This window comes from Pogonomyrmex barbatus, unplaced genomic scaffold, assembly GCF_055798465.1.
Source record: "Pogonomyrmex barbatus isolate J1 unplaced genomic scaffold, ASM5579846v1 scaffold10, whole genome shotgun sequence".
NCBI lineage: Eukaryota > Metazoa > Arthropoda > Insecta > Hymenoptera > Formicidae > Pogonomyrmex > Pogonomyrmex barbatus.
In genome coordinates, this window is record NW_028297099.1 from 1,235,108 (window position 1) to 1,298,722 (window position 63,615).

The 63,615-nt window shown below is 34.6% G+C and overlaps 4 protein-coding genes and 1 long non-coding RNA gene across 12 annotated transcripts; 2 read left to right on the plus strand and 3 right to left on the minus strand.

Moving 5' to 3' along the window:
• Positions 1-6,615: 6,615 nt before the first annotated feature.
• cad (homeotic protein caudal) lies at positions 6,616-20,310 on the minus strand. The gene is made up of 4 exons (XM_089070304.1): positions 18,087-20,310; positions 16,354-16,431; positions 9,301-9,446; positions 6,616-9,196 (listed from the first exon to the last, which is right to left on the minus strand). The coding sequence occupies exons 1-4, from the start codon at positions 19,453-19,455 to the stop codon at positions 8,795-8,797; spliced, it is 1,995 nt and encodes a 664-aa protein (XP_088926430.1). The 5' UTR covers positions 19,456-20,310; the 3' UTR covers positions 6,616-8,794.
• An 8,349-nt stretch (positions 20,311-28,659) lies between these two features.
• On the minus strand, positions 28,660-43,457 carry Pi3K68D (phosphatidylinositol-4-phosphate 3-kinase catalytic subunit Pi3K68D). Of its 7 annotated transcripts, XM_089085472.1 has the most exons (27): positions 42,054-42,485; positions 41,675-41,916; positions 41,300-41,509; positions 41,117-41,187; positions 40,950-41,056; positions 40,765-40,809; positions 40,226-40,475; positions 38,374-38,594; positions 38,195-38,300; positions 37,958-38,119; positions 37,656-37,885; positions 37,478-37,577; positions 36,967-37,386; positions 36,682-36,883; positions 36,438-36,611; positions 36,065-36,325; positions 35,798-35,986; positions 35,482-35,713; positions 35,111-35,257; positions 34,794-35,042; positions 34,286-34,722; positions 33,999-34,155; positions 32,908-33,143; positions 32,548-32,748; positions 30,348-30,544; positions 29,883-30,133; positions 28,660-29,707 (listed from the first exon to the last, which is right to left on the minus strand). In XM_089085472.1, exons 2-27 carry the CDS (start codon positions 41,914-41,916, stop codon positions 29,534-29,536), a joined length of 5,271 nt encoding a protein of 1,756 aa, XP_088941598.1. In that variant the 5' UTR covers positions 42,054-42,485; the 3' UTR covers positions 28,660-29,533. The 7 variants fall into 7 exon arrangements, with proteins under 7 accessions (XP_088941598.1, XP_011630889.2, XP_088941599.1 ...); XM_011632587.3 differs by lacking the exon at positions 42,054-42,485 and adding an exon at positions 42,500-43,457 and having other exon boundaries at positions 40,950-41,187; XM_089085473.1 differs by lacking the exon at positions 40,765-40,809.
• Positions 30,544-31,448, plus strand: LOC105422980 (uncharacterized). Of its 2 annotated transcripts, none has more exons than XR_016141441.1 (3): positions 30,544-30,983; positions 31,072-31,193; positions 31,364-31,448. It is a non-coding gene; the product is annotated as an uncharacterized LOC105422980 (long non-coding RNA). The 2 variants fall into 2 exon arrangements; XR_016141440.1 differs by having other exon boundaries at positions 31,072-31,228; positions 31,364-31,447.
• A 307-nt stretch (positions 43,458-43,764) lies between the features above and the next one.
• LOC105422982 (putative cytochrome P450 6a13) lies at positions 43,765-48,504 on the minus strand. The gene is made up of 5 exons (XM_011632593.2): positions 46,708-48,504; positions 46,005-46,581; positions 45,698-45,919; positions 45,234-45,485; positions 43,765-44,287 (listed from the first exon to the last, which is right to left on the minus strand). Exons 1-5 carry the CDS (start codon positions 47,056-47,058, stop codon positions 44,121-44,123), a joined length of 1,569 nt encoding a protein of 522 aa, XP_011630895.2. The 5' UTR covers positions 47,059-48,504; the 3' UTR covers positions 43,765-44,120.
• A 3,971-nt stretch (positions 48,505-52,475) lies between these two features.
• LOC105422983 (uncharacterized) lies at positions 52,476-60,403 on the plus strand. The gene is made up of 13 exons (XM_011632594.3): positions 52,476-54,094; positions 54,471-54,662; positions 55,014-55,249; positions 55,530-55,741; positions 55,813-55,889; positions 56,004-56,200; positions 56,287-56,447; positions 56,542-56,710; positions 56,768-56,961; positions 57,041-57,170; positions 57,230-57,419; positions 57,497-57,639; positions 57,935-60,403. The coding sequence occupies exons 1-13, from the start codon at positions 52,744-52,746 to the stop codon at positions 59,945-59,947; spliced, it is 5,265 nt and encodes a 1,754-aa protein (XP_011630896.2). The 5' UTR covers positions 52,476-52,743; the 3' UTR covers positions 59,948-60,403.
• Positions 60,404-63,615: the final 3,212 nt, after the last annotated feature.

The following is a 63,615-nucleotide window of genomic DNA, read 5'->3' on the forward strand; positions in this document are numbered from 1 at the left end:
AAATATCTATAAAAATAAAAGAATCAGAATTTATATGCATATATTTATGTTAAAATGCACAGCGTTTAAAATATAAATAGAATACTATCTTCAAATCTGGCGAGAATTATAAATTGTCTGAAGTGGACTTGATATTTTTTTTTAAGATAGGACAATTCTACTTATGCAAATTACAAGAAAAACCACTTTTTTCTTAATTATTTTTATAAAAAGGTACAAAATATTTAAACCAATCAATTTATATATCATCATTTTTACTACAATTTCTATTAAAAAAAATAAATAACTTTTTTAATGCATGCTATGTGACTGACTAATTCGTTTTATCAAAATTTTTGCATTTTGATATTCTACATTTTTAATTTAATATTTTAACTTAACATTTTGAGACGGATATATTTTGAATACTCCGATAGATACTTAATACTTATCGGAATTTGTTTTTCAAACAAAATTTTATTGTATTCTATCTATGCTTGATTCGCATAATTAAATTACTTGCCTCAATAACTGAACGACGGTTTTACTTGACAACTGTTAAATGTAAGTATAAAAAAGCATTATTACAATGAGATTTTCAAATGGAAAATTGTTGAGATATATCTTGTATTTATAAAATAAAGAATAAATCCATGTTAACATGTAATTTTTCTAAATAACATATATAAAACATATTTCCCTTAGTTTTTTTAATATTCTTATACAAGCAATTTTTATTTTAGTTTCGCGAGCAATTGAGACATATCTTAGATGATGTTTGTTCTTGTCTGTATTTAATTATTCTATTATTCTAAGAAACATGAGGCGGAAGACATGAGGCGATTATAAATAACCTCTAGGTATTATTGTCTTGCATTTATCGCATATGTATTCAATCATTTTAAACTTTCATTATAATGTACATCTTTGTAATAAGGTGGAGGACCCGAAAGAATAGAAATGATTTAACGATGCAAATAATATATTCCTGAATCATCAACTGACCGATAATACAAAATGTGTCTTCTAAATTGATAAAGATTATCGCAGAAATATAAACTGTTCCGTATAAAACATCCTTCCATCTCACATATTGATAATTTAGTACAAATATAATTTTAGTAACAATAATTTAATTTGTCAAAAATATAATATAATTGTTAATTGCTAATTAAAAAAATTTATACGTTACGAGACTTTGAGATTTCGAAATGCGAAAATCAAAAGTCATGTTTTTGAGCTATAATTTGCAGAGACTAATACGGCTATGCGTCAAAAATAATTTACCAGCAGATTTGAGAAGATGTGGCTATGTAGTTTACATTCACTTCTTCAGTTGGCGGTAGCGTACAGAAGAAGAGATTTAATGATCTTATGATTCGACACGCGGCAATTTTCTAACTTTTCTCATTTCTTTTATAAATTATTTAAATCGTTAATATCAGGCTATAATATTTCAGAATATTATTAAACATAATTTATTCAAATAAAATATATTTCATCAGTTATAATATTATTTTATATGATTATAAATAATAATAATAATAATGGATTGTTTAAATAGTATTATCATTTAAGTTGCTTCGCGTGAGTTGCTATTTTATTTATTTAATTATAATACATTTATATGAATCTGTGCTGAATCTTTGCTATCAGAATTGACCATCAGAATATATTTAACAATTCTGTTTTCTTTCTACCATAATACAGATCATAATACAGATCCATATTCGATTTATATTATGTATATAGTATATAAGTGTATTGTAAAATTTTTAAAAATGTAATCTAAAATTCTATGAAATGTATGAAATAGAATTTAAGAGCAAAAAGAAAATTAAATATTAATTATCGATAAGCGAGATGAAGAAATTGATTTGCATGTGCAGGAAACACGCGGACAGCTGGAAGGCATCAAATTTTTTGGGATTCTCGCGGGGAAGAATCAGAAGATACCTGGTCCACCCCACGTTCAGTAAGGATGCGCAAAAGGATTCCGAAGTACGTACATAGGGCGAACGTTTTATTACAGTTTTCATCCGCAGATTAGCCCCTTTGGAACCATCGATACTCGAGAATCGAGATTCCGGCAGTTTATAACCCTCATAAAATCTATTTGGTGTTTCCGACATGGGCCGACTGGACTCAGGCAAGAATCGAACAAAAAGATGCCTTTACGTTGGCGAGGAATTTCCAAGTATACACGATACGTAAAGGCTATGTTACGTGTCTCCGGGTCTCCAATTACGCGCAGGTTGCCGACCGGGCGTCCTTCCCTTTCAGGATCTAATCCTTGACGATTCCAAAGGATGACGCCGAGAGAAGCACACCCGTCCAATCGACAGTATACCATCATAGTTTTTTCTTTCCGTTATCTTTAACACGTTTTAAGCGTTCCGCGAATATCACGACGATTCTGACGATCCTTTTGTAGTCTCCTTGCATTGTGGAAAATATGGCGGGAATCTATTTCTATACCTCTTCTTGATGTGGCACAATGGTAGATGCCCCACGAATGGAAGACTTACGGATATTAGTTTATTTACAAATTTAACAATTTTAACTCGGAGATCTATAATGATTATTTGAAATTTTACACACTTTTACAATATACACAATTTTACATTTTAGGATACATGCAAACATGCACGTTTTAGAATCTGCAATGTACAATGAATTTCCTGTACATTCTTCATTGAAATAAATAACTTCATTAAACGTCACATTAACATCTACATTGACATAATGAATAAAGAAACACTTCGAGCAGAATTTATATTCACTTTTGTTTATTATATCGCGGTTTTAGAATGAGCAGTAAGCGGCCTTTGTCGGCATGAGTGTCGCTGAATAAATTTAATCCGAATATCTTTCTGATTGTATCTAATATTTGCCGTCTTCGATATGCCGCGTGCAATACATAAAACAGACATCAAATTGACATTAATATTTAGAATTTACTATTAGAGAAAAATCAATAAATCAAAATTATATTTTCCAAGTTAAAAATCTAAAGATTACAAAATTTTGTTAAATATGATGTCACGCTAAAATTCTTTATGCGTTCGGAATATCCGTTTCTGTCTAGACGAGTGAATAAATATTAATCGATGACTCAATTTATTACGTCTGTTTTGACGAAAAATTCGAACTTCGAAGTAAATAATATTAAAAACACGACGATGCAACCAAGCTTTGATACGTCTTCTTTTATGCCGCGGTGGCATTCCTTTGCATTCCTCTTCTGTTAAAACGATGATACACATCGTTGATGATGAAGTTCTGTATCGAACCCTCGTATAATCAACACTAGGTGTAATTGGAGCATAGATACATGTATGCACAGCATGTCCATTAATCCTCCGCAGTGCTCATTTCTCATTCCGTCGGGCGCAATCGTCAGATTCATCCGAGACCTTGCATTGTGTTCTGTGTTTGTTAACGAAATTATTCTGGCGCACATAGAGCAAAATCGTTTTGCAAAATGATATATTGCAAATATTTATTTCTTAAATTTTTATTTATATTTTATTATTTATTTCAATATTTTTTTATATTTCAGAAATATATATATTTGAAATATGATCTTTTCAACATTTTGTTCTTATTTTTCTCAATGCTGTACAAAACCAGTTCATAGATTCAATATCATTTAAAAAGCCACACGCTTATATAAAATTTAATTTGATCTTATCTTACAGCAAATTTGTCTTCTGATTCTGAAAGGAACATTTGAACATTTGAAGTAGATTTTTATACGTTATGCTTAAATAATCATGCACTGAACTACCCCCCCGTTTTTTTCGTTCTTTATTTATGCGACTTTCATCACTGTTCATGACAAATGCGAAACGATCATGATTGCGAATAACCATTAGACGATTTGCGTTTACCGTTAAGCTTGAGAGGCATCTCGTCGTCGGGAAGAAATCATCGACTCGAATTGTGTGTCGCATAAACCGTACAAAGTTCTCGATTCACCGCGACAGACCAGCTCGATTGCGTTGAAATGCTGGGGGTTTGGTTTTAGGGAGGGGGAGGGAGGAGGGGGGGGGGTAAGAGGGGGACAGGATGGACTGGGGTCGGACATCGATCTGGTAGTTAACTTCACTGCCCCCGCGGGACTCGTTGCCACCTTCGTCTACGCTCGCGGTATGCGTGGATGGGGTACGATTCGGGGACGGGGTGATAATTCGCGTGTTCGCATAAAGCGCATTACGCGTTTTTACGTTTCTGTTTACGCGAGATCTAACGAGAGTCGTTCGTGCCACGACACGACGGCGGCGGCGGACAGCTCCATCCAGCAAAGCGACAAGCAATTGCCAAGGGGACACAATCCGCTTCGCACCTCGTGATTCCTAAATCGGGATTAGACTGGCAGTGTGAATTGGATTGACCAACTTCGGTCGCATCCTTTCACAATATGGGGGAAAAAAAAAACGATCAACAAAATACTTTTACCATTTTGCTCCATGTCAATTATGTTATTATTATTATTGAAATAATAAATTTAATGCATGCGTTGATTATTGCGTTATTTTTATGGAAACATATTTCTTTATATTAAAAAAAAAAAAAAAAAAAAGAAAAGAGAGTTTTTACGAAAAATGCTTAAAGAAATATTTATTAATCCTTCCCAAATGGATAATTTTTACCAGCTGTAAAAATTAAAAAAAATTAATTTTTAATAATATGAATGAATATTATAAAATTAAAATTGTTTTTTTATAAAATTAATATTTAAAAAGAAAAATGCATTTCGTAATCGCCGCCCAATTAACGATCATTATGACGATTAAGAGATGCATTACAGAACGAATCATAATCTTCGTAACATTTGTAAAAGATGCGCGGATTACGAAAGTTCACATCATAAAATTGTTAGAATCAATCCGCAAGAAATTATTCAAGGATATCTACAGCGCACATATCACGCTTTTAGCAAATACATCTGAAAAAGTTTAGAAAATTATTCAATGCGCTATTTTTTTGCTCTAGATTGTAATATCTGAATCTGTAATTTATTCGCCTGCGAAGTGATCATATTCGAACATATCAAATGTATGAAGCTATCTCTATGATAATCAGTCGTTTCGAATCGCGATCGATCGCTTTAGTCTTTGATTATTCTATAAATCTTCTACAGTAGTCACTTCCGAACTAAATTAGCGGTATTAAGAAATGAGAAATAAACGAGACTCTCCAATTCGAATGATTTTAAGAGATATGGGATAGATATTCCAGATTATATCAAGTTGAAAAATCTGGCAACGTATTATTTAAAACTAGAATTTATACAATCAAGAGCAAATGTTTCAGAGAATTTTCGCGATGTTTTCTTCAGCTTCTTTCTATGTAGCGTTTCCATTTCGAACATTTAAAGATCAATATCAAACAATCAATGTAATATCGACCGTGAAGCAATAAATACGTATCATTTGAACACATTCTCGTATTCTTCTTTCTTTTCTCTTAGCTGTCTTCGCAGCTGATCGTGGAAGAATTTCTCGCCTTCTGTCCTTGCTCTCGGTATAATCCATTAAATTAATTTAATAAGACGCAGGGAGATTTTTCAATCGCGGAACAAAGCGAAGGCAAGCGCGATTCGTGTCATATTCCAGTTTCGAAGCCCCAGTTTTCCCCTCGCCCACTCGCACGTTTCCGAGATATTTCCGCGACTTTCAGCGTACGCGATTTATATTCCGCATGCGGATTTGCGTCGCAGACTCGGATGAGCGATAATGTGCATCGAGATGCGTATGCTAATCGTCTCGTACAAATGCAACCATCAAAATCCTTGAGAGACGCTAATCGGTTATCGTCGAATGTCGCGTCGTCTCGGCCTTCGTCCACGTCATAGTTTACGGACGAGATATTTCCTTATTTACACATAAATATTAAACAAGTTTCGAGAATCGGGAATATGGACGAAAAGAATTGTTGGAAACAAATATTAGTGGGTGCTAATGATATTGGGAATAACGGCCAGCATTCCTGCGTCCGCCATGATGATTACGTTTGAACTATATTTTGAATTTTTCCATGAAACAATTTCGGTGATTTTGAGTCATCACGCATGTGTGTATGAATATGAAAAAAAAAAAAAAAAAAAAAAAAGAAAGGATCAGATCAACGTCTATCGCGCTTTGTGTCACTCGGGTAAGAGCGTATGATTGGTGATTGTTAGGAACAACGACGACGATTAAATGGTGAGTCAATTTTTTTCTTTATTATGAAGCAATTTTTTTACTGTATAAAATGGCGTATATTTATATGTATGTGGTTCAGCCCAGAAGTAGATGATGTGTATAGAATTTATCGAAAATTGATATCTCGGAAAATTGAAAATTAGATAATTTTATCGATATACCTGGCTGTCTGAACTTATTATTACAATACGTGTCATTGTTACAGAGAATATTCAGCAGAGACAAGCCACATTCTCATAAATTTTATTTTAACAATATTATTTTATATTACCAAATTGATTAAAAATTTTGGATATTTTTGTCTATAAAGGAAAACACTGTTATAACAGTATTGTAAAACATGTTATTATAAAAAGATTGGAGAATTTTTGGATGGCAGCAATAAAAAAACGTTTTTTATAGATATGAAAGATTATAATGGATGGAATTTATTTTTAACTATATATTTAATTATCGGCCGTTATATCGAAGATTTAAATACATCGGTATTTCTTTCATGTTATAAAACAATATAACAGTATTAGTTGCTAATTTTACAATAAAGACAGTATCGAAGTAATTTTGTTGTGTAAATCTTCACTATAAGAAATATACAAAGAATGTAGGGAAAATATAGATTTCGCGGACATTATCGTAATATTCAAGCAATATTCGCTTTATTGTTAACAAACATAACACTATTATATCATGCTATTATACGAAGGTATCTAATTAAAACTGATTATTCTTATATCGACATTATCTAGTACTTGATCTATATTAAGGCACATATCTTTTTTCTAATTTCATTTAGTTAAATATATTTAAATATTTATATTTACAATATTAGTATATTTACAAGAGTAATACAAATTTTACTTTATTCACGAGTACGCCTAAAATCGTGGCAACCCGATCATCACGCGCAAGCAGTATTAATGACTATTATTTTTTTCCGCATTTGTAAACATTATAATTAAAATTGAATACTTATTTATAAATTTTTAGACGATTAAGTGTAGGTACTCAAGACAATAAATTGCATGCGATTGCAATAGATCGACATAATATTTGCCGGTCTCTGAAGAAAAGATTAAACTAAACAAAATAAAATTAAAGAAAAAAAAAAACTAAAAAAAGGCACGCGTCGTGAAAATATATAACACTTGTGCTTTTAAACACGCGGGATAATGTCGATACAGAAAAATTAACAATCAATCACAACAAATAGGAGAAAGAGCAATTTGTGTGATGTCATGCGAAATTTTTATTTACAATTTCCACTTTTTAGGTGCACATTTCGTTGCATCTATGTATGTAATGCATAATACCTTGCATTTTACATTTATCGCACCATAAATTACATTGACTAGTGATGTACGAACGATATCCAAAATTTTCGAGTATCCAACGTTCGACTTTAACTTTTTTGATCAAATTGATCCAAATGCAATTAACTCTTCAGTTGTGAATTTTTCATTTCTATTATTTATATGAAGTATAAATAATAATTATTTGATAATTATTGATACAAGAAAATCGCAAAATGAAGGATTTTCCAGTATAACTCATTCTACCTGCATACAAACGATGTTTCACAATCATTATTAAACATCTTATATATATGTATAATAATATATATTTCATATATATTTTTATATATATAAAATAACGTGCGTGTAATTCTAATAAGAATTAAAACGGTAAAAGCAAGTAAAATTTACGACTGCATTTGATGCAGTTAATTTACAATGTTATCTTTGCGATTGATATGAGGATGATAAATTCGTGCAACATCATGATGTGTTTTTCTCTGTATAGTAAAAAATCTTTATTTGCGTTTGTATTCAAAGAATTACTACGTTTGTTTGAATAACTCGATTATTTTCGGATATCATCATCCCTGTCTTAAAGCTAACGTGAGACTATGCACATAATTCTCGATCCGCGTATACAGTCAGATCTCCCTATTATCAGGAAAGTCAAACTGTTTATTTTTAACTCGTTAAAACTATTTTTAATTTCCCTCAATCCCCCCTAATATCCAGGTACAGCGAAACACGATTATATAATAGGCTGCATGAATATCTAAATTTGCAATACACTTTTAGGTTTTGTATTCGAAAGCGCCATATGTATGGAGGTATCCATGCAGTCTATACATTCGACATTCACTTCCGGCTTAGCCTTTGGCGGAATTAACGGTGCCGAGCGTAGAACGTAAAATATCGAAGCACGACCGTCATATTAACGGGGATCGCCGTGGACGTGAAGCCGATGAAAATGAGATCAAAATGTCTTCCACGATTTGTAATCCACGAACGATCCGTTTATTCAACGGTCGTTTATCACAGGCCGTTGTGTATATCATGTGCGAGCTACGTTTAATTACCTTACGTATTTTATAATTATCTTACGCGGCGTTCGTTCGCGCGTCCGTTCGTTCGCGAATTCTTTGTACGTTGTGTCTCGAAGCGACAGATGGTGAAACATCTCGCTAGTCCGCTTCCACCCCCTACCTCCTTCCCCCGCCCCCCCCTATCTATCCGTCATCCTACCTCGTGAGCGACGAGCCGGCGTTTCGAACCCGGCTTTCGGGTAGTCCAGATCCTCGGCACGCGGATCCTTCACATCGGATTGGAATGACCCGGATATTGCATAGGCAGGGTCGTGGGCAGCGACGCGGGCTGCGATGTAGGTTGCGACGCGGGCATAGACGTAGGGAGAGTCGTCGGCAACGTAGGCAGAGACGTCGATGTAGGCAGCGACGACGACGTCGACGGTGCCGGGAGAGGTGCGGAGGAGGTGTTCTCGTTGGTCTGCATCAGACCGCCCAGCATCCCACCCATCTCCGCTCCGGCGGAGGCATAGCCCATCATTCCTCCAGCCACCGCCTCCACCGTGGAACCAGCCGCCGCGGCCGCCACCGCGGCCTCTTGCGCTCGCATCTGCCGCTCTCTTATTTGCTCCTGCTGCTTTTTCATCAGCTTTCGCTCCTTCGCCCGTCGATTTTGAAACCAGATCTTTATCTGCAGAGAGAGAGAGAGAGAGAGACGACGATCATCCCTTTGGCGATCATCTCGACGGTGGTACGATTTGAGAATTTTCAATGAAATAAACAGACGTGACTTACTTGACGTTCCGTGAGACCAAGCTGAGCAGCCAGATCTGCTTTACGTTTGATCGTGGTATAGTGATTCATATGAAATTCTTTTTCCAATTCTAGTCTTTGATAGTCCGTATAGACCACTCGGTATTTGTCTTTTGTGCGAGTCTTTCCTGAAAAAAGAGACAGATAACGGTCGGGGTTATTACGTGGTTAATATCTATCGTACTAATTCTCTTGTCAATAGTACGTTAAAGAGATAACGTTTCAACAAGCCGCGTGGCAACATTAAGAAAGTAAAGGACGTAATATTGTAATTCATGTCGGAATAATGAATATGAAATAACACATAGATATACCATGTTCAACATAATAGATTAAAACAGAGAAAAATTTAATAAAAATAGTTTTCTAGGTTTTTATCAAAAATATTCTATAGTAAATTTAGATTTAAGATTCTATCTAAATATGTATTAAAATATTCTATTATTAATATTCTATTAATTAGAAAAGTAACATATATATTTTATTTATTTTCTTCCTTTATGACCGATTATCTTAGACGATGATTATTGAGATATAAAAATAAAATAATCCAACATTAATCGAAAAAAATATGTCATTAATATTGCACACATTATCTTACGTGACTTTGATCGCATCTCAAAATTAATTTTAATTTAAAATATTATAAATTTAATTAAACATCAATAGCCATACATATTAAGAACATCACCAGCTTGCGATAATAATCATATTTTAAGTATATAAAATATATTTAAAAAAAAAAGTATAATTATTCATTTCTAAGGCGAATAAAAAAAATTTATATTTTATAATTATAATATTGTAAATGATAAAAGATAACACACACACACACACACACACACACACACACACACACACACACACACACACACACATCATGCACACGCACAAAATCGAAGTAGCTTGCAGCAATGAGAGATGCATCTATGATTTGCAATGAATAACGCGAAGCGCGATTTATTTCTTGTGAGAGAAAACACGACATGCCACGAAGCGGCAAAAAGAAGAAGAGGTTGGCAATCGCACGGTGTGAATGCGTTTCTTACGACGTGGCGGTCTTGGCGGTAACACGCGCACAAAATACAGAATGGAGAGAGAGGAATGGGAAACAAGGACGTGAGTGTGTGTGTGTGTGTGTGTGTGTGGGAAACGGCGAGAGATGGCTCGAGAGAGGGACACGATTAGATAAGACTCCGCCGGCGAGATCAAAGGCGTGCACATTAATCCACCTCTCCTCGATAAGGAAACTCCGAGGCCTTCGTGGTGTTACGAATAAGAAAGCGACCTTAAGACGAAACCACACGACGAGTTACGGGTTCGGGTTATGGTTAACTGTTGAAAACCAACCAATCATACGAAAGCATTTCGCCGACCAGGTTGCGAGTTATAATTTTGCTATAAATCTAATTTTCACCTTTGCAATTACAATCGTATTCGATAGAATTGCAAAAATGGATCATATGTAAATTATTTATGTATTTTTTGAGCTGATATTTGCTTTTGATCTCTAATTAACATATTCAGTATCTACGCACCAACAGATAGATCAATTTCAAACTACGACGATGACAATACCTTTCTCTTTTCATTTCGTGAAATTGAAGAGAATACTTCAACGAGCAATAATAATAATGAATAATAATATTAATAAATACTCTTGTGATTTTATTTGGGAGAACATATAAAAATATTAAAAAATGTTTAATTAAAGCTTTCTTAACTTCAACGATCGTGAAATTAAATCTTAATATCAAGAAAAGAAAAAATCAAGAAAAAAATCTTTAATTTTATAAAGAAAGATTTTAATTAACTTCTTCTGTACGTAATTAATTTTTGACGAAAATTCTTACGGAAATTCGATGTTATGTAAACATTGAGGATTTGGAGTATTAGACGATACGCGTTGACATTTGAGCAATATACGTGTTATACTCATGCGGTCGCGTTGGTTTAAAATCCGTGTAATCTGTTCAAATAACAAAGCAATATATTACGGACTGTCTGGTTTTGAGTTTTCATCTACTCATTCTCAGATTGAGAAAGATTGTTATCACGGGCATTTTCAGCTCTTTATATCTATAATAATACTTGAATCACATCTTTGCAACAGACCCTAGATGTGGAAGATGTATTGTATAATAAATCTACATGTCCGCTATCTCGATTTTCGATCAGCTGATTTTCGTTTTTCATTTTGACACAAGTTACAAAGTTTAACAACAAAATTATAAGTCAGTTTTCCTACAGATTAAAAAGAAAATATATTCCGTATTGTGTAAAACAAAATACATTGTATCTAATTTAAAGATATTAGTCAAATATATCCAAAGTTGAAAGAATAATAATTGTGAAGAAATAAAGATAACGATAAATAGCTATGTATAATAATTTTCTATTTTTTCTAAAAAAAAAAAAAAAAAACATTTCTTTAGAACGGATGTTTGTAAATATAATGAATTATCCCATACTATATGCGTAATTTGAATACTTTGTTATATCAATAAAGTGTTACACAAGATAAACGAGAAATAAATATTAGACACTCTTCGTCATAGTTTTTGTCAATATGATATCACGTAATATAATTTGAATTTTTCCCTTTCTCTCTGTTTTTTATTTCTATTACGCTGAGCACATTGTTAAACGTGCAAATATTTAATGCGTTAAGAGTAAATGTCGCGTAGCCTGATGCAGGTAAACAAACATATGAAACATCCTTAAACCTTATCAAAAGGCAGACTTTTTATCTTTGAAGATCGTAATCGAATAAAAAAAAAAAAATTCCAAACTGTATGCGGTACTGGTCTTAATTGCGATAGATTTCTCGTGCGTGTGCGACAGGAACTCACCGCGCCACACTCGTAAAGATAATTTTGCGATTCCGAATCAATTTTTATCGAAGCGAAAGAGTCGTACTCTTCACCTATTATACAATGAGAATTCAACTGAACAAATCAGCTGTTTATTTAAAGATAAATATAATATCACATTGTTTCGAGAAATGATAAATTAAATTTCGTCATTATGCAATTACTGTAGCGGCAATATAAATAATTAACTATATTAAGTAATTTTACGATCAAAATTGTATAAATATAATGTATGTGACATTGGTTGTGACAATAAAAAGATAATAGAATAAAAATAATTAAGGTTAAATATAAAAATAAATTAGAATTGTTTTAATATATCAAAGATGAATAGTCGATTCTTTTGCTACGAACATCCGACACAAAGGAGAAACTTAGAAAATCGATGTTTCTAGTTTGTGGAACTTTTTCATGGTTAACGGAGCAACTTTGTGCGACTTCAAGTTGAACTTTTTACATTCGAACGAGTCCGTCGGCAAATCTCGGATAGTTTGTACGGCGTATAGGCTGTTGTTCGAGAGGGCGAGTCGTCGGTTTTTTTCACGCATGCGAGCTCACGTAAGCGTATGAGTCAGGAAAGGTTACTGTCGGCGTTTTTTTTCATCTCGATATCGGAGAACCTACTATTATCCCTGGTGACGCGCCAACTACATCACGATGCTACATCGAGTGCTCTCAATAGCTCTCAATTGTATTATCTTAAATTCTGACATTTTAATCGAATTCATACTTTAAAATGAATAATTATAATGTCGGGAGCATTTCTAGTCACGATCTAGGCTAATGCGAAACCACCGATTACTGCGCGTAAAGTTTCACCATCGCGAACAGAACGTCGGGGACGATTTCCTAAAGCGTATCTAGCTCATACCGACATTGGCCCCGTCATTGTCTATATTTTCGAACGAACGGAATTTCCACCGGAGATATTTCTCTCGAGTATCCGTGTGCGAAATGCGAACGAGCGTGACGGGGACGAAAGAGGGGGGGGGGGAAGAGAATGAGAGAAAGAAAACGCGACGGATTTTACGAACGCCACGAGACGCGGGAGGATGAGAGGCGTGAGAGACGAGGAGAGAAAGACGCGAGCGCAAGGGGGCGAAGAAACGGTGCTCTTGGGACTCGTTGCCACCCCATTATAGCGTTTGCTCTTCCATTTCACGCCGCGGAATGGCAAAAGCGCGTGCCCCGCTTTTCCTGCGGGCGTTTGACAACCCCCGGCGATATCTCGTGTCGGCCGAACCGGCGCGGCGCGCCGACTCGCGCGGGTGCCATTCGTCAGTGGCGTCACAATTACCTCTATTGTGCCACTTCGCATTTGTATATCGCATATCAAACGTCCGCGAACGAAAAAAAAAAAAAAAGAGAGAGAGAAAAGGAGAGATGGAGAGAGAGAGAGAAATTGTCTACCGCGTAGTTGCGACCGCACGATTTCTTGCGCATGAGAAGAACTTCCTTCGTTTTTTTCTTATTTTTAATATTTTATAAATTGTTAACATCCTTGTAATACACCCGAAACATTTTCCGTAATATGGCTGCTAAATGAATATTTGTGGGCACATTTAATCCAAACTTAACGTGTGATTTTTTTTTTTAAGTTTTATAATCAAGTCTTTTGCCATTTTTGGAGAATTCTAGTTTAATTATTATTTTTCATAAAACTATATTTATGCAAATATATGATAAAAATAAGATGTATAATACGCGCGTGAAATAAAAAAAAGATAATATGCTGAAGGTAAGAAAAGAGTAAAAGTTTTAGCAGTTGATGAAACAAGCAATACACATATGTTAAATGATCCGATTTGTCTATTTTTCTCTCATTTTATGATCAGCAATAAATGTAATAAATCATAAGTAGAGGACAAAATATTGACGGACAAAAGATCAGAAACTAGAAAATTCTATCGTATACCTGCAGAGCGCGTGGTCAAGCAAAACTCAACAGCTTTTAACATCATTGATTTAATATTTTGCAATTTAGTCACTTAAATTCTATGCAAGTGAGTGCAAAAAAGACTATAAAATAACCCATAATTTTTTTGAGGAAATAACCTTGGATGCATATGGCGCCTGGTCGCTATAAAAAAAAAAAATGTACAAAAAAGAAAGAAAAAAGAATGAAAAAAAAGGTTAAAGGAAAAATGCCGAAACTATTTTTGGAAAATGTGAATTCCTAAATATCTCAACTGACAATGAATTTCTAGTCGAATGTCCAACTTTGTGAATGTGTTAAATTTTCATCAGAATTTCGTACTATGTTATTTCATCGTGTAATTCGCATCCATTATAGCTCAATTCGAGACTCATGACACCGATGAATTATAACTTCCTTTAATACGGAAATACCGATTTCTAATAGCGTGCTGCGAGTCGAATCGAGTCACACCAACACGTTCATGGGTTCGAAAGCTGTGAATCGACTGACGACAAAGTTGAACCAGACTCGATAATGCACCAACCCTCCGTTGATCTTGTTGTTGTCAAAATATTCGACCGTAATGAAGAGTTTTAAGTTACGTGAAATCGAAGTATACTATTTCACGGAGTTGATTCGTAAAATCAGGATGAATGTTATTTCATTGAAAAAGATATTCTATAATACAAATAGCTTTCACTGAGAGATGACAAAAATATGATAAAAAACTATTATTTGAATGTTCAAATGATTATTTTCTATAATTATCGGTAAGAAATAATAATCGATATCTTTATATCCTTTAGTGAAATTATCGAATCTTCTTTTTTCGCTCTATTCAGTGATATTTTTAATCGCATTAATAAGACCAGACGGCCAGACGAAGGCGCCATAAAAGCGGTAGAAATTGCGTGCTGCCAGCGTAGAATCGCTCTCACGGAACGGAACAGAATCGAATGGCGATTCACGAATGAGATTCACGAACGAGAAAGCGCATGCACGAAGCCTCCCGTCCCTCACGAAACTGTAATGCACGCCTTGCATTTTTTGTACTGTCGTGGTCTGCCGTAATATGCGGCTTCTGCCAGTAATATAACCATAAAATGTAGATAATTGCCTTTGGAAGACACAGAACGCTCGTTTCAAGGTACTTAAAGGTGCGTACTTGCTGCACGCATGAGGTAAAATGCAAATAACCGAAGAGAGACGTGAACACGAAGAATTGGGACGGATTCTGCGAAGGGCTTGGAGGCAAAGTGCACGGCGAAGAATAATGAGATTTGGGGCAAAGCAGTCTGAATGCATTAGCATACTAATACTGATGCGGACAAAGATTGACTAGGGGTGGCTAGGAGGCTCGCTGTTAGTTCGCACTTTTTTTTAAAAGAGGGGAATCATTCGGCATTATGATCAAGCGCGATATGCGCGCGAAAGAAGTTCTCATTAAGTAACGTAACTTCATCAACTTCATAGCTTTTTAAATCGTCCGATTTCTTAATCGGTCTCTTGAAAATGAAGATTAATTGTATTATAGGTATTAATTATATAGGTATTAATTATATAAAGCTCAAGTATACACGCGAGTTGATTTTTTATTATCAAATCGAGTCGATATAATAAGGGATATATTTTTAATTTTCCTCGATTTAAAATTCTCAATTTAAAATTTGTCTAAATTTAAGTGTTTGTTTACATAAAAAAAAAGATAATTTAAGCATTACGTTAAAACGTGATTTCTTAAAATCCGTATGAATTTAATTATTCTAGAATTTCTAATAGTCACAAATTTTTAGAATTTTTGTAATTTTTGTAAAAAAAAAATATATTTGTGAAATTTATAAAATATTTTTTTGTTTCAATATTTTAAAACGCATCTTTTAACACAAGAGCACTTTTATATTAATATTATCATCTTTAATTGTTATACTTATTAATTAACTTTTTGACATGAGGCCTTGTTAGCCATTACCAATCGTTATAAAATATAATAAGTCAACGATATATATATATATATATATTAAAAATTTAAATTTTCTTTGGTTCTTTGAAATGTTAAACATACTTTTCATCATTGTTTATTATTTTTCTCAGACATACTTTTGAACTGGAGTACATCTAAAATACATTTTTTCTGTAAAAAAATTATTAGAAACTGCATGCACAATTAAAGTATGCATGCAATGCAATTATACTGCATGCAAACATCAAAGATAATATTATTCATAACAATTGATTAATTCGTACCGAGAATTTCAAGTCGGCAACAGAGTTCATTAATTGGCGACGTTGAATCCGCGCTGCCGACGGTTTCGGCATTGCATGCTGTAACAATGGAAATGACATCTCTCTCATCAGAAATCTATTTCATTATGTGTGTGATGTTAAATCAGAAAATTAATCAAATTTTCATACAATTGGGATATACCGAATTACGTTGCAAAGCACAGTGAAAATTAACTCTTCCTCGCCGTGTGTTGATTCGGGACATGTTCTATGCGAGCGGCTAGGATTTTCGTTCGAGTTTGGTAAAAAATTGAGCCGGATGACGAGAGGTCAGGGGGGAAGGGGAGGGGGAGAGAAGGGATTATCTTACAAATATTTGAGAGCAATTAAATGTTTGCTCGTCTGTTACCGTGTTTACATGGTTTGCCGTATCTAGACCGCTGGAGATGTGTTTATGACCAAGCGCGATATGCACGCGAAAGAAGTTCTCATTAGGTAACGTAACTTCATCACATGGCTTTTTAATCGTCCGATTTCTTAATCGGTCTCTTGAAAATGAAGATTAACTATATATATAGGCAAAGCTCAAGTATACACGCGAGTCGATTTCTTATTATCAAATCAGTCGATATTTTAATAAAGGATATATGTTTACTTTTCCTCGATTATCTCAATTTAAAATCTATCTAAATTTAAGCGTTTGTTTACATAAAAAAAGAGATAAGCATTACGTTAAAACAACGTTAAAACGTGATTTCTTAAAATCCGTATAAATTTAATTATTTTACAATTTTTAATAGTCACAAATTTGTAGAATTTAATATAGTAATTTTTGTCAAAAAAAAGATATTTGTGAAATTTATAAAATATTCCTTTGTTTTATATGATGAGTAGAATATTTGCACTGATGAAATTTAATTTTAAACATTTCAGAAACATTCTGTACATCTTAGATTAATTACTTTCATTTTAAATCATTTAATTGTGGTTTATAACAATTTCCGCGCAAATTGCGCTATATTACATTTAGTTAATTGCAAGATAAGATAAAAATAAAACGGGATCACGAAAAAAGGAACGACGTATCGAGGTAAAAACTTTGATGATATGTTTATTATTCTTATAATTGAATTTATTTTTAATAAATTAAGACAAAATTTGTATATGTGTAAAAAAATAAAAAATAGAAAAAAATAGCATTTAATGTACACATATAATGTGCAATAAACAAGTCAAATTGATATTCACTAAAGTTAACATTAATTTCGATATGACTTAATTTTTTTATCGAAAAGAGGTATAGAAAAAGTACTCTTGTATATACTTGAAATGTTATAAATTTTGTTATAATTTTTAAAGAATGTATGACAATAAATAAATTCTAGAATAAATAATAATTTTAAATCAAACGTTTAGTTTTATATCATACGAATTTTATTTTTGACAAAAAGAATTGTGAAAATATGAAACATACAATTTCTTTTTTTGGTTTTGTTTTATTTCTTTGATAACTTTGTTTATTCTGTTAGGCGACAAATCTTTTAAAAAGATCAAAATCAATTTCAAAATTAATTTTTTATTAATCAAACAATGTCGACGGTTCTTTCATTATGCGAAATTATCAGGTTTCACTTATTCATGCAATTACAAGTTTTTTAAATATATCAAGGTTAATTTTTAAACATTTTCGTTTGTCGTATTCTTTTAATTTCTCTTAAAAGCGATTTAATGTAACAAGAAACAATTTTATTTACCTGGCTTAGGTTGATTTTGATACGATGGCCTTTTCATCCATTCGTATGGACTTCTCCTCCCTTGAACTCTGTGTGATGTATATAGTTGTTGACGTCTTGAAGTGGCCGGCATATCTCTGGATGTTGATGGCATATCCCTCGATGTAGACGGCAGGTTCATCTCTGTAGGCAGCAGGTTCATGTTGTCAGATGTGGACGATAGGTTCATGTTGCGAGATGTGCAGGGCAAGTCATCGTATACAATATGAAAATTATTAGGCGGTGTTGTAGGAGAAGTACTGTTATTGCTGTGATTGCTATCATTTATACTACCATTCAGGCTGCCGTTCATACTGCCGTTCATATTGCCGTCTATGTTGCCGTTCATTCTGGTGCTCGTTGACGAATATTGATTGCGAATCGCCATATCGATATTCATATTTCTGATGCCCCATTTCAACATCCGTCGTCTGTAAATTTCATATTCCTGTTCTCTCGATGGTACCTGTGTCTGAAGGTATTCCGGTGGTGAATTTTGTTGGAAAAACTGGGTCGGCGAACTTTCTTGCAAGTGCTGCTTCGGCAATGGACGTTGCTGAATGCGCTGTTGTGGCAATGAATTTGATTGTTGCGTGTGTTGCTGTGGCGGAGAATCTTGCTGCAAGTGCGGCGGCGAAGTCGTCAACTGTTGACTATGTTGCTGACAGAGTTGATGGGGTGGCGAACTTTGCTGAAGGTGTTGATGAGGCGACGTATGCTGTTGACAGAGTTGAGGTGGCGAACTATGTTGGAGATGTTGCTGCGGGGATGAGTGTTGCTGGTAGAGTTGTTCCGGCGATGAATTCTGGTGTATGTGTTGTTGCGGCACGTGTTGCTGAACGCGTTGTTCGGATGGAGAGTGTGTTTCTAATTCTTGCGTTTGTTGCTGCTGTAATTGGGATTGCGTTTGAAAATGTAGGTGTTGCGGCTGATACTGTAGATACGGTGAATACTGAGTTGTGTAATGCCACCCGGGCAGCATTTCCGGGTGATTAAAAAATTGCGGAGCGATCGGACTTGGCTGATGCTGAGAATGCAAGGCCGGCGTCGCGGGTATTGCTCTGGATGGATATCCGTACCAGTATTGAGTCCCTTCGATGGCGGTGGAAGCCGCAACCGCAACCGCAGTGTGTGGTTGGACCTGTTGCGTTGGCGTTTGCTGGTGCGTCTGCTGCATTATCAGTTGATGTTGCTGTTGGTTATCAGCGACCTGTTGCTGCTGCTGCTGCTGCTGCTGGCGATACGCGAGGCTCGCCTGATTATAATGCGGCACCATATTGGCGATGTTACTGAGGTTCGATATGGCATTCGAGGGTTCTCCAGAGATGATGTCGTCACGAAACGATGGCATGTCAGTTGTGGATATTGGAAACACTTAGCTTATGCACAACACGAACGTCCGTCTTTTTTAACACAAGTAATTTGAGTCACCAGAAAAATGTAGAAGTACATTAATGTATTAATGTATTTCTCACTTGACACTTAGCGACACAATAACCGCGACACGGATGAAATAAAAGGACGTTGTTGCTGATGTCCGACGAACGCGTTTTGCCCGACATCGATATCGAACTGACAACGTAACTCTAACGTTTACTAGCTGAGGAGTAAATCCGACATATAGACTCAACTCGGTGGGGATCAGGTGTTGCTAGGCTCCGCCCCTACCGTGCAGCATCGAACGACCAATCTACATCCGGCACCCAACGTAATGGTGTCCAACGAGAACGTCGCCGAACGAAACGAATGTCGCCCGCCTACAGAAAGAGAACCAAAGAAAGAGAGGGAAGCCGGAGCTTTCGTAGCTCCACCTTCTTGATAAGACATGCTGTTGCTCGTTTCATATATTTTTGAGGAAGTTGACCGAGGTTGCTGTTGTCTTCCTTGTGTCAATCTCGTCTGTATGAAGATAGACTTCATCTTTAATTTTTCAGAGGCAGATGACAATTAATTCCTATTTGTTTATTTATTCGCTCGTTTATTCATTAAATTATAAAATGTATGAAAATTATAAAATTTGTAAGAGATAAAAAATTTTAATTTAATTGATTGTTGGAAATAACTATGTAATTATGTATTTTTAATAAATCTTACGGAAATATATTATTAAATTTGCCAACCAAGAATTTTATTAAAGTTCTTAATTTTTTACAATGGACAATGCTGTCAGCAATAACAATATTAATGAGATAATTTAATTTTCCTCTAATGTGTGATTATTCTTATCAATAGTTTTAAACAATATTTTTCTTGGTTTCTCGTTCTCAGGCAATTGCCTACATTTTACAAAAAGCAAAAAAAATAATAATAAACAAGATCGCATTACTTATTTAATGTTGGTATTTAATTTTATTTTTCTAGTTAAAAATAAATGAGAAGTCGCTAGATAAAGAGTTTGTAATATTTTTGCATATTTGGATTATGAAGAAACATTGCTCTATTAGCACACAGAGAGAACGATTTCTTTGGATCTAATAAATTTTATTAGATTCAGAGGAATTTATCTTTTGAACTAGTCCAAATAAACCAATTATTGATTCAACAAATTCGATCGTTTGATTTTTGAAATAATAAATAGCTTTATCTTATATAAAATATTTGTTTAATAAATTCTTTGAAAAAAATAATGCTCTTTACATGCTTCAACAATATTAAAAAAAAATCTCTTTCTTTCATTGAAACAATATTTAATCTAAAGCCAAACAAAATATTGTTTAGTTCAAAGATAAATTTTATTTTCATTAAATAATGTTTATAATATATAATAGTATGTAATTTATAATAGTGTGTCCTTTCTATTAAACAACATGGTATACTCTAATGAAATAACAAAACTCTTAATTTAACAAAATAATGTTTAATATAAAATTATGTTGTTTAAATTAAATAAATTCAAGTCAAACAAACAGAATTGCTAAATCTAAAGAAATCTTTTTCTCAATGCACTTGTGTCAGTCTTTAATATTATAATAAAAATGTGATTGTTTTTTCATTTTTTTATGGTGGACTTTACATATACATTATAAGAAAATCATTTTTTATTATTTACTATACATAAAACGGTATAAAAACTCTATATCAAAATAAAAATAGATTGGCTTGACGTTTTTATTGCAAGAATATTCATATTGTACTTTCAAATCGATTTATAGCATTCTGGACTAAAATATATCGCAACGAAAAGATTAAAAAAATATTTTTAAGATTATTTTGAAATTTATTATATTATTATAATCGAGCGAATATCCGTTCATTGTTGTTTTTCAAACATGCAAAAAGAGAAATTTGCTCCTTGTCTTCGAGTCAATTTAAATTTTCTTATATTACCTCCGATTTTATTAAAGATAGTCCATTCCTTTTTAAAAGACGACGTGAAATAATTTCACGTGTAAACGGATATGTGCAAGAGACCGCTGCAGACACAATAATATTATTATAAATAAAATATAATATTTGTATTTTTATATATCATAATTTCTTTAATATAATTTTTAAACAAGGTTGGTAATAAATTTTTAACAGGTGATGATGATTTAATATCACAATGGCATGTAAATCACAATTCAGTATACATATCGTATATCTACAATATCTACAGTATTAATCAGTGCAGCCGCATAATATATTATTTTATTGCGAGGTCATAACAAAATTGTATATGATTCCAAGACATATAACATTTATAAACCACAGTAGAAGTTCATAAATCATTTCACCGCTTAGATGATTTAGAACCGAAAACTCAAATTTATCGCAGCTGCGATTAAGATCGATAATCATTGTTTATTACGTTTACTTAAGTTGAAGTGAGAACAGTACTTGTTTAATAACAGAAGTGACTGTAGCAAAACTACTTGTACTGAATGAGACTGATAAGTCAATGACTTCTTTCTTATTTTGCATAATGTATGATAATCTTCAATTTATTTATATAAATATATAAAAATGCATAAAACACATCTTTGTATTTATATAATTATATATTATATATATATATATAATATATAATATATGTATATATATATAATATATGTATATATATATATATATATATTATAAAAAATATATACACAAAAATAAATCAATAATTTCATTGCCTCCGAGCCAATGTCTTGCAAAAATATAAGAGTTTGTAAAAGTCTTTTTTTTAAATATAAAAAATAAATATTTCATGTTCCTAATTTTTTTTATAATAGACGATATAAAATTTTTATTTATTTACCTTAAACATAGTAAATAATACTTGATAATTTAAATTTTTGATAGATGCGCCATATATCGGAGTTACTCTGTTATACTTTTATCTATATATAGATGGTAAAAATGATCTATTGCGCGATCAAAAATCATGTTAAATCAAAATGGAGTCGTTAATGTTGGAATTGAAATAAAATTGTAATTCGACAAAGGTCGACAAAGTCGCAACGGATGATAATTTAGACATTATTGGGTACGGCTTTTGGAAATATTGTAGTTCCACAATTCGTTACGGGTCACTTTTTTCTCTTTCCTGTCGACATATATAATTTATGGTAGGCATGAAAATATAGGTGAAAATTACGACCACATTGGGGATTGTGTCCTTCATTTTAGTTTTACCTTTCTTGAAAAAATAATGTATTATCCGAATAAGATTACTAGCGGAATATTTCAATCAAGCTGTGAGATTTTTTGTAGCTATTAAAATTGCATTCAGCTCTTGTTTTTTAACACTTCTAAAAAATGACTGATGATAAAAAATGAGAATAATCAAATATATTTTAACAAAATATTCTTTATTTTCATTTTTTTATTTTTAACAACTATAATAATAATAACTAGAGAAATGATGAGAGTCAGCGCAGAAGATAACGCACAAAGGCCAAATATAAACTCGAGTAATTATTTAATAAATATACAAATCAATATTATAAATCAAGTTGACGGTAAATATAGCGTAAAAGAACTAATAAATATTTCGACTCATATTTGAGCCATCTTCAACAAGAGTTGACAGTTGTAGTTTTTTCATGATAACAATTATCATAAACTAATATGCCGTAGTCTTATAGATGAGAAAACTTCTTTCTTTAATTAATTTCTTTCCAAACAATTTCATAGATAGTACATATATATATAGGAATCACTTGAATTTGAAAGTTGTAATAATGTTTGCTATAAAAATATTTATCTAAAAAGTTAAAACTAGATTGATAAAATATATGATTTCATTAATATGTATATATTAATGAACAATATATTGATCTCTTTTGCATATGATACTTTTCCTTATCATATGCAATTTTCCTTATCATTGTTGTCATACTTTTCCTTATCATATGCAATTTCCTTATCATTGTATAATTTTTCTTATTTTTTAAATTTGTGTAAACTTAATAGAATTATTTTAAGAATTTTCTAAGATACACATAATTCAAAATTATATAAAGAAATTAAAATAATAACAAAACATATTCATCAAAAATAATAAATATATATTTTTTATGTATATAAGCAATTATACGATATCAAATATAGGTTAAATTTTTGTGGCAATAATAAAAGCTTTCCATTATAGGGGATGTCAAGCATTTAACTATGATTCCATGTTTGTTTTTATTGCGGTAGTTTAAATAGAGCAATATATAATATTTATTAGATATAATCGATTTTCTAATAAAAAATACTCCCCAATGTTTTCGTTAATAAGGAATATTAGTATTAAATGACTTACCACACGGTCACAAATTACATTTTGTATTTCTTGCTAATACTTTATAACAGTTTCCAAATTTTCTGAATAATCAATTTAATACCTCAATTTAATATCTTTTTCAAGTGATGGATAGTCATCACGCAAAAAATGGTAACAAACTAATAATTCAAATTGTTCACGACTAATATAATTACAGAAACATGTTATTTCAGAACAATAACATGTTCTATAGATAAACATAATCTTATTTCATATTTCCATATAAATAAAATACAATAAAATGTCTTAAACTCTATTTTTTTTTATTGATGTGACGTTCGAAGAGTGTATAATCTATATCATTTTGCAACGGACCTGGAAAAAAATTCTTGTTTTTCTGTTCTTTTTAGATTGAATTTCATCATAATATATTCGTTAATAGTTAAAGCGGTTGTAAATCTTTTTCTTGTTTCCTGAAACAAATTATCAATTGTGATGGTTTTCCATTACTACTCAGTTATCAGTTTTCTTCATTTCCTCCATTGAAAATATGGAAATTTTAAAAATAATTAATTAAAATTTTTTTTTTTCATTTTTTGCACGCGATGGCGATATATTTTTGCATCAACTTTTTATTTTTTTTTTTTGTAAGGTAACTATGTCACTTACGTATTTTTTTTTTTTGTCAAGATTGTTTTCATGTTCTCTCTTCCTTAAACGATTTATTCTAGGTTAGTAATAAAGGCTTCGGTCACTCAGTCACAGTTAGTGACTGAGTTCTTCTTTCTCAGTTACTTTCACATGGACACTAAACTTTATGTCATACCAATAATATTTATAGTAAGGACAGGCTGAGAGGGGTAAAAACATCAATTTATTGAGCGCTTATAATCGCTAGTCCGTTTCAGACAATAAAACACATAATTACTACACTCGTCTTGTGGCACGTTCCTATTTATTACAGATTGTGAGTCTAATTTATAGATTTATTAGTTTATCTTAAGTTGTAAGCTTTTCTGTCATCAAGTGCTTGAGGATATTAGTCGTGTTAAACGTTTAAAAGTAATTATAATAATCCTTATAATAACACACATAAAACACCTCTTGGGTCTAATCTTGCAAATAGATACATTCATTTCTTTACATATAATTTGCACCAAGATACCATAAAAAGCTACAATCTGTTTTTATTAGAAAAGTAAATAACTATAAAGCTAAAGTTAATAGAAAATGATAGAATTTGGATAATGATAAATAATTTTAATTCTATCAAAATACTATCGATCAATAAAGATAACAAAATATGCGCGATTCTCACTATTTTTAATTTAACATTTTTAACTTCCATTTATTTATTTTTTTACCGTGTGACTTTTATTCTTCGTCCATTAATTTATAACTCATGCGTGTTATCTATTATTTTACGACACATAACATTGAATATGGAAGAATAAATAAAAGTTTTTTTTCTTTTATACTGATAAAAAAAAAGGAAAAACTTGAACAGACAAGGATGACTTGATATGCCCTTCGCGTTGTGCACATCAGAATTATAGTTACGTGAGGCTATGGACATTAATTGGCGGACATCTTCGTTGCTTCGCCAAGTTGGCCTTTAATGATCAGCCCGTAAAAATGTTTTCTATTTTTATTTTTTTACGATGCCATAAACACTTCGCCGCTGAAGGCGCGCGTAGTGCCTGTTGCAGCTTATTTATACATCACACGGCGATATCTTTCTGTAACATTTATAATTCAAGTTTTCAAGCTGAATAATAAATATGAAAATAAATATAAAAATATGCTCTATACTAAATATAAATATATGCTCTATATTATATTATTCAGATATGCTTAGCGATTTAAGTTTGCGCCTTGAAAATCTCTGATTTGCCACCTTTGATTTTATATATTTTTTTCAACTTTTGTTTGTTCGGAGAACTTTTCACATAGGCCAAAAGCGCCATGATTTATTTTCGTTGGAAACTTTATCATTTCCAAAAGAGTCGGAATTTCTGGTAGAATATTTAGTTATACTGCAGCACGGCGCCAGTGCGAAGCGCAACCTCTCGATTATAGCACCTGCGGGAAACCTGATGGCACACCGGAGCGCACCCCACAACGTCTCATAACTTTACATAAAATTAGTACCTAAAAGCCCTTCGGCCTCAAGGGCCGCGGAAAGCTCTCGCACCGGCAGAAGTTATGGCCGGCCAGAAGTTCAAACGTTTAATCGGCGAGCATAACATTAGATCCTGGAAACGCGTAATAACATAACCGAGAGATTGCCGGATTTTACTTCAAATTTGATTTAAGAAATTAAATATTCAAATTAAAAAAGAAAAATAACAATAATGGATGCTTGTAAAAATAAAAAGAAAGCTTTAGAGATTTTTTTCGCAACTTCCTTAAATTATTTTGATTTTAAAATATGAGGTATTAATATAAGATTGTTGCATATCTGATAAAATTAAAAAAAAATCAAACTTCGGTTATGTCCTGCTTTAATTTAGATAATAAAAAAGAAATTTGCGAGAATAACTAATAGATATAGTATTTCACGTATTTTCATTTGTTTATAAACTTGTATCATATTTCATTCACGACGATTCATAATGCGTGTTTGACATTTAAGCTTGCGAAACTCTGCGCATCTCGAAACTTGATGTTGAAAAGATAGATTAGAAAAAAATAACGTAATTTTATGTGCACGACTGAATGTCTATGATACGTGCTATAGTGTTATATGTGTCACAGTTGTCGCATGACTATGCGTGTACGATATCTCGGTAGGCACACATAAGAGCCATTAATTGCGATTGCATAATATTTACAACGATGTCTTAAATAGCGACTTTATCTCGTTCTTGAGAAGTTCCGCGTGTTGCGGGATACTTACCAGAAAATTCCCAGTGAACAATTAACAGTAATATGATGTCAAGTTGTAATTTTCGACTCAACAATATAAACAGCAATGTAACATGTGTATTATGTAACTTTAATTATGTTGCTAAATTATAACATTGATGTTATGGTATTGTTGATTGGGTTGTCAGGACTGTCAGAACGGGTCAGGCCTCGATAAAAAATTTTTTCTTCTGTTTTCCTTATTCTTTTTCTTTCCTCATTCTAGGAGGAGAATAAAATAATAGAAATCAAATAAAATCAATAAAAAAGTTCGTATTTTATAACGTCAGTTCTAGTTGTTAAATTATTTTATTACAGCACTCTATGCATTCTTCTATCTATATGTAAAAATATACAACTAATTCTGTTTTAATGTGGGGTCCAAAAAAATTTAGTTGCAGAGCAATCACATAATTACAAATTACTTTTTAATAAGTAAATTTTTATTGAAATGATATTTTATATATCATTCATATCTAGGAAAATCGCTTTCAGCTGCATACGCTTTATTCACACATGCCCTTATGTCACGTATTGTCCGTGACTTGGATTTAAATATTTTAAAAAATAATCTTAAAGATAATCTAAATTTCGGTTCGTCGGTTAAAGATTATCTTCGTCGGTTCATCGGTTTAAAAAGATAAATATTTTTAAAGATAATCTTTAACCGACGAACGTTTTTATTCGCATGTGTCTAAACTTCAGGATTTTAGACAGGTAAACCATCTAAGTTTTTTTTTATTTTCTTTCATTCTGAGTTTCGGTCGAGTTTCTAATAAAAAAAAAGGAAAAAAAAAGTAAGAAAAAGCTTAGGATGAAAGAGTTATCGGCTTTGTCATCATTTAACTATATTTGTTTTGTTGCGTGTTAAGTTGAAAATTGCTTTATTGTTTAATAATAAAACTTTAGTTTGAATTTGAATAAAATAATTAAAAATTTTGCTAGATATAAAAAAATTCTCATGATTCTTGTATGATATTTACACAATAATAAAGAAAAGAACAAATGAAATATTATATATTGAGCCATATATTTTGCATAAGATCTGAAATTGATATGCGCACAGAGCAATCTTTTCATCAATCGTTTTCTATTTTTCGAACGAGACGAGGGCCATTTTTGACACGCGCGACAATTCGCTAGAGCAATTATTTTCGATTGATAAATCGAGAAATGATGCATTGTGTTTGTGATAGATTAAATATCATTAAATGACATTTTCGTGAAATGTTTAATTGCTAGTATATACTAAGGTTGGAAGTTATTTTTAAAAGTAAGTAACAGTCACTACTCGTTACTGCTCGGTTCTGCAAAATAACTTATTATCATTATCATTATATTTAAAAAGGAAATATTCAAATAACAATTTCAAAATTGTGTTAGATTTATTTTTTACAAGCATTCTAAGAAATTTAAAAATCAGATATTAAATTCTTATTGTGTTAAAATTCATGATTTCGACAACCTAAAATGATTGTAGACTAGTTATCCCTGTGAATTTTTTAAAGCCAAGGGAGATATTCTAGAACTATTCGGAACAGATTCCGATCAGAATTATTTTGTTTTTCTTAGAAAAGATAATATTCTAGGAAATTGGAAAAAACTCAACAATTTCTGATTGGAATTCATTTCGAACAGTTCTATAAAATATATCTTGATTAAGATATTAGTGGCGCCTTAACTGGGAGCACTGTTAAACTTCATGAAAGTTTCATCGATATTACTTTTGCATGAATACTACCTTTTACCGATAAAATGGAAAATTATTAAAATTATTAAAATATTAAAGAAATAATTTTTGTATTTAAACAAAATGATACGAAGCATATTAAATTGTTAAACATTTTTTATTTAAAAAAGAATAATTTTTAGATAAAAGAATGGAAATTTTGAAAACTCATCAACGAAAAAAATAATTTGAAATATATTACATTTTTCAAATTACGTGCAATACAGTACATATACAGCGTAAGATAATTTAAAAATGATTTATTACACAGATTTAATAGCATATTTACATAATTTCATCAATAGTACATTTATTATAAATGAGGCCGTTACATAAACAGACAATTATTTCTCTTCTAATAATGAAGTAACACCATAAAAATTCATAAAACATGATCCTACTACATATCGTATATATAAAATTTAACTTTTATATACTATTTTTATATATAATTTCATATGATTAGATATATGTGATAGAAAACTCTTTTATATGGATCGCAAAATTATTTTGGTGTAAAAGAGCTTAATTCGATAATTTGTTACAAATGATTTCATTTATATATAAAGTGTTGCCTATTTACAATTATAGTTGTGTCCATTAGTTAGTAAAAAATGATAAAAATAAATAAGTGTATAAAATGTTTGTAAAAGAGTACTTTTAATACAGATCTATTAAATTCATGCTGAATTTTTCATATTTTAAAATATTTCATGTAAAAAATATTAAAGAAGTATGCATAAATGTAATATATAATTTTGTAATAAAAAGTTTTTTCTGAGTTATTTGTTATATAGGCTAAGACATATAATTTAAAATATTATCCCTACTATCTCTTTTAGCAATTGTTGTAGAAGTTAAATCTCTTTTTGTTATAATTATATCACATAATCTTTTTAGATTTTTATCCAAAAAAAAAAGACAAAATTAGATGCACAAAATTATATAAACAAAAATTATGTTTATCAAAGCACGGTGATTATTGCACTTGGCTGCAATAAAGAAGCTTTAATATTGTGCGCTAATATTACATCGTCTATATCCTAGTAATAATATCTATGAGCGTTAAAGGACTTCTATATATATATATATATACTCCAGAGCAGTCTTTATATCGCTTTATCGTACATTACCTAATGGAAACCATTCAATAATTTCCTTTGTCAAGTCGAGACATCCGAGAGGCAAACTTATACCGCCGAGAAATTCATTCTCCTGTAAAGTATCGTGATTCCAAATCGTTGCTTCAAGCGTTCTCTCTTTGATCACTTCCAGAGGCATTCTATATTCCAACTAGTATAGAAAATATGTAGATTACAAAACTTATTATCTAATTAATGCATCGTTGTACTTTTTATTTATTTTCTAAGTATATATATATATATATATATATATATATATATATATTTATATTTATATATATAAATATAAAATATATATATAGTTTATTATAAAAATCTGACTTTACCATCTCCATAAATGATGGATGACAATTCTTTTTTACTACTTTTGTTTTCCGTTTCGTCGCTTTTGTAGGATCAGGTTTGAGATATACCTTCACATATGTATTTGGTTCTTGAGCATTAGCCACTTTAGGCAGCTCTCGTGCATGACAAACCATTACAGATAAAGTACCGCGAACGTAATGAAGGACCAATTTGATTTGACCACACTGTATGTTATCTTTAACTCTTTTCTCGGCCCACCAATTATTTCCAACTGTTACATAAAAATAATATTTTTGTTTTTTTTATATTTTGTTATTATTTATATTAATTATAATATATTATATATATCGTTTTTACTTTTAAAATTATTATTAATAATAATATATAAATGAAATGCTATTGTACTTAAAAGGAATTAGAACATTCAATAAATAGTGCTCATAAATAATAATAACATATTTGGAGAAAAATTTATCAAAATGTACCTTTAACTTTACGTGAACGAATATCGGGATTCTTTTGGTCTCGTAATAACGGGTGGAAGAAAGTGTATACTAGATCACTTTGAGATATTTCCGGTGCCATTTTAAATAGACTTACGAGGAACTTTTCTATATCTGCCCGTCGTTTATCGGCTACTTGCTTAATATTAGAGCGTCCCATGCTAATCCCGCTTGGTAAACTGTGAAGCAAATAAGAAGAATCAAACTTATTTGCAAAATACAAAGATATTTCCGCACTCGTAAACACCTTTATTCGCGTTTCGCACGAATGATTAATGTAGATATCACTAGGCGATATCGTTTTGTAAATAAACAAGGTAGTAAAGGCCAAATAGCAGCATTAAGCAGTAGTCATGTTATGAGATCTCTGCGTGTAGTTTATGTGTAGTAAAAGGAAAAGAATGAATTTAAATTAAAACGTTTTAACTTGAATAGAGTGCTACATTAATTAATTTCTTAATTAATTAATTAATTTCTTAATTAATTAATTAATTTCTTCAGCGTTCTTTAACAAGTTTTGTGATATGCTCGTCAATTAATCATTGCATGACTAAGTCTGTTAAATATGAAATATGTCTGAGTAATATCTGATGATCTGAAGATAACACATATCAAAAGGTACGATATTGCGCCCCGACAATTTTTGCGTTTAAGATATCCTCTTACACGTAGAATCTAAGACATTCTCTTTGTGTCGTGTTTTTAGGATACACATCGCAAAAAGTTTCTTATTTGTGATAACGTACGCACGGACAGAGTTTTCATTTTAAAGCTACGATTAGTTGAGCTAATCAAGCCTATCTGGCACTTGATATTTTCTCTTCTAAAGTAAGTGATGACAGTTCCTTTGACAGTTCTATATTGTAAGTACATAAATTATTTTCGGATATTATAATAAAGTCACTATATCATTTCGTTAATTGTTACTTTGTGTAAGAAAAATTAATAAATTATTGATAAAATAAATTATTGATAAAAAACGTAATGTAATTTTTCAGAATACAAATTATACTTAACAAATATACTTGATTATCAAAAGAGGAATATATTTTAATATAATATAAAGGTCTCTACATAAAAGTAAGTTTAATATTATAAAGTTAATACATTTGTTAATATTTACAAAGAAAGATTATAAAATATTTTTAATTTTATCAGTAAAAATACGAAAATGTTATCTATAGATAATGTAAGAATTTATTAAAGATTTGATTGTTCAATGCAATTTAACCTGTTTCTAAAGGTCTAATATTGAATTTTGGAAGAAAATGGGTTTAAAATGGTTTCGAGCACGATTGTCGATGAAGAAAGAAGCATCTAAAATCCCAGCAATGTCGGGTTTATATCGGAGAATATCATATTTCGAATCGGCAACACGGAAAAATATAGAGATTTCAACTATGTCTCCTTCAATCGCGAGTGATTCAGCGACAACTGATAATAATGAAACAGCGCAATATGACCGTTCAAAAGCAGATTTTACAAATCAATCGTCATCATCAATTATTGATCTTGAAAAAACTATGGTGAAAGACAATGATAAGAAATCACAGATAAATAATCATGCAATCGAAAATATAGAATCTTCTACTTCTACTGAAGATTTAAACATAAAAGAGCAATCGACATATAGCGAAAAATCGAACAAGATAACTAAAGATCAGAACAATATATCAGATATAAAAAGTCCTATCTGTGCAGATAATGAGCTAGTAATTTAATAAAAAAAAGATATTAAAAATTATTAAAATTATAGAGATGTTTTGAATCAAAAATGAATATTTTTGTCTCAATTTGAAAGAATATTTATACATTAAGTGTTTAATGTCCTTCTATATACATGTAATTATATTATTTATGTAATTATATTATTTATATATTATATTCGTATTTATATTATTTACATATATCTATATTCGAAATTGAAATGTAATTTAATAATATAGAATTAAACATAAAATGAATGTTAACATTATATCTATATAATATCTATATAAATATAGTCTAATAATATTCGTATAAAATATTCTAATATATGAGGAAATGTTAATATTGTTGCTTTTGAATTAAAAAATAAATAAATGTATAAGATTGTGATAATCTTACAATGATTAATATTATGAAAAGAAGATAATGAATAAATAATAATATGAAAAAGAACATAATATGTATGTATATTTACCTTGTTACTTTAGCAAGTGGAAAATGTATGCATAATTTCTGATAAAACTCGCAAAATTCTTTGTATGAACGGAATAGATATGTCGGATCGGGTTGGCCTTTTCGTTGTACTCGTAAAATGTACATGTAATATTTTTCCGGATCATAGCGTTTTTGATATCCCGGAACTTGGACGCTTGTTAATTCACCTTCTTGCTGCATTCTATGATAATCATAAATATATGTATTAATATATTATTATTAATGTTATTGATTATTAAATGAAAAGCTAGAAAAATCATGCTTTTAAGATTTCCGATTTTTCATGATTGGTATAATCAATTTTATGTTCATTTATGTTTAATAAAAGTGAAAAACTCACGTATATGTACGTGGAATAAAAGATAATAGTTCTCCATCACTATGATCCCCGGAGAATCTAAGCTGCGCCAAGTTATGCAAGAAGAAATTGAACTGCGTAAACCAATTTTTCAGCGAACTTTCTATCATACGAGCGAAAGTCGCTGCCGCTTCGGGATTTGTTTGTCCAGGAAGCAGAGCTTTCTGCACATAATTAACTGCATCCATAGTCACTCCAGGAATACCGGACGATGTCATCTGCGAGGTTGTATACTCGTTCATTTTCGCTTTATTTAAATGATCTTTTATTTCAATATCATACAACTTTCGCGCTATGACACTTTGTTGATCATTAATTCGTTCGGGATTCGTTCTCGATATTAATTTATCCATTATGATTTGTTGAATAAACTAACGAATACATATACGTTTCACACCGCGTGTAAAAGCTATTTTTCAAATAATTTTTTGTTCACTCCTAATGCTACTTTACTCTTAACATGATTGACTCAGACTGTTGTACGACATATCTATACGATATTCTCTGAGACCATGACCAGACGATAAATACTAATTAACTACATCGTATATAGTTTAGTGCGATAGCAGTCTGATAAAACACGCGGATAAGTTCTTCCGTTCGTTGTGGTTTTATTGTTTTCAGGCACACAATACGCGGTCAGATCACATAAATTCTTTATTTCAAATATATTTTTTGGTTTGTATATGATATAATATCCGCAATATTCACATAAAATGTTTATAATAACAATAAAAAGACTAATCATATTAAAATTTGTTTTTTTTTAAATTATAATGTGAATTTGTGAACTGTTAAAAATTTATATATATATATATATATATATATATATATATATATCTTGACTACAAAATTTATATTCTATATTAAGAAAATTTAATAAATATTATGATGTGTTTTTAGTATAAAAGTTATAATGTAAGAAATTAATTTATAATATTTCATTGTTATACATATTATATAAAAGTCTATATAAAAAGATAATAGCGTTTAAGAAAGATTAAATCTATTTTCAATTCGTCTTTCTCTCTCTCTCTCTCTCTCTTTAAACATAAAAATATTTTAAAACATACCAATCCAAAAAGATGAAGAATAAGATTTCCATGTTTCCGCACTATATTAAAAGCTTGGCAGCAAAGGTCCACGAAATGGTGAAATTTCGCTGAAGGTTTATCACCACCATTTATAACATATGCCATATCAGATGTCAGCACAAACGGCGTTCTATCTCTGATTAAAAATATAAATTATAAAATTATCTTCTTTTTTCATATTTTTTACTTAAATTAAAGATATAATAAACAGTACAATAAAAAAGTTATAATAAACAAATTCAATAAAAAATATAGAATATATTTACCTCTTAAAGTTTCCAAACATTTGTGAATCACCGAGAAATTTTCCAAAATCAATATGAAACAAATGACCAGATGTTTTTAGCATAATATTATCATTATGCCTATCACAAATTCCTAAAATATAAGTGGCAACGCTATAGCCGGCGCAAGAAGCAGTGAAATTTTCCACTGCTCTCTCATATTCCAGTTCCGAAGGATTATGCTTTGCTAACCACTCTGCGATCGGTCGATCCTTAAACGACCCAGTTAGCCCGAACTCGACTTGAATCTTCCGTAACGTTTCTGCATTCGTTACCATTTCTATCATTCCGCGTTTATGACCAGTGGGTACACAAGCGAAAGTAACCATTTTTAGATCGAGGCCTTCTTTTAACCACAATTTGTCCATAATGCGTACCATTTGAAGAGTCAACATGTCTTGTTGTAGATCATCGCCAACCTGTAATAGAAAATTGCGATATGTATTAATATCAAACAAAAAACTATTTTGCAACATATTTTTAAACGAACCTTGAAAATTGCTGGACATATAACATTGTCACAGCTGACAAAGTTAATTTTCAATGGGAGAGTGAACGACGGAAAATAGGCACATGTCTGTACATTGATACCGAATACTAATTTACTGGGAGACAGTGGTAAACACGTTCCATCATCTTCCATTAACTGGCAGTGTATATTTTGTAAACCAGTTTTAAGCGTATCCATTCGCAATGACTCCTTTGTAACTTTAATATTCTCTGCCACTTCGTGCAGATTCTACACAAATTACGACTTTAAACACGTGGTTATTGGAAATAAATGAAATACGAAATTTTAAGACTTACTTTAACTAGCAATTGTTGGGTGAGGAAACTTTTTCTTAGCGCATCTCCGATAACTGCTAATAATGCTCTCAACATTAACTGCAATCTTCGTTGATAACGAGCGCAACTAATAGCTTTGTCATCTTCCACAGTAATTTCAGAAGAATTCTAAAAAGATAAATCTTATTTTTATTATACTTAATATAAAAAAAAAATGTATATCATTATTGATAATACAGAAAGCAAATTTTCTATTGCTTAAATTATATAGTTATATAAAAAAAGGTGATTTATCATCTGTGATTTATATTGTAAGCATTTAATATAAATGCATAAAATGTAAGCATAAATATATAAATACTTAATAATATCACTAATGCTGATCACCCAACCTGTACCTGGGGACTTTGTCCCGGCAGCGCTTGAGTTAGCAACCAATAAATATAATGAGCCACTCTCGGCGAAAGTAAGGCACGTTCTAACAAGAATTGAGTCAAAGGCGACGCTTCATACGTCTCATGTTTCATCGCTTGAAGTAGTTGTGGCAGATAATCAACTAGTTCGTCATTGCTTAACTCGCGAATCCAATCAACTGCCATTTCTCTAACTTTCATATCTGGGAAACTGTAAGAAACAAAGAACGCGATGTTCTATGAAATTATTCTTATTATTGTCTATAGTGAAGAAATGATTGATAAAAATATATACCATGGTAAAAGCAATTGTAATGCTTGTATGGGAGGTAACGGACTCCATATTCTAAGTGATGCATGTAAATCAGGTAGACATGCCCAATCCCAACTGTGTGCAGCTAATAATACTTTTGGTAAAGCTTCGGGTCTATCATGTAAATAATGTCTTTTCTCCCATAGAATTTCCCTTTCGTCAATAGGCGGTCTGAAAATAGAAATATGCAAAATATATTAAAGTTTAAATCCTTTTATATTTATATATAATTACATCATTAAAGCATACCTCGAGAATGTATCCTGTTGCGTAATATCTATTAATAATTCTTGTGTGTTTTGATCTAACGAATTGAAATCTAAGGACTCCACATTATAATCTCGTAAGGAATTGGGAAATAACACCTTTCCTCCATAATCAGGTAATTCTACTCCTATAATAGGATGAATATCGCCACGCGGATGAATTCCAGGCGCTGGGGCTGGACCTAGTCGTTTGTCTGCAATTGCTGGCCAGAGAGACAGAAAAAAACTCCCTTGGCTCATAACGCTAGAATTAAAAAATATATAAAAATGTGAAGCAACGAAAGACAACGTGATATTGCAAAAGTTGCAAAGACAAGTTGAATGCAAAGAAACTTATAAAATATGATATCGTTTACCCGTCATAATCGAAGAATTGTATAGCACCCCATCCGAGTTCTTCTTTTTGCATTGCATTTTCCGCCGATGAGTTAGATTCGTGCTCCGTAGGCTGTAATGTGCGTCCATAAAGAACTAACACGAGTCTGGCTTCTCGTGGTACTTGACACACGCTTATTCCACGAAATTCCAGCCTTATATAAATTATATAATTTTTAATAAACCCAATTGTGATATTTTTAAATTGCAAATATTCGCACTTACCATGAATTAAATAAAATCCTTGGATAAAAATTTGAGCTGACCGTCATTGGTTCCGATAAGACTGGATTTCCTACTGGTCTAGTTCCATGAAAAATTTGAGCAGCCACTATATAATCATCATGTTTCCACATAGTTGGTAACCTATGTAGAGATCCAACACGCACCAGAATGGTATCAAGCACTTCAGTCGCAATCAGTGTATCTATTAAGAGAAAATATATATTATGATTATATATAATTCTGATATAAAATATCTTGCATAACAAAATTTTTTAATTTTCTTACTCGTCGGAAATTCTCCTTTGCTGTTTAATTGAAAATCGACTTTGAAGGCATGACAGTATGTCTCAACGAGTTCTTGAATAGCGTCGCGAATTTTATGACAGTGAGACGCAATCACATCAGGGAATTTTTTCCTCAAAGTAACTATTGCGTAATCGCCATCTTCATGTATAATTTCGGGCTTTTTACATTCTATATTAGCCGTATGAGCTTGTGGCAAAAATTGGCAGCAAGCGTTTACAAAATTGTCAACAGCCTCCGTGATTTCAAATGTTTCAATATTTCCCATTAAGGCACATACTGCTTTAACTGCTTGTACTACACCGTGCGGTTGAAGTTGAGGTAATAATGTAGAACCTTGATTTGTAGTTGCCAATTGTAACGCCGCAGTTTCTACGCGTTCCATTTCTTTTTCTACTGTCTCTATAATAATTAAAGTAATGATAATAAAATGCAATAAATTAAATAAATATATATCATAAATAAAATATTTTTTTCATATGTACAAATGTACCTAGTAAAATAATTAATGTATCGTATGAAATGGGTTGCGAAGGTTCATTTGGTAGAATGTCCTCTAATCTTAGAAACTGATCACAATTATCATCTTGCAGCTGAAAAAGCAAAAATAATCATTTAAACGGTATATTTACATTGTAATAAATGATTGTACATATATGCATAATACTGACTGTTCGAGCAATTGATTGTTTAATTTGTGCCCTGCTCATTATAGCTAACTCGATATCTTTTTCTAATTTAATACATTGATGTATATACTCGTATTGTGCTAAAGTTGTGTTGGGTGCAAGGTATTCGGCTAGTCCCCATACTCTTAGACAATATTTTTCTACATTTACTGTATCTTCATCTTCTAAGGAACAGGCAACGTTCAAAATAACATGTTCGACACTGCAATTCACTAAAACATAATGTTCAAAATAATTTTAATACAAAAAACACATTTTTTTTAAGAAAAGTTTTTCCAACCTACCATTACAAGTGAAAGTAATAGATGGTGTAGGATCCTTATCATTATTAACTAATTGTGGATGCACTACTAATTTTATACTTGTACCATCCGGATATAGGTTTTCCATCATTGGGCTAACAACATATCCAATATTTGTACTAGGATTATTAAACGGAAATTCGCCTGAAATTAAATCAAGTTGTAAGCAACTAAGATGTTATATAATAAAACATAGTATCCTCATTCTTTTTTACTGACCTCGTATAGATTTTATCATATTATGGAACGCCTTGAGGTCACAATCATGCAGAGATGATCTAGTTTTTATGACTGTTACATTTTCATATAATCGCGTTTGACGCTTCTGTTAAAAAAAATATATATTAAAGTATCACAATTATTTTAATAGAAATTAGAGAAATCTTTTTGAAACTTACTCGACGATCTAATGAAGTTCTTCGTCTCTCTATGGTATTCCATGCAGACGAATTTCGAGGAGGCAGTGGAGGTGGTGCAGCTGGCGACACAGCTGGCGACTTTGCAGATTTCTCCACAGCAGCATAAACTGGATCCGAATTAACGCTTTCATTTGTGCTATACATATAATCGAACGGGTCGAATGGATCGTATACACTGCCACTAACTTGTGACTGAGAATCTATAAAAATTATTCAATATTATTTTAAATTTGCTATTATGTTGTATATAAGGGTTATAGACAGAGTAAAATTTTGAAAAAAATCGAATTAATTTTGTAATATTTTAAAAGATATATGTATCGAGAATGCATATACAAAGTTTTAAAGAGATATTCCGAAAATTGACGGAGATACAGCAGTTTTCGTGGAGCAATATTTATACGACGGAGCACGATGGAAATACGAGAGCACAGGTATAATGCGGTGTGCCAACTTGACCTTCTCCGAATTGTATGAGGGGCCCTTTGTTCGTTGCCAGGTCATTTTACTTTACTAGAATACAATTTAGGATAGGCACAATTTTTTGTCAGAGTATAGAAAAGAGGGAAAGTATATTTAGTTATATCTTGGCAACTATACGGTGCATAACTTGATTTCAGGCGCGTTTGAATAAAACGTTATACGTAGTTGGCCTGTATTAGTTACACAATTTGTGTTGTATTAGACATTTTGTAAAGTTTTATTTTTATAAAGTGTTAAAGTGTCATGGATAAGAAAGGAAAAAGGCACAAAGTTAGGAAATCGACGAAGAGAGCTGATAAGAAGAGAAAGAGATTTGGTCCTGCAAATTGCTACAAAGCAGAGAAGCCAGACTTGAATGTCAGCACTTTGTCGAAAAAACTAAGTAGTTTTGATGAAACTAATGTGACTCTTAATCCAAGTATTAACTAAAGGATTATCAATTTTGTAATATCGCTACGATATTATTCAATGATGATCATGTCGCACTCCTGGATGTATTGGAGCTTCTACAAATTCAAATTGGCCAAGCGCTATATTTATTGTTACTATATTATTGTCACTATATAGACGAAGAACGCATGCGTATCGCTGAGCGACAGGCCTACGCTAAGACACATGAAGGTCGTTTATGCGCTGGAACTGCCTCTGGCGTCGACTAAGAACCGTTTTTTAATGCAGAAGAGCTGTTATATAGTCCAGGGATTGTCGAATAAGAGTAAGCAATTTAAATTTTGAATTTAATGTGCAATTAACATATAGCAATCTGAAAGTAAAAACGTGTTTCAAACGTGTTTTTTTCAAAATCATTTTTTTCAACCTCGTTGACAGCTAATCAGAAAATATATTCCACCTATTGACTTGGGGTAAATTGCATTTTATTCAGAAAACATACCTTTATCGCCGGACGTAACCGTTTTTTAATTAATAAAAATTTGACAATTTTATTTATTTTTTCTTTTTTGTAACAAAAAGACCAAATTAAAAAAAATTCACATGTCCGCCATTTTGTTACTTTTTGCAATTTTGTAATTTCCCTACGTCCGACTGTAGCTATACTCATTATCTTTTTCCTTTTTTTGTTTCAGAGAGTGCATATAGTCGAATTGTCGTCAACGAGGCAAAAATAATATTTTAAGGTTACCCTTTGTACAGCAGCTTTAATTATAATATACAAGTTAAACAAATTTTTTTTATGTGCTTCAGTATTAATAGAATAAAGACATCATAAAACAAAATTACCTGATTTTATATATTTAAAAAAAATTCCCCGTTAAGAGCTATAGACATCCTGTCTATAGCCCTAACATTAATAAAAAAAAATATGAAATTTGATAACCATCTAACTTACCATCTTTCTGTTCTTGCATGGAACTGTTTCCACTGTCAGTCTTAATAAGTAATGGATCAAACGCCTCCAATACACTAACTCGTACATTAGTTTTGTCTTCCGTTTGTTCAAAATTATTCAAATCTATAAGATTGCTATTTGGCTTTTTCTCTATCACTTTTAATACATTCAACTGTTCATCATCCATAGAAAATGGAGCACATATGGCAGGTGCAACAGTTGGTCTATAATTCATAGGCAATGGAGGAATCTAAAAAAAAAATATATGAATATATTTAAGACATGATTCTTTGGATTTTTCATTAATTAAGGAAAATTTTTTATTTTTAAATTAGTAAAATTTTTTCAATAAAACATATATTTGTTAAGTATTCTATTCATTAAGAAAGTAAACGTATCTGATTATATCTTACATGCTATGTTAGATTTTTAAGATTAAAGATAAATTATATAAAGATATCAGTATCATTAATAATACTAATAAAAAATACTAATAAAAAAAAGAAAGAAATAAAATTTCTCGAATTTTCAGACAATACCTGCGTGAAGAAAAAATGTTTAAAGATAATAGTTTTCCATGCAGGCTGCAAAGAAAACTATATTTTAACAGACTGTCCTATATTTATTGATACCCAAATAAATTTAGAAAAAAAAGGAAAAAAAAAGATTATGTGAAAGAATATTTATTTTAGAATGAGAAAGATTCTATAAAAATCTGTCTTACCTGTGGTGCAATATCAGGTACATTATTGCTAACGCTACTAGCTCTTGCCATGATAGGACTAATTCCTGGTGTTCCTGGCGTACATGGTGCTGTGGAAGATCGCGGGCCTGGAGAAAGAGAATGATATCTAAAATCTCTAGAATGATATGCGCTGACTGAGCTATTACTTCGAGACACTCTTGATTGTTTCTTTAATAATGATGGATGGGTATCCCATTTAGGTTCTATTGATGCTTTTCTGCAACAAAAAGCTTTCAATAGTCACGATATTTTATATAAAGAAAAGAAAAAATTTTTTTTAAATTATTTTGTCTTTTGATTAAATATGCTTATTGTAGAAATATATTTACGGTGGTGGTGGAGGTGGAGCCGAACAATATTCAGTCAAATTATCTTGTTTCACAGGGCTTGTGAAATTTATCAGATCAGTAGAAACTTGACTTGTTGTGGTATTTGTTGAATTTCTTCTACATGGTATTGGAGGTGGTGGTGCTAATATTACAGTATTTTTTTGATTTGTGTTAATCGATCCTGGTCTTGGTCGACTTCTGCTTTGAAACCTACATATATTACATAAAGAATTAATTAATTATCATTATATAAACAGAATTATATTTGTCAAGATTAAATGATTGTTAAATCAATGAATATTATCAGATGTAATTAATTATGTAACCAAAAAACTACTGATTGTAGTACTATATTTTGTGTGCAGAAATATATACCTTTCTCCCTGTGTGCCATCTGTCTCGGATACACTGTTTGCACTGGACACATTATTTTGCGCGAAGCAAGACTGTGGCACGATACCAAACTTTTCCAATCGCAACTTCTCCAATCTATATTTCTCTAGAGCCAAGGTTTCCAAACTTAGAGCTTTGGCTTGCTCCAAATCCTCCTGATACTTCCTTTCATGATCGATCACCGCGGTCTTTTGATCGCAGGCGTTTCTACTGTAGTTGGACATCTGAAATTAGATCCAAAGTTCACGTTCACTATTTATCGGTAATATACTCCAATATATTATGATGCGTTGTGACACAGAGCCAACACATGCTAACACTCGAATTAGGAGCAGCAACGGGACATATCACACATTCTAACCTATACAGAACGGAGAGGCAGGGGCAAAATAATAGGAACGGAGATTCTTCTGCACGTATGACGAAGTGGGTAAATTCGCTGTCAGCTTCGAGGGCGATGTTCCTCCCCTTCAGGAGCACTTATCGGTCGTGCATCGCGTCGCTTCGTGTCACCCTGTAAACACCCTGTAAACACTACCGTCCCGTCGGACGGATCTCTCGGAATTTCACAAAACAACGAACACGTAGCGATGACACGAACGCGTGCGCTACTGGTCGCTGGCCTAGCGAACGCGTGTGTTTTGATGAAGGGGAAGTAGGAAGGAAAGGAAAATAAAAGAGAGGAGAAATCGCGGAGCTGCGCGCGATAGTGCGCGGTTTAAAGGGCCACGTTTTGTCGGCCGCGCGATATGAGCACGTCCAATCCAAGTGCGGCTTAGAGAAATTCGCAGACAGAAATACATTTACCGTGGCATTTTATTCTCCGAAGAGAGGCTTGCTTCTCGGTTCGCTGACAGATGCTCACGAAATACCACGTCTCTGCCTCCCGCTCCTCCCTCGCTCTTTCCCTCTCTCTCTCTCTCTCTCCCCTTTTAGTTCACCGCTGTTTCGCTTTCTTGCCGCGCGACTAAAGGGACGATCCGCCGACGCAGCGCCGTGACGCGTTCAGGAAAGTAACGTCCTCGCCCAGCGCACCGCTCCTACGCTGAAATTCCTTGAAAATTTATCGTCGTGCTCTGATTTCAATCTCTCTTCCTTTGCATTTCGCTCGGAGCTCCTCTGAAATCTGCACCAACGAGCACACTGATTCCGCGCACGCGACGAGGTCGCACGCGAGCGAGCGGAGCGGCGCGGTCACGGGAGAGACGCGCGCGCGAACGGCACTGTAGCGAACGACGACGCGCGCTATTACGGTCGCGGCGAGCCCGCGTCACGAGGAAGTGGCTCTCGCTCTTCGTCGAGAGCCGAACAACGAACGTGAGCGAGACGCTCACAGCAGCAGCAGCAGCAGCAGCAGCAGCAGCAAAGGCGGCAGCGGTCTGCGTCGATCGCGCTCCGATCGACCGCGTCGTGCCGGTCGCCGGTGACCGCCTTATTTGATCGCGGTCGATTCAATTTATGGAGCGCGTAGGTAGGCTCACGGACAGTTAGGAGTTCCGCTTACCGTACACATTCGCGTATTCGCGTCGCGACAAACCCGATAGCTCCTTTCGTATATGGAAGCGCATATACGAGCTGCGCGTGAAGCCGCTACCAACTTTGTTTATACCGGGTGATTCACGAAGTAGGCACGCTCCCGCGAGATATGTTGACAACATGTGGAAACATGTTTACACTGAACGGAAAGTAACGTGTTGTTATCGTGTTACATTTTTTTGACAATGAATTTTGATAATGACGTGTTTGTTTTTTGTTAGTAATATTAATGGTGAAGCAATTATATTTTTTCAGTAAGACGTAAAAAAATTTTCATATAAGAAATTATATAATAAATATATAAATTATATACGAAATGAATTTCTGAACATATACTTATATGTGTTCTTGTATAAAAAATTTTTTATCAGGAATGATGAATAAATAATTTTGTTGTCATATTTTGGTACTTTGCCGGTCTTCAAAGTTTCTTAATGAGAAAATAAAAAAGTTTTTCAATCCTGCTTATAAAGTAAAATATTAAGAGATTTAAAGTTATATCAATAGAATATATATATTATGTGTAACATACAAAATTTGCTTGAATGCTGCGATGCTTTATTTCAAAAAATAAATATATTTTACAAAAATCAAGTATATTGTCTTGTCCCAGAGCAGAATGTCTAAAATCTACGTAATAAGACAACTTTGGGATATTTTTAAGAATTGATAAGATAATTGTATTAATATAATTGACAAGACAATTTTAAGAAACATCTTTAAGATATCTCATAAAGAACTCTGAAAGATATCTTGAAGTTATTTTATGCGTCGATTTTAGATATTCTGTTCATTGGAGATAGCGAGTTTATATTTTAATAACCGTGATCAATATTTTCTTGAAGGAAGAAGGAAAAGAACGTTGTTAAACGTTTGTTAAAAACGATTAGATCTAGGAAGACGGAGTAATTGCAAGCCAAAATCCCTCCTCGCTCGTGGTCACGAGACTTCGTCTGCTGAACTTGATCGGCACCGTCGACTTACCGCATATCTCGACACGGTGGTCCTTGAGGAACGATATTATTCCCATCTTGATTTGCAGCAACGCGAATCGCATGCCTGGAAAGTTGCGAAATCGTCATAATACACGCGCGATTATGATGCGTCAGTTACTTAATTGCTGATTTAACGACGAGTTACCGTTTTGAGGCAGGCTTATCAGGCCCGGAACGGAGGCTTTTTGCATAAAACACGCGCATACGGTACATTATCAAGGTCGTCGTCCTCCGGGGACGCATAAATTTGCACGCTCAAGCGAGCGGCGCGTCTCGCCTCTCGAGCTAATAATTCGCTAAGCGAGTTGTTTGAATTTCGCACGCGACGCACGCGGCTTTAATAATATGTGCTCTCGCGTGCCTCTGTTATTATTTGAATTGAACGATCAGTTAAAGATAACGAATCAAGTATTGGCTGAATGTAATTCAATAACGCTGGCTTTTTTGCCAACGGACGGAAAAGATAAGGGAAAACCGTATGAATCGATAAGAATGACGAAGGAATGAGATTTTACGACGCTTTTACAAATCTTACTCTCGTGATATAATCGCTTATCATGAATACACTTATGTTTCCCAAAACATGCTGACCGAAATCAATAAGCTTTTTTTTATTTTAAATGCAGTGACGTAATGTCGCGCGTTGAATCAACGAATTATGAATTCGAGATAGATTATTTGCTTAATGTTTGCTTAATCTTAATCTCGCGATTATGCTGCGATATCATCATTTATAGCCATTTTACGGAAGAATTAAAATTTAATAAGCTTCGTCCGGAAAAAATACTGAAGTAAAACATGCTTGAAAGATAAACGTAGTCGAGCGAGTCTCCTTAGGTAATGTTAATTAAATTTACAACGTTTCAAGAGCTAAGCGTCGATTTGCATCAAGAAATATTCTTATTTTCAAGCGAAAAGAAAAACAGATGCCAAGGAAAAAGATCACGCTGTAAGAGAAGAAAGCTTTCGGAAAATCTTAAAGCTTTTCTTCGAGCGTAGATAGTATATACCTATGCAATTTCGTGGCCCTTCTCCAAATGGAAGATACGTGTAAGGATGTCTCGTACGTTTGTTCTCCTCGGTAAATCTTTCGGGATCAAATCTTGACGGATCGGGATAGTAATTCGGATCATGGTGGAGGCCATAAATCGGTATGATGACCCGTATGCCGACTGGCAGCTCCACTTCGGTATTCGGTATTTGGTATTTGTGCTCGCATCTTCGAGAGAGCAGCGGAGCTGGCGGATACTTCCTGAGAGTTTCTACACATTTCACATTTCTATAAGCAAATTCCCAAATTATCTCCAACCGTTTTTATTTTTATCGCATGACGCATTTGATCTCGAATGGAGATTTGGGTGAATGAGATTCGAATTCCGCTCGTGATAAAAAATTACGCTCGTGCGGACGGATATCGATTAAGTTTTTTTCCTTAATTTCGGATTTCTTGTTAATGATATTATCGGATTCGTACCTAGTATTACCATGTCGAGATATTTCATTTCCTGTACCGCGTCATAAGTTAATTTTCCACCTTGTGCTTCTATGGCGCCGCATACCTCTCGCCTGGTCTTATCTTGGATGTCTTGATTCAAGGCCAGCTCGTAGAGGCAGAATGCGATCGTGTTCGAGGACGTTTCGTAGCCGGCGGCAAAGAAAACGAACGCTTGTGCCGCGATAGTGCTCTCATCTAAGACTATAAATAACGATGTTTTTTAATCTTTGTAAACAAAATGACGCTCGTTAACTTTCGCACGGCGTCGCGTCGCAACTTGATTTACCGATTTCCTTAGCCGCTTGGACATCCTCGTCATTGCAGACCCGTGGATTGCTAACTTCATTCTCCAGAGTACCCTTGTTTTTCAGCTCGATTAACAAATCCATGAAGTCATGCCTAGTCGTGCCGTTGTCCTCTCTCTGATCGATCATCTGCGATACGACGTCCATGAAGAACTTGGTGACGCCGGGATCGACGATCTGCACGCCCAGCAGTCTGTATAATCTTGGCATAGACGTTCGTAGCATCCTCCAGAGAGTAGCCTTGTAACTTGGCTTCGAGAGTGTCTTCGCCGCCCTGTGAAACTCAGATTCCTCGTCGGTGAGCGCGTTTATCTGTATGCCGAAGGCGCAGCTGCCGATGACATCGATGGTGAACTTCGTGGCCAGTTCCCGTACCTCGACTGCCCGATCTACATTGCGGCTCGCCTCCTTGATGAGCCTCTGCAATTCCTCACCACATTCCCCCAGGAGATAGAACATCCGTTTCAGCTTGCCCGACGAGAACGCGGGCGTCAATTTCGACCTGAGGCCCTTCCACTTATGCCCTTCGAGGTTGAACAGATGCCCGGAGAGCGGATCCTAACGGAGTAGCACGCTTTAAAATTAAAGCTTGTCGAGAATGGAATTTTTGTTATTATTTTAACAAGTATTTTATTAGCGATTGGTCGATCGAGAAACGAAACGATTCTATTAATAGTCGTATACCTGAGCGTTATTGATCGGAATCCCACGATTCAGGAAGTGAGAGAAATCCTTGACGCATACGCTCTTCACCAGCTCGGGATCGCGTAAGATCAGCACGGGCGATCTTACTCGGAACGCGCCAAAGAACCTTTCATCTTTGAACCATTGATACATCTCTTTCACGCCTTCCGGCTGCGACTTTCGGAATAGAAGCAGGGAACCGAAATTCCCAACGAGCACAGTCGGCTTTTTGAAAGGTACACCACGACATTCCCAAAAGTCAAAGGTGGCCGTAAGATAAAGGTACAGAATACCGAGGAAGAAACCGATAAGAAGAAAGGGATCTAGTAATATCGCTAAGATACCCAGCATTTTTAACTTCAATTCTACGTACAAGGTTCAAAGAAACACCTTTCTATCTAAGAAGATATAGAAAACAGAATTCTTCTGTTCTTTCTTATAATAATTTATCTCCGTTAATTACGTACACGAGTAACGTGTGTTTTACATTGCAATTTTGATAACCTTTTGATGTAAGCTGATTATTTAATAGCTTCGCTGAATCATATCGAATGTCGATTTAACATCTGTTGAATCACGCAATGCAGCTGCGGCTGTTTGGCGAGGTCTATTTTTAAATTCGTTTTACAAACGTAAACACTCGGCCGCGCAAAGGTATACCTCGGAGATAGATTACGATGTTCATACTCGCGCTATGTTTGCAATAGATCCGATTACACGTGAGCTTTAATGCATGTATACATAAAACGCGCTCACAGACATTTAACGGGGGGGGGGGGTCCCACACGAGTTCGCTTCTTAAACCACCTGCTGCTTTCAACGACGACATCAAGACATTAGCATTAAAACACTTTCCATCGCGTCACAATTCAATCATTTTCATTGAACAAGTGTCGTATAAACGTTTCAGAGGTATCTTACATTCTTCAGAGAATGAGCTCTAAGAAAAAAAAAAAAAAAAAACCAACATTTTCCTGATTGTCATATCTTTTCTGAGAATTTTATATAAATTTCATTACGATTCCATATTCTTGTTAAAAAAGTGCTTTGTACTTTCCAGATTGATAACGATCTAAGATAAAATTATGCTTGATTAATTTGTCGATATTTTTTGCAAAAGCATTTTGTTTGCGTCTGTTATTTTCTAAAAGAAAAGGAGAAATGTGGAACAGTACGAAAAAACGAAAAAAGAAAAAACAAAAAAATAGGTATATTTTAATCTATTAAAATTCTTAGTGTCATTGATTTCTAATAACGATGTGCGCTTTAAACGCGACCTAGTTTCGAAGAAATGTCAGCACAATTAGGTCGAGTTTTGTACATTTAGATAAGCGATAACTTTTACTTCGTTTACTGCTGCGTCACGCAGTGTTCGCTCTGCGACGCGACGGTACCGATTACTCATCGGCGCACTCCGTTTCTTCGTCGAAGGGATGCGCACTCACTCACTGGCATTCCAAGGAATAACAAACCCGACAGTACAAGCCGGCTCATCCGACTTCGCGTAAAGGACTTCAATTGCACTAAAAGACATTCTGCGACATGATTGCGCTCGCATCGGCCGCAGTTTTCCGTTTCGCGGCGCAATCGGCGACCGAGTCGCAAGTCGAGGCGATCGCCGAGAAAACGGCGAGATGAAAAGGCGGGGAACGACCGGGAGGGAAAAATGACGCGTATAATACGTCGTGTAGCCTCGTCGAAAGGCAGACCTCCCACCGACTGGAAGGCATGAACGAACGTCACGCATTTATAGAGACCTGACGCTCGCGCCGGCTTTGAGCCGAGCTTGTTGGCCGATCTGATACCTTTGCGAATAGCTCCGGGTTATCTTCGAGAGGTTTCTGCATCCCTCTCCATCCCCGTTATCAGCCGCGCTGAGTGGAGGTTGCCTTCTTTCTCGCGTCACGCGTGGCCGATTATTCTCGTGCGTCGTGAACAATTCATTGTTCCGTTTGAATAAACTATTTTTTTTTCGCAGAAAACCGAAAAGCGAATTTAATTTTAACATTAAATGTATCAAAGCACTTAAGATGCATCAATGCACATCAGATATTTTTATATAGCTTAAAATTTTTTTAAAGTTCATTTTATAACGTAAAATAAAAATTGTGCGTGAAATTTTGCGTGATATCTAAAGGGTTAATCTAATCTGTGTTAAACCAACATCTGTGATTTGATTCTGAAGGCCCGTAGAACGCGTGACTGCTCATGCGAAACGTTATCTCTCAAATACGATCAACATGATGCACGTATTGATAAACAGAGAGAGATATTTCAATATATTTTTATATCCCATATAAATAAAACAAGACGAACATTAATCTTTTCAATCGTGTTTTTACACTAAAAATTGTATTGTTTTATCTCTTTTGTGTCTTTTCCCTTTTTAATTAGATCAGATATTTGTTTAATCAAACAAACGCGCAAAGTTGAAAATAACGTAACTGAGAAACAAGTAAACTTTCTTTCTTTCACAATAGAAAGTTAATTGTTACTCGCGCAAGCTTTGATATCGTCAAAATATCAAGCATGCAATAATGCGTTACATCTAAATACGACGATGTTTGTTCTTCTCTTTTTTTCTTGGCGATGTGTATTGCAAATGAAAATGCATTTTTCTTTAACATTTATTTTCATAACACTGATCCTTACTTTGATGGAAACAAATGATAGAGCAGGGAATTGTTTACATTCCTTTCACATGTTTATTTGACTCGCACAGGCTTTTTCAATAAATTCACTATTTCCTTTTATATTTTTATAAAAACATAATTAAAGTGTAAACGTATTATAATGTAATGATTATTGAAGTTTAAAGAATCTATCGAAATTTTGTTTGATAAGATGCAGATTTTATCATTTTGCACGATAACATTTTTGTAACATTATATTAGATGTGAATGTAAGTTTATCTTTCTCATTCAAAATATTATCTTATCAATATTTTTAACGCTATCATAAGATTTTTTGTTACATTATGAAATGATAAACTGTAAAGTGGTTGTGGAATGTTATTATATGATTATTTATTATATGATTAAATCTTAATCTACATCTTTAGATATGCATTATTAGCTGCATATACAAAAGAAACATATTTATATTTCTAAAAATATAACATCCACAAAAACCGTTAGTCCTTTTGTAAATAAATAAATAAATTAATTAATTATAAAAATTTATAATCGTGTTATATCGTAAATATATAAATATACTATATTCTATTCTTTATTTAAGATCGCTTCATATAAGACATATAAGACATGAAAAATAATGAGAAACACAACTATAAGAACAAATGATAAACGTAGCTTGCCTTTTGTTCGATCCTTTTTATAATTATAATTTTTATTTTAAATGTAAAAATATAAGAATTTAGAAAAATTAAACAGGAAAGATGTTAAATTCAGTAACCAACCGCTGATAACTGGCCGACTATTGATCTTGTTGTCTGCTATGGAAGCGACAGATTTTCATCGATGGAAATGCTTCGCGAATTGTACGATACGCGGAGCAAATTTTACAAACATCCTCCTATTTCCATTTAAATCAAAGAAATTATATTTCAACATAAGCTCAGCTGAAATCAGAATATCCCATTTTGGATATACTACTCTGAGAGAAGCGCTATGTTTTCCGTAGATGGTTCATACTGTCGTACAATTTTTAAATTAACATATATATTTTAAAAATAACCGATTCTTTTTTATACGTATTTGCAAATAAATATTTTTTTAAAAATATAAATTATGAAATATATATATAAATATAATAATATGAAATAAATTATAATGCATATACTTTTAAAGTTTAATTAATGTTTGTATTGTGTTCGTATTTAGAAGAAAAGATCTAAATTTGCAATTTAAAAATTCTGAACATGTAATCACGCGTATCTTTTTTTCTCATCGCTACTTTAAGCAACAAATCTTTTTGCACATTCTCTGAAATTCGGAATCACCTTTTTGTTACGTGTTTCAAGCCCGAAGAAACAGGTAATGATAGTTTCGATAGCTAAACTTGGCAGCAAGATCTGGGAATTCGACCGGCTTCTCATTGTGCCCGTGTATTGTTCTATTATTCTACAAATTGCTAAACCAGACAACCACTATTAGTTTAGTATGAGTTTATGACTTAAATACAAGTTTTGGAAAATATTATTATTATTTGTGCAAAAGGATTCAGCTGTAGATATTATCATTAAATTATCATTTTAATTCTGCCTTTAAATTATACTATATTTTTATGAATATTTTGACGAGACAATTTTCCGTGAAACGTATATTATTATTACTAAAAAGAAAAAAATATGCGATAGTATGTGATGCCTTGAAATTTTCAGACACGATTACGATTAATCCGAATATGTGTCGGATTTTACTGGTTACGAAGGCTGGTGTAAGCTTTGTCACAAATTTCACCGTTGTCCATCTAGATTGACTAAATTTGCAGTAAGCGGATCAACGTGTTCGTTTGTTGCTGTTCCACGACCTAAATAGGACTATGAATAAATAATCAGAAATTGTATTTATGTGAATGCAATCGCTGTGAAATTGTATTTATGTGAATGCAATCGCTTATGAAAGTTACGTTACAATTTCATTATGCCTGAAAAATAAATATATAAATAACTATCGATGTTTAATCGCAGTTAATTATTAATTTCGCTATGTATAAATATATATCATTTATGAAAGATTTTTACTACAAATCCGATACTAACGATGGTAGTAAAATCAATAAATTTTTAAATTAAACTGATTATTTCATAGAAATTTGTCCCATTAACGCAAGCTAATTAAACTATAGATATAAAATTATAGACATGTTATTAAAAGTAATATCTTAACTATAAGTTTGAAATACATATCTTTGCTATGATCTTCTATAAATATTATATAAATAATTATAAAATTTGGAAAATTTGGAATATTCAAGAAAAATCAAATAATTTTCTACAGAATTAAAAAAGATATTAGGTGTGTATTTCCGGATATGTATTTGTTCAGATTTGATTGATGTGTAAATAATTTTATGGGTGTTTCGCGAACAAAGGGTATATGATTTATAATAGCCTACGGATATTGATAGTTTCCGTGACGTTAAATTATCGAGATAATTTTGTATTTTGAAAATAGTTATGCCATAACATAATAAGTCTTAACTGTTATCGATGTATCCAGAATCTGACAGATGTGAATATGAATTTTTTTTATAAAATTGAGAATTAAAATTCTATAATATATAAATTTTTAGTTTATTGAAATCAAAATTAAATGTAATATCACAATTATTTTCTGATGAGTCTTCGAAATAGACTTATTACCATAAAGTAAATTCTCGCTTTGTACATTTTCTTCACGGATAATACTCTCGTAAATATCCGCAGAGAAATGATTGCCAATTTAAAACATGTCTCGCAGTAAGACATGCTTGACATTAATTACTTCATTGAAATTTTTTTAAATTATGGATTGCCTCGTGAATCTTGAATTACTTCGTGGTGACAATAAAATGGCGAAACTTACTCTCGAGTATGACGTGAGTTAAGCTAAATTACGAGGATCGCCATCTGCGATATCTTGCGTAATAAATCCGCGTCCGCTGGACCGCATAGCAGATCCGGCAGCATCGACGCAGTCGGATTCGCAGTTGGAAGAGGCCGCTGCCGCCGCTGTTGGCGGTCGACCGCCTCGAAATGTTGATGCTAAATAAAACTCCTAGCTGCTTGGGCCGATGCCATGCGCTCTAATTTCCGCGAAGGCACAGCCGGCTGTAGACGTGGTGGCCCGGGGTCTGCCACGTCGGAGGGCGATCAGCGCGACAGATCGCCGATAGATCCTAGCGATTCTTCGAACGCGAAGTGGAGGAATTCGGAGGAGGCGGAGAAACCGCGGGTGAAAAGACACGAGGTCGTTTTAACTTTGACGATTTGTTGGACGAGAAATTATTCTCGCGCATCAACCGACAGGTATCATCAAGCCTGAGTGAGCAACGTTCGGTCCTCGCCTCTTCCATGTGAAGGTTTGTCCTGTCATGGCTGTCGCCCTTCTGGGCAAGTGTGTCTCGCTGCTGGGTCTCGTTATACTACTCTACGCCACCTGCTATGGCTTCCGGATACGTGACATCGTGCCACAGACGCATCATCCGACTGTCTGCGTCCCCGCGCATGGCAAAACCTGCCCAGCGGACAAAACGGTGACGACCGAAGGACCGATGTACCTAGCCCGGAAATGGCACGAAGGCACGGTGCCGCGGACTGGTGACCGGAAACTACCTGTCGAGCCGACATCAGGTGTTGGAACAGAGAGAACTCGAATTGAGAGGATCACTGAACATCTGAAAGACAGGGTTGCGACTGGATTTACGTTCAAAAGCTCCAGGAGAGAAAGTGACGGCGAAGTAGATGACGACGAAGAGGAGGAAGAAACGGGTGTGGAAGTGGAAGATGCAGAAGAGGAGGAACCGGTGGGGGATTCTCAGAGAGATCAAGCAGACAGTGATGAAGATGATGATGAAGAAGAAAGAGGATCCGAGGCTGAACTATTAAATGAAAGTGAAGATGAAGATGAAGATGAAGGTGAAGATGAAGATGACATGAAATTTCTTAAAAAAGATTCAAAGAAGCAAGTGGATGAAATTAAGACACAAATTAAAATCGCAAAGATTGTAAAATCAATGAAATATAGTAAAAGCAAATCTGATGATGATAAGAAAGAAGAGGAAGATGACGAGAAAGAAGAAGAAGAGAAGAAAGCAGCAGCCAAGGTAGATCAGCGAAAAGCAACAGAATCACTTAAAAAGCAAATTGATATACCGCATAAAAAACAAGAACAAGATAAAATTCAGACTTCGCAAAGCGATGAAGATAAGGATGACGATGATGAGGATAAAGATAAAGAACCTGATGTAAAAGAAACTACTCCAACATTCAGAAAATTGGAAAAAGTAAGGCATGCTGATAAAGATAGATCATCTAAAATTTTACCAAGTAAACGCGATGTGGAAAAACCAAAGCAAGAAGATAAAAAAGTTGAAGTCACAAAACCAACGGTAAAAAAGACGACTGAAAGTACAAAGAAAATTGAAGTAATTGAAAGCACGAAAGAATCTGTCGACGGCACGAAGAAATCAGTCGAAAGTGCCAGAAGATTAACTGAAGACACAAAAAAAGTTGAATCGGTTAAGGTTACTCCTAAGCCTAAGGTTGATGTGCCTGAAACTGCAACAAAAGCAGACGAAAAATCGAAGACGCGCGTAAAATCGGAAACTTCAACGCCTGCACCGAAGATTAAGGAGCAAATGAAACAATCGGAGAAGACGGATGTCAAAAAAGTAACGGTGAAACCAACTTCGAGACCGTCGAAGGAAGTTTCGCCAGCGCAGAGTGAGTATTATGTGAACAGTTCGAAAAGCGAGTTTATCCAAAGATGTTTAGTATTCCCGCATGTGAATAGGCATTGCATTGCTAGTATCTTAAGTTAATAATCTAACTAAAGTAATAATCAACGACCGTGATCTTTTTATTTTTCGTCAAGCTTCTTCTGCGCGCAGAAACTCTGCATTGTTTCTTTCTGAATAGCTTTGAGAAGAAATTAAAAAATTTTTTTCTCTTTAAATAGACCTTTTTTGAAAAATATATAATCAGTTTATCTTTTGGTTTAATGAAAGCAGATAAAGACGCATATCAGAATTTTAAAATGGGACTTTCTTAGGGAAAATTTTGCGATTCATTACGCGTAATTAATTAGATATTTTTTTAGAACAAGAAACGAAGCCGAAAACGAAGATATCTCACGCAGATGCATCGATTACATTGTCCGAATTTAATGATGCAATTTTGCGTGTGCCGACCTTTGTGCCAAATTTTACGAACGTTGAAAATTCCGAGTGTCAGCAACACGGCAAGATATTCCTGCGACAATTGAGAGGTTACAAGTTGTGGGCGCTGCAAAGTGAGTCCATTGACAGAAATAACTGTTCATTCTATTTTGGCATTGAGAAGCCAGAATTGTGATTACCTTTAAGCAAAAGGTGCTATCAGTATATAAACTAATAATTATTAATTATATAATTTTTGAAATATACAAATATTTTTTATTAAATTTTTTTAATTTGTATTAATTTGTATTTTAATTTGTATATTTAATTTGCAATGGTCGAATGCTTTTATTCTAAAAAATTTGCATCAGTTTTATCGAACCAAAGACATCTTATCTATCTTTCTTATTTATCTTTTCTATCTTTCTTATCTATCTTTCTTATCTATCTTATCTATCTTTCTTATCTATCTTTTCTGTTTACAGTGTTAGATTCGAGCGCAAAGATTCCATCGGGCTTGTTAAGAGGAAATCTAAACCAGTTCGGGGATTACGATCAATGTTTGGGTGTGCTGGCGCATGTTAAAGTAGACGAGAAGACGATAAGAATTCAAGGAAAATATTGCCTGGCTACTGTGGACGTACATGCTTCTCATTCAGATATGAGGCTACCGGTCAATTTAATGCAAGCTCGCGCCTTTATACGAGGAAGCATGCACGACGTAAGAAATCTCGTTCACCCGTTAAACGGAAGTAAATTATGAAAATATACACGTCGTATCTCGCACGAAATATAGACGAACGTATGTGAAAGAGATAGATAATAAAGATCTATTTTATAAACATTTTTTTGAAATTAGGAATTGTCTAAATTAGGAATTGTCTTGTTAAATGTTTTTATTGTAACAATAATTAAAAATTGTAAAATAATCTTCGGTTTTTTTAAATAAATTAGTGTTTCTCGGAATTAAAAAATTTCTAGTAATCTATTGGATGTTTCAGCCAGGTCATTTCATTCCAAAATTCACAACGTTTAATTGGGCGCTGTGTCTACCCGCGGCGTGTTCCGCTGAGGACGCTGAACATGCGTTAAAAAATACTTTAAAGGATTATAATGGAACTGTTGGAATTAAATTTACAGTGGATGTCGATTCTAATATGTGCTACGTGAAGCAAAAGTCTCAGACTTATTCGAAAGAGACAATCGGCGTTTTGTAAGTAATTTTTTATCGTATTTAAAAAAAAAATGCTATCGATTAATCCATATTGCTAATTTATTTTGTAGGTACTTTTACGCCATGATTGTTTGTCTCGTTATTGTAGCGACCGTGAGGGATTATTTCGTGGAGACGCGAGGGAAAGGTACGTGGTCTCGATAAATTAAATCTCTTGCGAAACTAAAATTAGGTTTGCAAGAATATTTCCCAGTTCAATTCAGCGGCGAATTACGGGATAATGCACGCGTCTCCTTCGCAGGAAATTATTCTGAGAGGATAATCATGTCATTTTCCTTACGAAGGACGATTAAAGCGTTATTGAAAGAAGCGACAGGCGCTGCGGATATTACGTGTATCTATGGAATAAGAGCACTGGCTACGATCGTCCTTTACATTGCCCACCAGCTTATAACAATTTCCCGAATACCCTTTAGCAACCGTACTTCTCTCACCGAGGTAAGTTTGTTGACACAGACAGAGTCCGCCTTTGCGTTATAATATGCCTCGATGTATGGCTTCGTTTGATCAAACGGTTCAAACAGATCGCCAACAGTCCGGTTAGTTCTGTTCTGCGAGTATCACTAGTTTACACGGATGCATTTCTGCTGTTAAGCGGCGTTTTGACCGCTTACAACATGGCGAATGAACTGAAGACTCGTGGCGAAATTCGCTGGTTTTGCCGTTTCATTGCCAGATTTATCAGGTACTTTGAGCTCAACGAGGAAGACAATATTTTGCGCACAATATTATTCGATTTGAGAAAAAATTAATTATTCATTCATTGGAATACTCTTCAGACTTACACCGGCATTACTCGCAGTGGTCTTCTGGTACGCGTTCGTGATGGAGCACGTTGGATCGGGTCCGCAATGGAACAGCGTCATCATGGCGAATGCGGAGCTTTGCAAGTACAACGCGTGGACGAATCTGTTGTACGTGCAGAATTTTTTCCCCTTCGAGGAGATGGTGAGTAAATGACGAGCGAATCGAAGAACGATATTCATCGATGAGTCTGTTATATAGTGCGCCACGCACACATATCAGTTGGCCTTGGACATGCAGCTGTCGCTCTTGGCGCCTATTCTGGTCTTCTTTCTGCAATATAAACTCCTCATCGGTATTCTCCTGATGGCTTTTCTCATTCTGTTATCTGCTACCCTTCGTTACATAGCGACAGTGAACAATTATCTGTCTTTCGTCATCTATCACGGGATATCGTGAGTATATATATCTCGATTATCTTTCGCGCAAACCTCGGAAATAACGCGGACTTTGACTTTACACTCTTGATTGCAGATTAAAACGTCTTTACAAGACTGCCAATTTAGCTTACGCGTTGCCGCTGCACAGAGCCACGCCATATGTTTTCGGTGTCGGTCTCGGTGTGCTGTTGCATTACACCGGGAATAACGTCAGGATTCACAGGGTACTCTCCTCCAGCATAATCATATTCGCGCGTGATCGTGGCAAACGTTCTCATTTCAGGTATTAGTGATCTTGGGCTGGTTGATCGCAATGGCCCTGGGTTCATGGTCGTTATTTTCACCCTGGCATCAAGCCAGACGAGATTACGTGTACGACGCTGAAGAGGCCACTCACTATGCAGTGATCGGGCCGGTGTTGTGGGCCGCGGCTCTATGTTGGTCAATATTTGCCTGCTTCACGGGGCACGGAGGTCTGTTGTAACGTCGTGATAACAACTTAATAGGACGTGTAAATACGAAATTGATACAATAATCGCTCGCTCCGTAGGCATCGTTAATAGATTTCTCTCCAATTACTGGCTGGTAATCCTTAGCAGGATATCGTACGCCGTGTATCTAACACAATTTGCAGTATTCTTCTACAATGTTGGGACCACGAGATTCTCCACGGAATTTCAGTTTCATAGAGCAGTAAGTCGTGACGGACGAAGCAAGGATACTTTTAAGCCTCGCAGCGTCTTGAAATCGTGAATTCATTAAGCTTATATTCTTACCGCACATTTAGCGCTAAATTTAGTGCTTTTTTAATTATCATCTTTCATGATGTAGTATGCTATTAGTTTTGATATGAAATATCTCTCGATAATATAAACAATTAGAAAAATAATTCAAATGCGAATCTCAATATCAGACTGTCACGTTTAGGATTATCTGATGTGACTGAAATGTGAATGCATATACGGGTACATTATTCTTACATTTGCAGATTGATCCTCTGGAAGTAGCGATAGTGATAGCCGCGTCAATCGTTTTGACGTTACTTTTTGATCTTCCGATGCAGGAAGTGAAGAGCGTCATAATGGAAAGCACGGATGTTTCGGCGCTTGAAGCTTCCGAAGAAAAAAAGACAAGCGTGAGTGAGGATAAAAATGTCGAAATCGCTGAACCCGCGAAAGTGGCGATACAGCAAGCGAATGTGTTCGAGGACGATGAAATCGCATCCACCGGATGGGATTGGCAGAAGGATATAATTCACGGTGCCACCATTCTCGAAGGGCACGACACCGAAGAAGAAATAGTAGATGTGCCGCTGAAGAAGGTGAACGGAAGACGAATGTCGTTCATCGATCGCGATTCCGAAGAAATATCGAATAAAGATCGAATCAAGTCAGTGACTAGAAAACCAGCCACGGAAAGCTATGCGGAACGTAGCAAGATAGGCGTAAACAGCCGAAGATACGCGACTGATGACTCTGAGGAAGAAACTATCGAGTTTCTGAGAAGTCAGCGGGAACATGACGAGGCGATGGCTCCGCGTAACAGGCGTTCATTATCCAAAACTAAAGATAACAAGAGACCTTCGAGGAGTAGCGAGGATGAGGAAGAGAGGCAACATCGAAGAGAAATGGAGAACAGCTCTAGACAATTCCGGAGATCGGAATCCAAAGGAAGAGTACCGGTCAAGGAAACGGATGATTATCGTTCCTGGGAATTTGTTGGAAAAGAAAGTTCATCCGCCAGAGAACAATACGAGTCGAAACCGCCCCTGAGATCGGATATCGCGAGAAGAACGTTCTCTTCCGAGAGTGAGGAGGAGCCATCGGTTCAAGAAAGAACGAAGCCGATGCGCGTTTCGAGTTCTGAGACAAGAACGAGCGATGAAGAGGAATGGGAATACGAATTGAGGATACGGAGGAAACAGTTTATGGAGAAATTAATCGCTCAACAGCGCGAGGCATTGGTTGAGGGAGAGAACGAGACCGGCGGGGAATCTTTGAAACGTAGATCCTCTGCAGAAGGTAGGATAGCCTTGCTAAGAGACGATCTTTCAGGTGAAGACAACATGGATTCGTGGACCGTCAGTGTTGGACCGCGGATCACGCTGCTCAGTTCCTCTCAGGAACCGAGCGAGCCTGAAGAAGATGGCATTTACATGCGACGTAGAGAATACCGTGAACAGGGTCCACCATCGAGAGAAGAGAGTTTGAGCGAGGAAGAAAGCACCAGCCAAGACACTTCGAGGAGACAATCCTATACCAGCGGTAGTCAAAAGACATCTTTAGAAGAGGAAGACGACGTTAACAGCTACAATTTCGTCTTGACTAAGGGAAGTAAGAGAGAATCCTTGCAAGATTTGTCGAAATTGTCGCAGGAGGAATTAACGAGTGCCGGATGGAACGTCGTGAAAAAAGAAGGTGATGTCACGGTCAAACCGAGCGGCTTATTTAAACGAGAGTCCATTGTAAAAAGTCAGGCTAGCGAGGAAGATCCCGAGTATCTTCTACCGGAACGACCTAAGCTGGTTCAACAGGAACGGGAGCATCCTTTCAAGAAGGCCTGGCAGATGCAGAAATCCAGATCGGAAGAGGAAGGCTCCTCGGCGTATATTATAAAGGATCCTAAGGAGCAACAATCCGAATCTAAAACTAAGGAACAATCGATCAAACGCGAACGCAGTGGCGAACAGTCGGAAGATGTCGAGTCATTCGCCGACGACGAATCGGTCGAAGCCACCGTGATATTACGAGGTAGGAGTACCGACACGGAAGAAACGAGAACCAGCTCGAAATCGGGCACGGACGAAACAGATTCGATCTCGACGGAACACAGTAGACATTACAGACAGAGCTCGAAATCTGAGACCGACGAAGATTCCGCGAAATTTAATTGGCCCGGCGAGGAGGAGGAAGATGAGAAAATGGAAGACGAGATCTACGGAGCCGGTCAGAAGAGGAAGTCAGAGGAAGCGGACTGGGATTGGGATCAAGAGGAAACTTGACGAAAATGGCTTTAGACGATTGTACAGAGTGACTATATCTTACCTTCAAATTTGGTTGAAGGTAAAGAAGAAGCGATGTTCGGATCGTAACGTTTGAATCGGACATGTGCGACTTGTGAGAGGGAAGATACGAGGATGAAGATACATGGAGAAACAATCGAAATTTACATTAATCCTTATATCATATAAGTTAATAAATTATGAAGAAATATTCTATATAAATTATTTTTTTAATTTTTTTGTGTTTCCTATGTTATATTGATAAGTATTTTGCAATATGTATTCGCAATATTGATTCTCTTGTCATTTACAATTTTTAAAGTTACTTGTATTTTTATTCTAAGAAATTCCGCGGGATATTTGGTAACTTTACAGAGATAATTATCGTTAAATAATACATAAGGATTGTGTTTCTTAATACCATAAAAAAAGGATTAAAATGATGATCCGGCATTATATTTTGTTTCTAAATCAGTTCATGGATCTAAGCGTGTATTTGCAATTAATTTGCTTTAGTTGTAAGGTCTATCTTTTACGTTTTTTCGCGCGAAGCGTGAAGGGACGCATTAGTGGACTAAAGAGGAGAAACGGCCTTGGCTGATATACTTTACGAGACAAAATCTCGTAAAGAGCTCGTGCGCGAGCGCATAATGTTCGCCGCTCGCTCGGGCTGGTAGGCGATCCTCGGCCGGACGCGTTATCCACGTGAGGTGATCTACACTCGCATTTATGGCACCACGGGGATTACTTCCGTTCACCATACCTACGGATCTGTGGGTGGTGGTCGCCGCTTACGGCGGCGGCGGCGGCGGCGGCGGCGGCAGCGGTTTTCATTGCTTTCGCTCGACCGCCGCCGCGGCAGCGACGATGGTTTGCCTCGTTTATGCCTGTCACACAGGACACGAAGGTAAACGAAGGCTTTATATCCCCTCGCATAAACATATCCTGTACCATACACGCACCGCATAAACTGACGAAAAGATCAGTCGGTCATATTTCATGCTTACGATCCGACCGCTTTATTTACGCCGTTGCTACATTGAGACTAATTACCGGTTTCCCCATCGGTCGGCACGTCGCGCCGCAGGGAATGCTTGTGCGACATATTTGGTTCTGACATTTCGCATAGACAATTAATTAAGCCTTTGTTTATCACATTATTAAAGTGTCGGTACTGCTTTCCCGCGGCATATCTAGTTTCACAAGTTGAAACGTTGTCAGCCGTAAGCAATATCTAACCAAATAGTTTTCCTATCTCTTTAATATTAATGTTTGCCGAGTAAATTCAAGAATTATATAGCCGAAAGTTCTTGGCCAAATTTTTTTTTTAAATTATTCGCTGTCAATTTATTTTTTCATTAGATGTAGAATATAAAATTATATTCATTTGCTTAAAGCTTATATAATATAATTGTATGCGCGTGGAGGTATGTGTGTGTGTGTGTGTGTGTGTGTGTGTGTGTGTGTGTGTGTGTGTGTGTGTGTGTGTGTCATAATTTTATCATACGTAAGGAACGACGATAATTTATTGGTCTCTATTTAAAAATACTTCGCAGTGCAGAATGGCGTTATTACGCGACGGAATCCTCACGTAAAGTATATATGAATATCCGGAGACTTCGACGAGTGCTTCTGGTTCCCGCGCTTTCTCGGGTATGAAGCCGCAAAATTGCATAGTCAACGTGATCCCGGACGTCCGAGGAATCCGAAACGGTTGAAGCGCGAACGGTACGACCTGCCACGGATCACTTCGTGCCAACTTGGACTACGATGCCCTGCGAGATCGTGGCCGTCAGCGAAAGCCTTGGAACGGGACCCTTGAAATTCTAGGCTTCAAGATCTCGAGATTCGCATGGGTCTTCATAAGCCAGGAATTCGATAGCGGTTCCGAATTCGCGGGCTGTTCCGCATCCTTGACGTCTCCGCGTTCGACGGAGACGTCAAGGATGAAGGAGAATTTCTTTGCCGAAGAAATGCTAAAGATGGATTTTTCTAAGCAAGCCTCCTCTTGAATTACAATCCTCTTACCAATGTATGTCTTTATTTCGAAATTCAAAATAATCAAAGTAGAGTAGGAAGAACGAGCTTTATAAAAAGATTTAAAAGTTCAAAAATTAAATACAATCGATTATTATAAATCGCATTAGGATTCTTAGTTGTATTTAAATATTAAGTGTAACCTTTTTTGCTTTCTTATAAATTGACATCTATCGAAATTTTTGCAACAGATCCAAAAGCCATTTCTAACTGTATCTTTGTAATTAATTGAGATAATATATATTAAAATTATTCTTATAAAAACAAAATTCTTGAACATTCTATCATGGAAGAATGAAGATAAGATCGAACATCTGACTTCTGACAGTTTCTCGTCGCGCTTTCATTTCGCAGTATGGCTTGATCCACGCGTCGATATAGCGATTTCAGCGTTGACGAAGGCGGCGGCGATGCGCCGTGCGGGACAAAGGAGCGTGGAAGTTGAAGAAGTAACCCAGAAGAGGGAATACAATAGAAAATATTCGCCTGGGCCCGCCTGTTATTGCCTCGCACGTACCACGCGACGTACGTGTCGGTACGTTCTTATTTACTTTATAGAGAGAAGGCGAATCGCGTGGGCAATGGCGCCTCCGGTGTGTTACGATTTCCACGTTCTTCTTCCCGGCTCGTTCCCCGAGCTCCAACCCTTTTTCCTCCGTCCCTTCCTCCCTCCCGCCATCCCCCTCGCCGACCGAAACGTGGCCCCCTTCTTCGTCTCTTTGGAAATGCGCACGCCGGACGTGATCTCTCCGCGCGCATCGTCTCGTTAGTATGGCTGCTTATCCGCTTTTCCCGTTCCCCGAGAGCGCAACGTGAATGCCGCGCGTTTCTCCTCTATTGTCGTTGATTTCGGCCACGTCGGCCATGTCGGTGCGCCGTGTGCACACGCGTGTGCACACGACGGCGACGCGTGTCCACACGAGCGCGCACACCCCGTACACTCCGGCGATGGAGTCCGCGCGTCACCACCCTATCCCGCGAGACGTGCCCCGACTACTGTCGAGAGGATTCTTTCTCTCTCTCTCTCTCTCTCGAACCCTCCCCCCCTCTCTCTCTCTCTCTCTCATTCTCCTGATTTCCAAGATCTGGTTCCGCTCTACCCCCGATCCGCATCATTCGAGATACCGTCGCGTAACGGCGCCTCCCGAGAGGGTGTGCGCCTCTCTCTTGCGATGCCGTACAACCGAGAAACACCTCGCCAACGTAAATACCGCGAAATCAAAGCACAACCATCAGTATTCCTATTGTTGCACCGGTTACATCTCCTTCTCTTGTAACCGATTTGACCAAATCCGTTTTCATAAATTAAAATTTTTGTCGACACGTATTTATTTGTTGGATGATCGAAAAGATGAATATATTGAGTTTTAAAATTGTTATCCGATCTTTTTTACTTTCGTTAAATTTTATTAGTAGAGGGATTATATATTCTATTTAATTATTAAGGCGCCGTACTGAGTTAAAATTAAACTGTTGACAATTATTTTTACAAAAAATCGGGAAAGCTAAGTCATCATTGACGAGATTAAGTAATGTTTATTGAACCATCATTCAAAACAAAATAATTTGCGTGATTGCAAACACTGCTGTTTTTTTGCCATTTAAATGTGATTAGTGTAGTATTGTAAACG

Excerpts from the sequence above, each read along its gene's own strand:
- Pi3K68D (XM_011632587.3), bottom strand. The coding sequence starts at position 41,916 with ATGTCCAACTACAGTAGAAACGCCTGCGATCAAAAGACCGCGGTGATC. Across the intron at positions 36,884-36,966 it reads CAAAGGAGAATTTCCGACGA|ATACACTGATTGCGACTGAA; the intron begins GTAAGAAAATTA and ends TTCTCTTAATAG. Across the intron at positions 32,749-32,907 it reads TTTATTCCACGTACATATAC|AATGCAGCAAGAAGGTGAAT; the intron begins GTGAGTTTTTCA and ends TGATTATCATAG.
- LOC105422982 (XM_011632593.2), bottom strand. The coding sequence starts at position 47,058 with ATGCTGGGTATCTTAGCGATATTACTAGATCCCTTTCTTCTTATCGGT. Across the intron at positions 45,920-46,004 it reads CCAAGCGGCTAAGGAAATCG|TCTTAGATGAGAGCACTATC; the intron begins GTAAATCAAGTT and ends CGTTATTTATAG. Across the intron at positions 44,288-45,233 it reads AGGGCCACGAAATTGCATAG|GCATGCGATTCGCGTTGCTG; the intron begins GTATATACTATC and ends GCAACTTTCCAG.
- LOC105422983 (XM_011632594.3), top strand. The coding sequence starts at position 52,744 with ATGGCTGTCGCCCTTCTGGGCAAGTGTGTCTCGCTGCTGGGTCTCGTT. Across the intron at positions 55,250-55,529 it reads TACGAGGAAGCATGCACGAC|CCAGGTCATTTCATTCCAAA; the intron begins GTAAGAAATCTC and ends TGGATGTTTCAG. Across the intron at positions 56,448-56,541 it reads TTCATTGCCAGATTTATCAG|ACTTACACCGGCATTACTCG; the intron begins GTACTTTGAGCT and ends AATACTCTTCAG.
- cad (XM_089070304.1), bottom strand. The coding sequence starts at position 19,455 with ATGCCATCGTTTCGTGACGACATCATCTCTGGAGAACCCTCGAATGCC. Across the intron at positions 16,432-18,086 it reads TCAAAATCAACCTAAGCCAG|CATGCAATGCCGAAACCGTC; the intron begins GTAAATAAAATT and ends CCATTGTTACAG. Across the intron at positions 9,197-9,300 it reads TTGGTCTCACGGAACGTCAA|ATAAAGATCTGGTTTCAAAA; the intron begins GTAAGTCACGTC and ends CTCTCTCTGCAG.